Consider the following 72,089-nt stretch of genomic DNA (forward strand, 5'->3'; position numbering starts at 1 on the left):
CCTAGAAAGAAATTAAAAGAAAGAACTTGATGTGAGGGATCTAGCACGTGCTAGTGATGTTGTTACCTAACACTTAGGATGTTATCTAGTTTGGGTAATGAAACATTTGCAAGAAAACAACCAAGCTCAGAGAGCACCAAGGATCTCTCGTTTTAACCCTGAGCTATTCTCCTTTATTAGAACTTGATGTTGGCCTAAATTTGGATTTTTTCCCCCTTCCCTATACCAATACTTTGAAGGGTTTTCATTTGCAATTTCACTTAAAGGATAGAGTTGTCTAAAATTGCCCATTAATACCTGACAATGTAGTCATAATGCCATAAAGCTGCAAACATTCAGATGATATGATTTAAATAGCTTTCAAAATTTGGAACCTTAAAAAAAAAGGAAACCTGCTTTTTCTCTAAGTTTGTCAATATCACAGAAAGAGTGGTATGGGAATTTTTTTCCTCTTGCAAATCAATAGTTTGTTTTAATTTTTAACATGACAAATGTAAAAACCATACCTGCTGCGTGATTCTTTCCACTTTGAGACTGATGTGGGTCACAAGTGAATTGTTGTGTTTCCCCGAAAATAAGACCTATCCTAAAAATAAGGCCTAGCATGTTTTTTTGCATGTGCCTGCAATATAAGCCCTACTCCCAAAATAAGCCCTACTTAAGCACTTCTGTGGCACCAGAGCAGGAGACTGTGTGACGCACCAGTGCTGAGGCCACGGGGCGAAGCAGGGAGGTGGAGCTGCCCCACCTCCCTGCACCAGCTTACCTCAGGGCCCACACAGCCAGGCCATTCACACCTCTACAACTGCTTTGCCTCACAGTGGTGGCTCCAACAAACCTGTCCAACCAGACCCCGCATAGCTGCCAGCCCACTTCTTCTACTTGCTCACGGCTCCAACAGAGCAGAAAACCGAGCCACAAGGTGAGGCAGGTGTTGGGGTGTGGCTGGCCTGGCTGCAGGGACTCTGAGGTAAGCTTGTGCAGGGCACATGGGGCAGCTGCACATCCCCGCCTAGCGGTGGCGGCACTAAAAAAAAGACATCCCCCAAAATAAGCCCTAGTGCTTATTTCGGAGCCCAAAAGAAAACTATTTTCGGGGAAACACAGCTTTTAGGTGTTTAATACAGGTAGTCCTTGACTTACAACAGTTCATTTAGTGACCATTCAAAGTTACAACAGCACTGGAAAAAGCAACTTATGACCATTTTTCAGTTACGACCTTTGCAGCATCCCCATAATCATGTGATCAAAATTCAGATGCTTGGCAATTTATGATCGTTGCTGTGTCCCAAGGTTATGTGATCAACTTTTGTAACTTTCGGACAAGCAGTCAATGGGGAAACCAGATTCACTTAACAACCAGGTTACTAAAGTATCAACTGCAGTGATTCACTTAACAACTGTGGCAAGAAAGGTTGTAAAATGGAGCAAAATTCACTGAACAAATGTTTCACTTAACAACAGAAATTTGGGGCTCTGTTGTGGTCGTAAGTCAAGGACTACCTGTATTTGTAAATATTCAGCTGAATTCACAGTTCCGTTAGGCTTGCAAGTAAGTTGGCCGTCTTTGTATTACAATATTTATTATAGATATCATTTGATTTTAGGGATAACAAGAGGCACTGCCTTCTTCCTGGTGTTCAGCATGATGACTAATGCTTTGGCCCCAGTTTTGAGCAGTAGCAGGAACAGTCATAACTAACTTCCCCAAATTTATTCTTCCACATTTGAAGTGACAGAAGGCTGATGTGGCACTTATTCCTTGAGAAAGAAGCTGCTTACTTTTACAGAAGCCATCTTAGGAAAGTCATTTGTTGCAATTCTGTAAACGTCATGGTCTTGTATTTTGGTGCCTACCTTGATGCTACACTGAGAAGCAACTCTGGAATTGGTCACTGCCTCTCTAAGAAGGGCTGGAATAAAGCAGTGATATTTTTGTCTTAGTTGTAGAGAACTTTCCAAAACACCCTTAGCAATTCTTGACTGGAAAAGATGTCGCAATATTCACAACAGGGTGGTAGGATGTATCCATTCCTCTTGCAGTAATGGAGTACACAGCTTTACTTGGATCCTGATAGGTTTTCACACTTACATATTAACAAGCAATGACAGGATTTCTCTGATAGGGTTTAAGCATGTTCTAAGTACGCCTTCAAGTTCTCAAAATATAATATCTTTCATCATTTTTAGGGTAGCGTGGCATTGAGTCAAAAGAATGTTCATTTAATCTTCCAGAGGGACCTGCTATTGACTCAAGAAATCTTGTTTTAATAAAATAGTACACTCTTGTATATAACAAGGTAAAAAAGCGCCACAAATGACTGAAGATTATGTATTAAGAGTTTTTCTATATGAATATATATATATATATATATATATATATATATATATATATATATATATATATATGAATAGATATTGAATTATAAAATTATTCAAAAGCCAAGGCTTGGTCTTTAATGCTGCAGCTCATTTCAAACATTCCTTTTAATGAATTCCACGTACAGCAATTTCCTAGAGGTATGAACACCCCAAATCTCCTCTCTAAATATAGGGAAGTTTGTAACAGGTTCAATTGGAGACATCAAAAACATTTTAAATAGACACCACAAGATGCATGAGTAGTTTAAAGGTCAAATTTATTAGGAGATTAAGAGATGTATTATACATGGACTATAAATACAGCACAGCTGACTTTATTCACAGTCAGATGCAGAGACAACCAATGCCAACCTATTTTGTGGACACCCTTGTTCTTTTGTTCCAAGAAAAGTTTGCGCCATAAGACTTGGATTTAGGTTTTGGAATCCTCTGCTCTTGAACATCATAGCTCCAGCCTAGGAAAAAACATGTTGAGAATTCTAAACAACACACGCTGAGCAAGTGCAACACAAACAAAAGCAAGTTCAAGCTTTTAAGAGCTAACAGAAAAGAAATACCAACATATTTGATATACAATATGCAATTACTAGTTTATTCTTTTGCAAAAGGCAGGGAACAATAATCCTTTAAGACAGATATGCCTTAAATGTGACCTACACCTGTTCCCAGGTTTGTCAGATCTCAGGCACTGTGTGTTCCAACTTTCACCGCTCCTGCTGATGGACCAGGACCGACAGTTGACACATGAAGGCCTGTAATCTTATGCATTCACACCTCTCTATCAGATGTCAAGCCAAGTTTTGGAAATATGCCTGGTAGCAGAGTACCCCAATGCCACAAGGAAGCAAGAAGGACAAAGAGGTGAGCTTTGGAGAATTTAGAATGTGATCCTGAATTCAGAATCAGCTGCTTCACATAACAGGAATCTTGCTAATTTTTCCATAGCTTCATATTTAAAACTAACGGAATTGCCTGATATTAGTCTTTTAAAGAGTCGTTTTCCAGCTGTAAACCTTATTCTGATTACGTTCCTCTGTCACATTCAGAAAATGGGTTTGCATGATGATAACCATACAGAGGCAGAAAGGAATGGGCAGTCTGAGACAGAGACATGGGATCAAAGAAGGATAAATGTGATTAATAGACTAATCACATCCCAGTAAAAATGCAATAATGATACTCTACACTTGCTTCTGAGAAGGCCATCTAGGAATGGGAGTGGGAATGGGAATGGGAGAGGATACGGAATGAATCTTTTTTATTTTACTCTCTTTTATATGTAAAATGTAATCTAGAAAAAATTCACAGTTCCAGACCTATATTTTTGAGGAACAGCTAACTCCCTTCTATGATAAACAAAAACAGTCTTTGAGTCAGAAGGAAGTATTTCAGAATATATCAACATGGCAACTGTTTAATATGATTATTAATTTTATTCTTAAAATATTTCCTATTAATATAGTAATTAATTACTATGCATTACATCTATCATCTATCTATCTATCTATCTATCTATCTATCTATCTATCTATCATCTATCTATCTATCTATCTATCTATCTATCTATCTATCTATCTATCTATCTACACATACACACACACACAAACACACACACACACACACACACACACACACACACACACACACACGATTAACCAACTTAGATCTCTCTAAATCTTTTGGCCTATATTACTGTCAACATTATGCGTTATTAGGGACAATTTAAAAAGAATTTATTCTGAAGTAAATATATATTAAACAAGAAGGCAAACCTGGGTTAGGCTCCTAGGGATAATTTCAACTTTTGACTCTAGTTCAGGAATGAAACTGAATTTAATAACTGCATGTTTGCAGAGTGTTAGAAACAAGCACATAAAGAATCATAGGGTTTGGCATCATTTGATCTGCCTGAGAATCTCTGCACTCATGGGGCCTAATCATGGAATAAGTGAGACTTGTAAACCTAGATAAAGATGCCCTGGCACAGGCAGATGGTAAAATATCTCTCACTCGCATTCACTGGAATTAGGCCAATGTTCTTAGTTCTCACTTTAGCAAACTGATTTTCTTGTCAAATATTTGTAGGAAATGAGATAAAGTAAAATGTAGAGATTTAGTTTAACACCAACATTTATGGGATATGAATGCTTATAAGAACTACTCCCTAAAAATTCTCAGTCTATTTAAGATGTCAGGCGTAACATATTCAATATGTTTTAGTTAAAAAAATTGCTAAATCAACATTTTTGGTCCTGCAAAATGGAGGCAGATGACCCCTAGTTTAGATTTTGATCCAATAGCTGATCTTATCACTAAAAGCAACAATATTAATTACAAATACTTGTAATTTGATATTTAGATCAAATTACTTATTAGGAATCTGTTTCTTGGTGCTGGTTTTAATTTCTAAAGCCAAAAATGGCTATCTGCAGGACCATTTAGTACAGATGGATCCAACCACCACCAGCTTCCCTTCCCTCCCCCCCACATGACCATGTCCTCATTAGAGATGCTAAAGATCCTCCCTCCAAAGACATTTTGGATTGTAAGAAATGTGTTTCTCAATATTAGCACTATGACACATCCATCTTGTCTATCTTGGTAAAATTGTGTCATAATGTGGGTAAGACAATTTTGGGTACAAAATCCCCATGAAACACACCACCGGAGCTTGGTATCAATAAAAGTAAATATTTCCCTTTTCCAGTTGTGTCTGACTCTGGAGGGCGGTGCTCATCTCCATTTCTTAGTGTTGTCCAAAGACATTTCCATTGTCCTGTGGACAGCATGACTATACACCAAGGGGGCACAGAACACTGTTGCCTCCCATTGAAATGGTACTGGGAGCTCACCCCGTCACATGGCACTCAAGTTCGAACCCGGTCTGTCAGCTTTCCAGCTGACAAGATCAGCATCTTTAACCGCTGAACCACCCTTTTGATATCAATATTCCAGGGTAAATTATACACAAATGAAAAATCTGCCTGGGGTATTTGCAAAGTAAGACACCAATCACTCTATGCCAACCAGAGTGAGAATGGCTGAGAAAATGAGAGTTACAAGAGTCTAGGAAGGGATAACTGAATAATTTTTACTATTGACGAGGTTCAATATTTTTTATTATTAACGATATTGAGTGTTAATCCAAACTTCAATTTCAAGCAATATAAGATATTACTATTTGAATGTTCTATAGCAGTTCCTGTTGTAAATCACTATTTACACTAGTACTACTACCCACTCAACAGAACACATCTGCCAAGATGAAATTTCAGTCCCATGCCACTGTCATTTCTTTCTGCTACTAGCTCAAACTCCCTCTCTCATTCAATAAGCACGCACTCATCAATTGCACTGTTTGCTGCTATACATACCATTTTTTTCAGCAAATGCAATAGCATCTTCTTTTGTAGAAAACGTTAGTTGGATATTGGACAGAGGATCCGCTCTGTAAATAATAAAACATTATGGACACCAATCTAAAAGTTGCATTATGACTTCAGAAAAACTATTAAGATCTATCTGTTTTTTTTTCTAGTGCCAAAATGGCACAATGATTGGGCTCTGGTCTAAAGGAAATCCTCTTCCTATAGGTTATCTTTGTATTGCTGAGAGAAAAGACACACAAAGTTTCAACAGAGTCTTCAAAAGACAACTGGACTAAAGGTTCAAGATCTGAAGAAGCTTCTTGGATGAGAAATGAAATGTTTTCAAGGAAAAAACTCCAAGAAAGTTCAGTTGACTTTTGAAAAAGCACTTTTGGGGCAACCATGATCTGGATCATTGAAAATCTCCATGGACAGTTTCAATAGAGATTCTTAATGGACAGATACAATAGTTAAGAAGCCACGTAGGGCTTTAATGAGCACTCTGAACGGAGTTGGGAAATCAAAGGGCAAACCCTTTGCTTCTGAAACTGAGTGATAAAATTCACCAGTAAAATTCTAACAACCATATTCTGTACTCTTTGAAGCTTCACAATATATTGCAGTAATGCTGATTGGTAGTTCTTTAACATCACAGGATCTAGACCATTAAGAGATAACAAAACTGGGCAAAAAGTATTTGAGTCTATAATAACAGTACTAATGATGCCTTACTTGGACCTTGAGGACAATCCTGTCCAGAACAGAAGGATTTTCAACTCCACAAATACAACGACCGTTAGCTCACAGCACTTTCATCTTGTTAGAGTTCAGCTTCTGTTTATTTGCTACCACCTAGCCCATTGTCAAAACCAGACACTGGTTAAGCAGCTCCATGGCCTCACCTGACTCATAAGGCAAGGGAAAAGTGTCATCGTATGCTGATCACATTTAACTCCAAATCCCTAGATGATCACACCTAGTAGTTTCAGAGTTGCTAAAGAAAAACAACAGATGGTATAGAATAGAATGGAAGCTTGTGGATATAATACAAGTGTGCCTCAGGCCTGGCTGGAAATCCCACAGATTTTTAAAAAACAGATCTGGCTAGAACAACCACACAACCTTGCATGCATTCTTTTATCTATTTAAATTTAAATCATATTCTCTATCCAAGAATTGAGACAAATTGCTAGCTGCCTGCTTCTAATTCTGAAGTTTCACAACATTTGATGGTGGGTTAGAAATGTAATTTATTACACCAGAAAAAACAAAACAAAAATAAACTAGTTTTTCTGTGTGCATTCTGATTTTTGATTTCTAAGAAGGAGGCTGAACCACAAAAGGGGCAAGAATTCTTAGCCTTCCATTTTCTGAGTAAGCCAAACATCCAAACCCACAGTCCGGCCTGAAATGTTAAACATGTGCTTACTTAATTTTTCAGAATATCTCTTTCATGAATAACACTACCACAATCACTAAAATAGAACTTCTAGTACTACCAAGGGAAGTATGATGAATTCTCAGAATGTATGAGAATAAATCTGTTACAACAACTTTGAAATTATGTAAAATGTGTCTCAAGGTCATTAAAGGCTGTGTGCAATTGCTTGGTTGCAAAAAGTCCTTTTGATCTGCAACTAAATCTTCATAAAATCTGCAGTACTTCCTTCAGAGATGGAGAACTAACTTTCTGACTTTAGAAAGCAAGGAGGTAGGTGACAGACAAAGACAGATTGTAAACCGAATGGCTTCTTTCACTGAGCCTTTTTATATAAAATTTAACGAATTATTAAAGCACTATGGAGATACTATCGCATGGTATTATACAACAAAAATGCATCCACTCTCACACTGAAGTCAGTGAGTTTTGAGCTAAGAATCTGGGCAGTTATAATACAAGTGGGAAACTCTTATTTTTTTTTACTGAAGTCCAAAATCCCATGCTGCTGCACTAAGAGAAATCAAGATTGATATTTTTTTCTTAAGGAAGACACAAACCTATTTAATACAGTAAAATAAGGTAAACCAAGAACGTTTCCAAAGAATTGCTTCAGCCAGTATCTAAAGTGGCGTAGTCCCCAAAGAAGAGGCATATTAATTCTAAAAATAAGAGAGTTAAGGAACCCGGGCAATTACTTTAAGAACCTAGATCAAGTATTACCTAAACTGGAAGCATCCCTACAGATACTTATCGGCTTGTCACGTCTGTTTGCAACTTTTAGCAATGCTTTCACTGGAATGCATTCTCTATCTGACTGAATTGATAAGATGAGGGGGTTTATCATGTTTATTCAATCTACAGATAAACCAAAAATTTGTTGGGATATAGTGATTATTTCACAGACATTGCTTAGTCACATGCAAAGGGAACAAATCAGATCCTGCAAATTACCACATAATCAGTGTTTTATCTGTAATTAGTAAATTATACCTTTTATTGTAATCTATTTAATTGTTGTGAATTGCCCAGATCCTGGGCTAAGATCCATTAGGCTACAGTACATAAAAACAACTCTCTGCTTTGGCCTCAGAAAAAAAATTATCCTAGCTTTTCCCCCCCTTTCTGAAACATTTTCTCATAGGTGCAGGGTCTGCTTTTTTTAAATCAACTGAGTATTGATCAATTGATTGGACAGAAATTGACCCACCAGGTTGTGGCTTGAACCTGATGTCATGGGCTGAGACAGAGTGACTAGCCCAAAGTTACCCAGCTGGCTTTCATGCCTGAAGCAGGACTAGAACTTACAGTCTCCTGGCTTCTAACTGGATGCCTTCATCACTGGACAAAACTGATTCTTATGTAATTGAGCCAATAACAACAATTTGATCTTGTCTGACTCTTGGAATTTTCATGGTCTACTTAATGCAACTCCACATGGTCATTTGTACATTCGACCACCAGATGACTCCCTTTCTAGAGTGTGAGAATAGCTCCGATTTCACACTTAGAAGTTAATAAAAAATTCCCAAATAAAAAATAACATCCCTGGCAAAAATAATAATTTTATTAGCACTTTTAAAATCTAACCGTGCTTAATAAATGTCTGTATTAGTTGATGAAAGAATGAAAATGCTAACTATTTTATACTTACGAAGATGCCCAGCCCATCAGTGGGTTTTCCCAGCGCTCCCTTGTATCAAACTCCATTTTCCATTTTTTCGTATTATTAACACCAGCTTGCATGGCATTACGGGCTGGAACAAAAATATAAGCTTTTCTTGTTTTAATATGCTCCTCTGGAACACCAGTTAGAGGGGTAATGTCCTATGAAAACAAGAAAAAAGAGATAAAACAAGTGCATTTTTTAAAATGCCAATGACCTATACTTTGAGGAAAGTTAATTTTCATTGAGAGGAATGAAACATGGAGTTTCCAAATCTATTCATCACTCATATTCAACGAATATTCAAGAGTCTTTTATGCATCTTACATAATCTTTCTGGAATTACAATTTTTTGCTGAACAGAAGATCATTAACATTTAAACCTCATGGGTGCTGCGGTACCATTGCAATGCATTGATGTAAACATTTCTTCTGTAGTGTTTAGGCTAAAACATGTAGCTCTATGGAGCACCCCAGAAATCTTACTGCAGCTTAACACCATGCATTTATCTCAGTGCCATGACTAAGCAGTTTTGTAATACCATTTCATGTAGTCCTTGTCCAGTGACTACCTTGCTGTGACTGTTCAGTTACAATTGTGATGACTCCAAATTCTATATTTCGCCTCCAAGTTCTACACCATACTTGACTTATGTTTTGAATCTACAGCTTTTGGTACTACCCAGATGAATGAAGAATTCTGGAAAGCAAAAAAAGCTTTCACATTTTTGTGCAATTTTGCTGATCGGATTACAAGTATCGACTAACGTTTGGAAGTTAGTTTTAGTTCTTATAGGCCAACACAACTATTTCTGGTTTTAGCCAGTAATATACCGCATTAATGGAATTGGAGTGATATGATTAAAGCTCAATAAGCCAGATATTTTTGCATAGTTTCGAAGCCAGCCCTTGGTGATACAAAAGGTATTCTCTATAATTTGAATCCTAATCTTCTAACATCTGTTGACAAAAGCTCAGATTATCCAATGCTTCCTCCCAAAACGACCACATTAACCTAGCAGGGTAATTCAAAACTACCACCTACTTTAGATTTTTGCCTGCGCAATGCCAATGGGAATGGCTTGGACCTCTTTCTTCTGCCTGTCTCCAAAACAAAGGCTGATCTGATGCAAGTCCAACTCTTGGCAGACAGAGGTAATCCAAACCAGTGATGACATGACTTAAATTTAAGGAGGCAAACAAATTTAAATAGCACACTGGGATTTTAAAAAATAAGCCTCCAGCTACCAACCTCAGTGTATCTGCTGTCAAAGACTTTAAAAGCTGCTCTCAGCAGATCATTCCTGGAAAAGGGGAAGCATGTCTTCCACTCCCTCCTCCCCTTTTTGTTTCACTTTATAAAATCAACTCAGAGAGATCAGCCACAACTGCCAAGTGTGAAATGTTTGTCTTGCATTTAGAACTAAAGGGGGAAAAAACCCACAGGAAATTACAACAACGCATAAAAGCTGAGCTCAGACTACCTAAAGCAAACTGTCAAAATATTTTAACAATTTAATCAGAAATGTTTTCTTTGAGTCCAAATAGTGTTTATATTAAATTCCAGACTAGTCAAAATATGAAGACACACCAATTATTTAGTCAAAAAGTTGCAACATACAAAACTACACTCTCTTCCGACAGACAGGCATTTATTTGATTGCTTTAAAAAAAAGTATTGCAAAGGTTATTTGATTGGGCAATCAATTGTACTACTTCACACAATTTGTTTCACCTATGGTAAAAATAAGGCGAGATTTAATTGTTGCAGCTTGTCTGTTTATAAAAACTAACTGGCAATTTATTCACATTCACACAGATAAATTCTTAAAGTTAGGATTTGTGTGCCCCTGCATAAATATGTAACTGACAAAAAAGTAGTTTTTACTGATTCTAAAAGGGATGCCACAAAACATGCAGACATATACATTAAGGAAAAATGACAAAAATTAACAAAAATAGAAGTATCTAACCTTCATACTATTTACTTTTGGAATAAACTATGTTATGCAAAGTGTAGAAAAGTATTAAGAAATTGTAAAGAAAAAAAAACCCCTAAACATGAGAGGAGAAAAAGAAAATTAGCTAAATTTAGTTTACACCAACACCATTCATGTATTTCCCTACATTTTTTTTCATTGTTCCAGAATGCCATCGTACCGCTCCATACGCTGCTTTTTAAACTTCTCATGCCCTTTTTTTGAAGGACCTCATCAACTCCATCCAATCACCACTTTCAACTGGGAAGTGATTAAAGCATGAGTGACAATGACCATGTCCATATATCACTTCAGACGTTGCTTTTTGCTCTTTTAAATTTACCACTTTTTTTGTAAGATTCATCAGTTCCATCCAACTATAATTTTCTTGATTCTTTCCATTCTCTTGACTTGTTCACTCTGCTTCCAGGTATTTGTTTTATGATTCAGTCCTCATATGTTCTGTCTATATGACCAAACCACAACAATTTATGTCTTTGAATTCTTTTGCATTCAGCCTTCCTTCCTTCCTTCCTTCCTTCCTTCCTTCCTTCCTTCCTTCCTTCCTTCCTTCCTTCCTTTCCTTCCTACCTACCTACCTACCTACCTACCTACCTACCTACCTACCTACCTACCATCAGTTTCAGCATATTTTGGCCACAAGCAATGCTACAGTCAAAGCCCAGTTTTAATGCACGTAATACCCTGCCATTCTATACAAACTAGAATCTTTAGAAACTACTTTGCAAACCATAAGATACATAAAATATGCTTTGAATGCAATAGCCATAAAGGTGTTCTTGGAAATAATGTGTGGCTACAGCCCAGTGCATTTTTTAGCTGCCATGTGCATCTTAAAACAACGAAAAGAAGAAAAAGGAAGTTGGGTGGAGAAGGCAGCTGCAAGATGGGGCTAGGAGCAGCTTCTCCCATTTGCCATCTGGTTAATGAGATTTTTGTGAATGGCCACACTGACAATGATTTTGCACATGTATAAGCCTCCTCGCGGCAGTTTGTTAAGAGTTCCCATGGTATGATTCCAGATCCCAAATGTGTTTACCAGTCTTCAAAAGCTACTCCTGCAAAATTTCCAGATCTTTATTGACCCCAGAGATATATTTGGATAAGCGTGCATCTGAAATTAAGCCATCAAGGAGAAAATATTGCAACTTCATTTTACATCTTTCTGAATTTTCTTCCTGAACCAGAAAGAGAATATTTGATAAGTAATCATATCTCATGTCGGATGCATGAAAAGTATAATTCAATGAGAATATCCCATTAAAGGAAATTAGATCCCTACTTGAAATAAACAAGGAATGTATTAGGCTGTTTATCCATGTGGTACTTGGGTAAGAATGGGTTCAATCCACAATTTCCCTGAGTTTGTCTCCGATGGATGCTATGAGAAATTAAGACCATTTTGACTAAAAGTAGACACAATAAGGGAAGGCAATCATTCCCTATATTCATTTTTTTTAAAATGAAACCTTTTCTGGTTTTCTCAGATATCACCAGGACACATTTTCCACAGGGCTTCACCCAGGACACTTACAAAGAAAACACTGGATACAGAAGTATAGCAAGATACATGCCTTATAAAAATTGCTAGCATTTGCAAATTATTTTTCAATCTCAGTTTTCACTCCACTAAATCAACTTGCACAATAGGTGCACGTTTAAATACAGTGGATCACAATGTTAAGATACTTAGGCCTATAGGTTGTGCTAGAAGCTGCAATTTAATAGAAAAAAAAAACAAATGTGAGCCACCATTTCTTCCATGGGAAAAAAAGAACATAAAGACCTGTTTTGCAAGGCTGGAGGGACTAATCTGCTTAACTACCGTAATGTGTGTCACTCAGGAACATTTCACGACCAAAAGCCAGACATCTGAACACTAGCCTGCTGGAATAAATTTCATCATTTAACATAATAAATAAACTTAACTTTTAAATAAATACCAATCATGCTCTTGTATTTTCTTTTTTGACAAATCACTAATAATCATCTTTTCTTCCATTAGAAAGTTCTATTGATCTTGAATACCGAGAAGCATGTTGCATGGACCAAAAAAAAAAAAAAATTGTAGGAGCCATGACTCATACTAGAAACTTACATTTTGAACATAAACCTCTTTTGATTTAAGGAAGAATAGATCTGACTAAAAAATAAAATATTCACTTAGTTCATTCTTAAATCCTAGGAATAACATCTTCCTACTCCAAGTTGCATTTGGAAAATGTATAACAATCTAGTATAGTTATTTCATCCACACAACTTTTAGCTGCTGACCAAAGAAATGGTCTTTGTAGTTACATTTAAAGGGGTTAAATCTCCTGCTTCTAGATGCCATTTAAAATATTTTAGATGTTGGGAGGAAAACAAATTAAATTCAATTCTCCACTGTGTCACCAAGTACTTTGTTCCAAATTCAAGACCTTAGTGAAAGTACCAGTGAACCAAATGGCTGCAACACTATTGTTGGGAGAAGTTGTTTAAAAATTTCCTTAGCTTCATGATTTCAAGTTCACTCTCCTTTAATTATTGGCAACACAGAATGTGTGGGAGTTCTTTGATACACATTTGATGTATATGTATATTTCAAGATGTTTAATGAAGAAATGGGAAAAGATCAACTGGAAAACTATATATAAAATGAATTAGTATGGCCCATAATTCTTTCTATTTTGAAGCTTATTCTCAGATGTAGTGATCTAAAGGAGAAATATTAAATATTCCTATTTGTTTTCGTTTTTAAAGAATTAAATATCCTGTAATAGAACTCTTGGTGATTTAAGAAATTAGTATATAGAGTTCAAATCTTTATACCATGTACTTCCCCAAAGGAAGGGGGAACCAATGGAATTACTGACTCAAAAAAACAACAACAGTGGAATAATGTCCATTACTATGATCTTGCTTTAGTTCTCGAATCACTTTGGCCAACTTATTATGGTACACAAGTTCACAAGGTGAAGTGTTAAGTAACACGGTAGAAGTAAAGAATAAGTCAGAATAAAATCTTGATTCTGCCCCAAGTTATTTATGGATATTTAAGTGTCAGCAGTTTTGGTTTCAAGAGACAGAAATACATTCAAAATTTCCATCTGCACAATCCCAAAGAGACTGTATAGCATCCATGTGAGCAAGTAGCTGTTTAACATTTTCCTCCTCTCTAAATAAAGGAAGCTGGGAACAAGCGACGGGAAGTTGATGTCAAAATGCAGAAAACCTCCCAGCAAGCTCCCAGCAGCCACCCAAGATTCTGAAACTTGCTAGCTGCCCTCTTTTCAATGCCAGAATTTCACACATTTCAATGACCATTATGACTTCAAAGAATCAAATTTTCATCATTGTCCATCATCTGCCAGTTGATTTGTATAAAGAAGTTCTGCATGCACTCAAGACAAAAGGCTCCTTCCTTCCATGGCTATGTATCAAGTTTAAAAGTACTGTTTGTGACAGTTGTGTCTGTGGTAAATTGGGATAACACTGAAGAAGTGCAGCTGCTCTGCAGGAGCCTCCTTTTTGGCTGCATTTCAGTTAAATAAAAACTGAATAATTAGTCTCTGCTTTTATTAAACTGAAAAAATGCCAGTGGCCTTCATAATTACTTCCGGTTCCCTAGCCTACTTCAACTCCATAATAGATCCTTGGATTAAAAAGAAGAGGGATTAAAGACCAACAACCTCCCATATTTTTTAGACAAAAGGTAGCCCAAAGATGCAAATATAAAACTGAGACCACAAAGGGGATGCAAGTTCGCTTTGCTAAGAAAATGGGCACCTGAACAAAGTGAACATTAAACAAAGTCGTATAACAAATTTTATCTGTTGACCTTCAAAAATACTAATGTGAAAAATCGGGTGGCATTCGTTTAGTTGCTTTTCCCATTACATTGCAGCCTTCTCCTACCTTTGATAGATCTCCATCATTTCCAGCTAGGATGGTCCTGTTGCATTTAAATATAACTATAGACCTGCTGGCTAAAAGCAGAGGAAACTGCAGGCCCTCAAGACTGAACTATGTAGTCAGGCTTGGAGCTCCCAGCAAGCAGACTTGCTCAGATGGCTCCATTGTTCAGGCGCCCATTTTTATCCTCCCTCTCCTAGGGTTTGGATTTTGTTTTTATATTTATATTTATGAACATGGATTTTTATTTTGTTGTTTTTATTTGTTGTTTTTTGCATCACACAGAGTCACTTTCGGTGAGATTGATGGCTGTATAAATTTAATAAATAAATCTGAAAAGATATTGAATTCAGGCAGACATGCAATTTCTCCTACAAAAAGAAGTGAAGAAAAGTTATAAAAACAGGCCTTCTGTGAGGAGAAGTGACCGAAGTATGTTCCTTCCAATACAACACTGTTCAGTTGTGAGTTAATTCACATAAACAAAACAGGTGCAAACAGATGCTTTAGCATCTCTGCCCGGTACTCTTCCCTCCACTGGCATTATAACTAAACTATAAAAACACTCTTAGAACATGTATCCTCTGAAGCATTTGGATATAAACTAATTCCTTCTTCACATTAATTCACTCTTTGTGCATTTATCCACAAGCGCAATAAATTCCACTAATAAATTTCATAGAATCTTAGGGATGGAAGAGACTTTGGAGGTCTTCTAATCCAATACCCTGCTCAGGGCAGGAGTCTTATACCATCCCAGTCAAATAGTTGTCCAGTCTATTTTTGAAAATCTGCAGTGATGGCAAGCTATTCCATTGATTAATTGCTCTTACTGTTAAAGGTGAAATTTTTCCTTACTTCTACCTTGTGTCTCTCTATTACAAGCTTCTGCCCATTACTTCTTGGCTTGCCCTCTGGTGTCCTAGAGCAGGGGTCTCCAACCTTGGCAGCTTTAAGACTTGTGGACTTCAACTCCCAGAATTCTGCTTCCAGAACTTCCAGCTTTGCTGACTGAGGAACTCTGGGAGTTGAAGTCCACAAGTCTTAAAGCTGCCAAGGTTGGAGACCCCTGCCCTAGAGAATAAATAAATCCTTTCTTCTTTGTGGCCTCCTCTCAAGTACTGAAAGACAGTTATGTACCCCCTGATTCTTCTCTTTGATAGACATATCTAGATCTCTCAATCGTTCGTCATCCAGACTTTTTATCATCTTTGTTGCTCTTCTCTGTGTACTTTCCAGGGTCTCAACATCCTTTTTGTATGGTGGTGACCACAACTGGATGCAGTATTCCAAGTGTGGTCTCACCCATGCAGTGTAAAGAAATACTTTCATTTCTTGGTGTCTTGACACTAAAGCTTTGTTGATACAGCCTAGGACTGCATTGGCTTTTTTTTTTGGCAGCTGTAGTTGCTAGCTAAGAGTCAACAATAACTTGATGGTACATCATCAAAATAATAATTATTGCTATGCCTGGCAATTTTGTAGACCGACTACACTGGACAGTAGTCAATACAAAGAAAAAACTGTGAAAAACTAGATTATACAATTATGATAAATGCCATATTTTCTAACATAAATTTTTAGCTATAAAGGATTATGTACTATTGCCACCAGTCTGGATCACAATTAGTATTATTTGCTACATTAAATGCTGTTAAAAGTTAAAAGGAAATGATTGCTATTGCTTTAAGATGTTCCCATCAGGTATTCTTCGAACATTCAATTTTGAATATGTGCTCTAATAATGAATGCAGATCTCTGCACTGCACAAAATTTTGTCCTTTGAATCTATTATTGGTGCTGTGCAGGTCTAATCTTTCTTAAATCTAGAATTGTCATATAGCTTCTTGTAGGAGGTTGCAAGCAATTAAATGGGAGACGGCATATTTTTAAAACAAACAAGCAAACAAACAAACCCACTTTTCAGGCTTATGCAAGCAATGTGAAAACTCATGCAGGGGTTTCCTCTTCATTTTGCTTTTGTAAGCTGATAGTCGGCAGTTGCTTTACCACAAAGTGGTAAATCACACATTTAAGTATAATCACACATGTGATTATACTTAAAATATTGAAAGTGATACATTTATTTCTTGTCTATTCTAATATAACTTAAACCATTAATTTTATTAATGGGCAGTATCCTACAAATTTAGCAATTTTGGAATGCAACAAAGCTTGACCACTGATATCTCAAAAAATATTTAAATGATCTAATAAAAAAAAAAGCTAGTTGCAATTATTATCTAGGCACAAAAGACAACATATATCCACATGGTGAAACAAGTTCTCAGAGAGTTCAAGAAAATTAAGAACACCTAAACAAGAACAGTATAATACAGTTCAATGATGCACCAATAATTACACAACATGGAAGGATCAGAAAATCTGAAATATCAAGATTGAGTTCTTTGGATGTTCTTTTAAAAGTCTGCAAATGTTGATGTTTTAGTTTTAGGTATTATTGCAGGACATATATGTTTTTGAAGCCTCATCTGTTAAGACATTCTCTTTTTCTATAGACTCCCATACTATAATACAAACTGTTGTGGACAGACACAATAACAAGCCCCAAATAATATGATTTCCATACCCAGCAGGTAGTCAGGACAGAAAAGAATTAACACAATTATTCTGTTAAGAGAGGACACAATGGTGTATAGTTATATAATATTAGCATTTCACACAGCTTTGCTTTAGCAATGATATGGCTACTAGCTCTTTAAAATTTCACTCTATTTTGTCATCTAATACCTAGTATTTTGAGAATTCCATTAAAAATAGTGTGGTTTTTCTTGTTAACGTGACATTTAATCTGGTCTTGTTTCTTAGAGTAAACCTCAAATTTTCACTTAAAAACTTGGATCAAATTGATTGAGAATTTACAAGGGTAAGAAAGGTTAAAAAAAAAAAACTTTTCAAGGATTTGCAGTGTTCCAACATCTCTTTCATATTGGTTTTACACCAGCCAGAAACTCCTGGGTGAGGATATGATGAGATTTGGACTGAAGTGTCATCAATAGCTGATTATACCCAAGTATCTCTCATTAAATCCAGATGATCTCAATTAAAGCTTGAAGAAACGCTAATAAACTAAAATCCAATATAGACAACATGAAAGAACTGTTGTATCCAACTATCCAATTATACTGTACTCAACCTAGTTACACTCTTAAATTACAAGCATCTGTGAACCAAAAGTACATTTGCATTTTCCCTTTAGGTGATGTCAGAATAAAAAAAATCCCCTCCCAAACCTAATTTTCTTTGGAACTCTTATAAAATTTATAAGATGTTAATTTGCTGCATAATTTTGTTGGCAAATCATGCTACTAGTATTTGACAGCAAGATGGCAGAGAGCTCTGGATACTGCAAATAGGCCTTAACACAACAGTATATTACACCAATATTTGAGCCGAAATGAGTTTATTTATTAAACATATATACATAGTTACTGGGTAGAGTACACATAGTGTATACAGTACACACAATCATTCATGCCTTTGTGACCTCTGCTCTGGATTACTGCAACACATTCTACATGGGTCTGCCCTTGAAGGTATCTGCTGGGGCAGAATGTAGCTGCACAAGTAGTAAAATGGGGTCAGATATTCGACACATCTAACACCACTGCCACATGAACTGCACTGACTGCCAGTGTGCATCCAGATGCAATTCAAGGTGCTGGTTATCACATTTAAATCTTTTCATGGCTTGAAACTGGGTTACTTAAGGAACCATCTTCTCCCAGTCATTTCTATCCATCCAATTTGGTTTGGCAGGTTGGGCATGTTTCAGGTCCCATCAGCCAATGAATGTTGGACATTGCAGATCAGGAGATATGCCTTCTTTGCCATAGACCCTACGCTCTGGAATATTCTCCTCTCAGAAACTAGTATGACCTAAACCCATTGGCCTTTTGGAAGGCTGTGAAGACCTGATTACGTATCTGACTGACTGGGGAATTCTGGGAGTTGAAACTGACACATTTTAAAATCGCCAGTTTTGTTAAAGCATGCAATTTGTTACAGATTTGAATATTAATTCATTTCTATAATTATAACAAGTAGGTTCAAGACCCTGATTGGATAGTCTTCATATAAATAGGGGCACAAAAAAAGACTGTCTATTGTTACCCAGTTTATTTAAGCTTCTATACATATACTAGCTCAGGAAAAACAGGAAAAAAGTCTGTGACAGAGAAGGCACATCTCCTGATCTGCAATGTATAAAAAATGCCTATTTATTTATTTGCAGATACATGCTTATAAATGTAAAAAAATGTGCAAGCTGCCAAATATGTCATTTGTTCAATAAAATAATGACAGACAGCCTTCTGTTCTATTAATACTGGAAAATTGTAAGAATAACTTCAAGAAATTACTTGCAATATGTTATATCAGAGCTTAAGTTTTTTTTTTACTTGTAATGTTAGGGAATGTTGTATTTAGTCCTGAACCAATCATGATCCACTCATTCTGTTAGCCATGTTAGTCATGATCCAATCATTCTCTGTTAGCCTTACAGTTCTCTGTAGCTGCTTTTCACCACAGGAAGTTGGGGACCATTAAATTGCTTCACCCTGGGAGCCGAGAGATCCTGTTGGTTTCTGAGGGAATTTAGGGTTATTCCTGAGGTTCTGATATGCTGGTTGTCTGAGGCCTCAGATATGAGGACTCCTTCTACATGTAGAACCCAAAGAGCCCTTTGGTTTTCTAAGGATTTCCAGGAGATAAAATGGCATCAGATATGCCTACAACATTACTGGAGGAAGATGAATATCAAATCTGATGAACAAAAGCAAAATTTTCTATTAAGGTTTCCTTCATCGCAATAAGGACAGTGAAACTTATTTTTCCACTCACACTACAGATAGCCAACCAGCAGCCTTGTTAAGGGTACTGTAGATCACATATTTCCTGAGGAGAAAGTAGGAAAAAAATCTACAAGATTGATGTAAAGAATCTTTTTAAAAAGCATTTATACAGCCACCAATCTTATAACCAACTCTGGACTGCTCTCAATCAATATTCCCAGCACCTGTAAAAAAAAATCACTCAGATCTGTTTGGTTGGTTATCTTTTGGGTTTCATTCTTTTGCAATTGCTTGATTATTGCCTTTAAAAGTTCCAAGTAATCAGTTCAATACAAGTAGACATTACGAGCATAATCGAGCCCAAAATTTCTGTTGCTAAGTGAGACATTTGTTAAATGAATTTTGTCCCATTTTACGACTTTTCTTGCTACAGTTAAGTGAATAACTGCAGTTGTAAAGTTAGTAATATGATTGTTAAATGAATTTGGCTTCCTCACTTTGCTTGTCAGAAGATTGCAAAAGGGGATTACATGACCCCAGGACAGTGCAACAATCATAAATATGAATTAATTGCCAAGCATCTCAATTTTGATCACATGACCTTTGAAATACTGCAACAGATGTGTGAAAAATAGTCATGTCACTTTTTTCAGTATCATTGTAACTTTGGTCACTAAATGAACTATTGTAAGTCTAGGACTACCTGTATCAGAGCGCAGATATGAGGATTTCACAGAACCAGTAACTATAAAAGGAAGTTGAATTGAGTATGTTTAGTAAAACAAACTGTCATAAATACAAATTTAGTTTCAAATGAATCAAGTCCAATTATTCCTTCATAATATCTAGGTCTCAATAATTATCATAATTAAAACATCTGAATAACATTATATCTTTATTTCTATTTAATAGAGAGAGAATCTCAATAATATAAAAAAGCTTTATACTGCAGTAAACATGACAGATTCTGTTGAAATACTTTTAATTTTTTTTGTCTAGCATAGAATTTTTTTTAAAAAAATTATCTTTAAAACCTAATCAAAGCAAATAACCAGAAATTGATTCTGAAAATAACTCACAAAATTTCACAATCTTTTGTGATTGTGTTGATAGGCCTGCAAAGAAATTAATAGATATTTACAGATTCAACAGTAAGATAGTTTACTTGGTTTAGAGTTTTTCTGAAATTGTAATATATTTTATGATTCTTGCTTTTGGTTAAATAGGAACTTTTTCTTTGCATATACATCAATGCAATATAAGAATCTGATAATTATTGTTAGTTACTCATTTGTTACAATACCAAAATTTAAAATAAACATATTGTAGTTCAATTAATGAGTAATATTTAAGTGGGAGAAATGATTCCAGATAAAAAGTGACACAAAGAACATTGAAAACTCACTATAAAGGGGGGACATATATATCTATATCCTAATTTATTCATTATTTATCTGCTAGATTAACATTATCCTTAACTGATCTGTAAATCTCATGCTACACAAAATTGCACGGTTTAAATATTTAGAAATCACATTTGTGTTCGTACAGTGTATAAACACACACGTTTGTACATTCTCAATTTTTATTTGTTCTTCCCACCTTGGTTACTCATATATATGTATGTTTATTTTTCCTTTTAGTTTTGTATTTTTTTAAAAAGATACTTTGTGTTTTTCTTTAACAAAAATTATCAGAATTCCCTCTCCCTATAACTCATAAATAGACCATGTGTCATTATCAGGCATTGTTCTTCAAATGTAACCCTACTGTGAGAGTCTGCAGATTGTAGATAACAGAAAGAGGCCCCTTTTTGGGGATAGTGGTCTTGTGGGGGGAATGCCCTTCCTAGATAGGATCTGTCTGAATTTTCTTTAGTACTTTAGTACTTTTTCTTTTTACCTTTAGTTTAGGTAAAAACTACTGCTCTTTAGTATGGTTTTTGAAGTCATGGCTTCTTAAAATGTTAGACTTAGTTGTGTTTAATTTTACTGCTTAAACACCTTTACTGATACTGTGTTTTATATTGTAATAGAATCTTTATTGCTAACTTTTAATTTTATTAATATTTAATTTGTCCAAAGTTGTGGAGTATCGCAGAAATATTATTAATATAAATAGCAAAGTCAAACACAAAAAATAAAATAGATGTCTTGCAGAATACATGCTTCAAATGGAACAATATTAAGAACTAAACATATGTATTCAACATTAAACATTTAAAAGACTGCTCCAAACTGCCATCACACTACCGTCTGAGTTATTCTTTGATGTAAAGCAAAGAAACTCATGAATTAAAAAAGACTCCTGTCTGCCCTTCAAAGAGAAATATCCTTTGACCCAGTGCTCCAGACTAAAGCCTTGAAATATCAGCACAAGAACCTTCTATGAGAAAAATCCAGACAAAACAGACACTTGATTTTTTTTTTAAAAAAAGCTCAAACTAATTTGTTCCTATGCCCCAAAAGAGATAACAGTACCAATGTGAAATTGAACAGGCAAAATAAAACTTCTGTTCACTTTGCAAACCAAATGCAAATATAGTATGCACAAAAAAACGTCAGGTTAGAAATTCAAAATAATAGCCTTATCCTCTGAAAAATCTGTCAGATTAGTTTTTGCAATGGAGAAGAATATGTGCATTTCTTTTATCACCTTTTCAATTAAAATACATTCCTTTTAAACAATAAAACTCTCTCTATATATATTAATTTTGTTATTTGAACTGCGACAGTTACAGATATAGACTGTCGTCTAGCAGAATCCTCACTGCCTGCAGTCATTTTACAGAAAGCTCTGTATCACTAGCCAGTTAGCTGAGCTAGCTAACACTGCCACATGTTTAATCACAGTAATTACTTACAAAAGCAAGTGGCAGCAAGCACCGGAGGCTGAATTGAGATATGTTATTCTAATTAAAGAGGGAATTAATTGACAAGTAATGAATTGTAATGAATTAGCTATCTTTTTTTTTTTTTTAAAAAAAACCCCGAATATATTTATCTAAATATAAATATGCATGCATTGGCTTAGAGGATGGCTTTAATACCTGCATAATTATCATGTTTGTTTTTCTTTTCTTAATGTTACTTTGCGGTGTTTTCTGCAGTAGACAAATATTTGCAAGTTACAATCAAGCTGTACTTACTATAAAAGATGTGTACATCAGTGGTGGGTTGCCCCCGGTTCGGACTGGTTCTATAGAACCGGTAGTAAAACTGGAGGGAGGCTCCGCCCACCCATCCCGATGTCATCAAAACGCTTCTGTGCATGCGCAGAAGTGTGTGGCCCCGATCCAAACCGGTAGTAAAGGTATACTCACCCCTGGTATACATTATATCAAAAGGTAGTATTCTGATAATTATAATAGTTTTAATATCTATTTTAAGAACACTTTTGAAAATTTGTGGCAGACAAAAAAACATGTGAAATATTGTACTGTTTCTACTAAGAAAATGTTTGGTAAACATATCTAAATAACCATGTCCCTAAATGATAGGCGATATAATAGAAAAGAAATACAGCTATAACTAGTCCTTGCTTACTGATCATTAGTTCAGAAACTGTCTGAAGCTGTGACAGCCCTGAACAGGTATACTTACAACTGGTCCTCAAAGTTCCAGCTGTTGCACATGATTGCAATTTGGGTGCTTGGCAATAGACTTGCACGTATGATACCCTGTTTCCCTGAAAATAAGACCTCCCCGGATAATAAGCCCAATCGGGCTTTTGAGTGCATGCGCTAAAATGAGCCCACCCTGAAAATAAGTCCTCCCTGAAAATAAACCCTCCCCGAAAATATTTAAATGCATATGCAGCCGGTTCCTGCCATTTCCTCTGGTTAGGGTTAGGGAGACAGAGCTGGAAATCAGATAAGAGGGCAAGAGAAGCCTCGTCTTCCTCCATGCACCCCAAAATAATAAGACCTCCCTGAAAATAAGGTCAAGCACTTATTTCAGGGTTCAAAAAAATATAAGATAGGGTCTTATTTTCAGGGAAACATGGTAGTTGCAGCATCCCACTGTCGTGTGATTGCCATTTGTGATCTCTCCTCCTGGCTTCCCACAACCAAAGTCAGTCAGTCAATCAATCAATCAATCAATCAATCAATCAATCAATCAATCAAAAAGAATAGAGCTGAAATTGACCTTGGAGGTCTTCTAGTCCAGCCCCTGCTCAAGCAGGAAATCTGATACCATTTCAGACAAGTGACTGTCTAGTCTCTTCTTAAAAACCTCTAGTGATAAAGCACCCACAACTTCTGAAGGAAAGCTGTTCCACTGGTTAATTGTTCTCACTGTTAGGAAGTTTCTTCTTAATTCCAGGTTGCTTCTTTCCTTGATTAGTTTCCATCCATTGTTTCTTGTCCTGCCCTCATTGGGGAAGCCAACAGGGAAGGTTGCAAGTTGCTTGGGTAAAACTTCCCCACATGGCAGCAGCCACCGCTGGGATTGAAAACACTTAACCATGCCATTACAGCTACATGGCAGCAGCCAACCTACCTGACTGCCAATCTGACTGCAAGCCACTGGGACTTACAACTTCTCACCAGCTTCCACACTAACATTATTTGTTGGCATTATTTGTTGGAAGCTGTAGGAAATTGTGAGGAGGTCCTTGCTTAGTGACCCGCAATGCTCACTTAACAATGGCAACCAAGACTTTTGGACTGTTGTTGCTAAATGATTTCACCTGTCATTGTGCTTTGCCATTGCTTAGTAATGAAAATTCCAGATGCAATTATTGTTATTAACTGAGGATTACCTGCATTAACAGAGCCTTATTTGTAAATGAATTTTGCTTCCACCTTTCTGTCTTTGTTTTCTTTCTGCAATTACTGTTAGAGCAGAGACAAAGCCAGTTTCTGGTCACACAATGATTCAGTCTTGATGGGATTCAACTTCTGTTTTGTTTTGTTTTTTCTATCCCAAGCCTTAAAGCCTCCAGGCATCAGATCTTTTATTGCACCTATGCCTCAAGTAAGTATATTGAGAGATCATGAGATGATATCTAACTATAAACTGAAAGATGGCTTAGGTTTTAGTTATGGACTGTTGGGTCATTAAAAGATTGGAATAGATGAGATCTATATTCAAAGCCTGAATTTTGTCCCATTATTATCAAGGAATTATTCTTAGCATATAAAGTCTTCTATCCAAACTGACTAAACATTTTGTAACTACTTTTGACCTAATTTGTTTCTTTTCTTTTTTTCAAGGATTCTTTTTTTAAACAAACACAACTAATGAGGACCCGGATTGTGGGGGCAATAAGATGACTTTATATAAAAAAGAACACCGCTTGGGGGGCCCCCGAAAGCCCTACTAAGCAGGTATGTATAAAAGTATGAAGGCTATTGCTTAACGCATTGTAAGCCGCCCTGAATCTCTGGAGAAGGGCGGCATGTAAATCGAACCAATAAATAAATAAATAATCAGTGCCTTAGGACAGACACCCACACAATTCATTACACAGATTTGTTCTAAAACACTGACTAGGATTAAGCAAGAATAGCAATATTCTTATAAAGCACCAAAATGCTGTCAAATAAACCAATATGTCTATGGAGATTCTTAGTCATCCAGGTTATGGTTGTCCTTCAAAAGGTAACTGGATTTTGTTTTTCCTTGAAGATGTTTCACTTCTCATCCAAGAAGCTTCTTTAGTTCTGAAGAAGCTTCTTGGATGAGAAGCAAAATGTCTTCAAGGAAAAACAAAGTCCAGTTGCCTTTTGAAAAAGCATCTTTGGGACAAATAAACCAGTAATTTTAAGAATCTTGCAAAAGAATGATTGTTGCTGGAGGAAACTTGAAATCAAGTAGCAGGAAACAAAGGTAGTCAATATTTATTGAAGATTAAAAGGTAGGCAATCACACAAAGATAACAAACATTTACAAATATTCCAAGAATTGAGATAGAGAAATAGTCAGGAGTAAGGATTTATGATTGTTAATTCCAGCTATTTGACTACATATTTGAAATTTAATGCTTCTCAAACCACTTCCATTCCAGATTGTTCTACTTCAAATAATTTAACACTAATATTTCTTTGTTTTGTAACCAGATTTACAGATACTGTTTCTGGCTGTCAATACTGTCATGACACTTAACTGTCACAAGACTGGGGGTGGTGGTGGGTAATAATTCTGGATTATTCAAGATTAAATTAGACCCAGAGAAACGCAAAACATTATGTAAATACATAAGAATCCAGGAACTTCTGATGCTGATTTTGTTGATACAAAAAAGCTAAGAAACTGTTACAAAAGAATTCTAGCAACTGTTCATTATCAAGTTCTATTTCTAATAATTAATTGGGGGGGGTTGCATCTTTTTCTTGTCTTTTTGCAATATTTTCTTTTAGATAGGAATTCAGTTTCTATCCCACATCTCCCCCCCCTTTTTTTTTTGTAAAAGACAGATCTAGTATCAGGTTTATTGTTGAGAACTAACTTTCATTGGAAGGCAATCTCAATTCTTAATTATACTCTTCAGATTCAACCCATTCAGAAGACAGAAGACATTCAGAAATTTTCCATTTTGTGTGTGCGCACACTGAGCTTGTTGATCAAAGATCGGCTGTTTGAATCCCTCGTATAGGTCTCCTGTGTGAACAGGGGGGTTGGACTAGATGACCTCCAAGGTCCCTTCCAACTCTGTTACTGTTACATTTATACACTGTATTTTATATTGGACTGAAATATATTAGAAAAATGGAAAGAAGAGAAAGAAAGAAAGAAAGAAAGAGAAAGAATCACACAGACATTCTGTAAAACTGGCCAGAATAGAAAAATATTGTTAATAAATGTGGCAAAAATGCAAAACTTGATTGAATTCTTTCTTAGGTAAATATAAGAATTATGTTGAAATAAAACAATAGAAATAAAAATAATTTAAAAGTTATTTGAAAATACAGAGTACATATAACCAAAGTTGCACTCTCATTTCAGAAAGACTACATTTTTCTTCTACATTTTATTTCAGTAAATCTTTGTCAGAGACAAAGAAGAAAAGACTCTTTTGTCAATGACACAACCTTCAATTTAAATACAAAGCTTTGGTCATAAGGTTATTATAATCCTTCCACTGCCTGTGTCCAAGGTACAGCTGTCCACAACTATGCTTTGAACTGGTACTAGCTACAAAAATATATTTGGATAGACACAGAACAGTAAAGCAAATCTTCAGTAGCTAAAAAGGGAAAACAAACAGAACTCTTTATAACACGAATAAGCAATATTGTTCTTGGCTACACAAGGTACTCTTGAGGAGTGTTATTCAATATAGGGATGAGTAGCAAGCAACCGATTAGCCCAACTAAACAGCATTACAACATATGTAGTTGGACTGAACTGGAGAGTCCATCTGAGATAAATCTTCAGTAAGTAATATGAGTGGCTTGGCTTGCACCACTGGAAGTAGAGTCGTAGTACAAAAGTCTGGGGCCTGTTCCATATTTAGATTGTTAGGTATCAACAAATGCAATCTATTTGTTTCCTATCCATGTGTCTACATTTCTGTAATTCTGCTACTTCACATCACATATCTGATGGCACAGCGTAAGTTAATTTGTATACCATATTGTTTCCAAGGATATTTAAGGAATAACATGACTCCAAGAATTTCATTGACATATTTGTTTTGTCACACACTGAGGATGGAGAGGTGGAGCATACATTTGTTTTACAAGATTTCTAAAGTTCTTAAATAAAAGTCATATGCAAAAGCCATAATGTAGAATTCAAGAAGAGAATGTTTCTGAATACTATTTTGAGTCCCAGAAGAAAATAAGACCCCAAATTCTAAATTATAAAAGCCCATTCCAATTTACTTGTCCTTTTCATTTTATAAGCTTAATTTGCAAACTTTGACTATTGGTAGCAAGTAGGTACTTACTCCTTCATTTTCCTAATTTATGCCTTTAACAAGGTTATCAGATTAAAGTTTTCACCAAGAAATCCACAACCATCAAACTTAAAACAATGACATTTTATTACATTATCATATGTCACTAAGCTCCAGAACATTTACTGAAGTCTACAAGAAATTTCCACACAAAGGTCATGATGAACCTTCCTTTTGGGCCTCTAAGCAAAACCAACCCAAGATAAAGACAAATATTTCAACTGGCAGTATTCATTCATCTGCAGGTTGAGGTCAAGCAGATCAAAGAAGCAAACAAGGATCAGAGAAATGCTTTCAGGACCCCCACAGAAAGAGAGACCATGAAAAATAGTCTTGCATTGCTGGTCTCACTATCACTAGTGGATGGACAAGCCATTGATTAGAAGAGAATAAAATCTGCCTTCTCCATTCTATGAATAAAAGATGAACTGAATTTAAAGTCACCCTCTAAGATAACTTGAGCTGAGTTAGTTTAGCAAAGGTGGCCTTGACTTTCTGAGACTGGACTACACAGATGGTATAAAAGTGCCAGTATCAATTATGAAGTATTATAATATCCTTCTTTTTATACATTAGGTCACACATTGCTGTGATTAACTGGTTAAATCTACATCAGAATATTTTCTGACTGAAGTCCCTAATTGTAGAAGATGTTTCCCCTCTTTTTTCCTTATGGAAAAGAGAAACTTCCCTAACTAGTGTTAGGGAAACTAGCATGTTAGGAATTCCACCTTCAATATTATAGGAAGATTTATCTGACACAATAATTTATAATCATATTTATGATGCAAGCTTTTTAGCAATAATTGGACACTAATATTATTAACAATAATCTCATAGTACCTAATACATATATATTATTTTAGCATCAAACTGAATAAAGACAGCTACTTCTATACTGTATGTTTCTGGTTTTAAATGGAAAAATAATGAAATAATACTACCAACAAATTCAAAATCTGAGTTGGATTAAAAGACATACTGACATGGTGACTCAGGCCAAAAGTCTGGAGAAACGGTTGAAGGAAAACCATATGTAACACACAAGGAGAAACATAATTTATACAACAGCATTGGAACTACTTTTGTTTCATATGTGAGGCAGTAAATCATTTTAAGCTTCACTGAGGGAGATCACCACTGAAATCTCACATCACAACAGAGAAACCCTACAGGAGCCACCTGTAACTCTGAAAACAGATAAGATCAAATAGCTTTCAGCTCTTTAGGCCACACCCCAGATCTCTAGAACTCCAATTGATGCTTTAGAGGTAGCTTGCTATTAAGTAGTAGGAAATGAGAATGCTATGTAGGATGGAACTATATTTTAGAACTTTTCCACTTTAGCTTCCTAGACACACACACATAAAGAGTTCATGATTGTCCCAAAGGTGCTTTTACAAAAGGCAAATGGACTTTCTTTCCTCATGAACATGTTTTGCTTCTCATCCAAGAAGCTTTTTCAGTTTCTGGACTTTTGGTCTAAGTTAAAAGATATGCAAAATTTGATAGTGAAATAATTTTCTACTAGATACAGAATTCTATTCATTTAAGTTGAATGAAACCATCCAACAGAAAATATCATTTGTGAAATGGAGTCAGTCCCACATTTTGATTCCTAATCTAACAGTTATTACAAAATGTTGCCTCATTTACTAATTCTAAGAATTATTACTATACAGAAGAAAATAGAAAAATATTAGTTACAGCTAGTAAATAATTCAATTAAAATTATACAATACATTGGCTTCAACTTGAAAAGTTGAGACTGCAACTGCTAAAATATTTGAGAAAAAAAACAAAATGCAACTGAAGTATACTTTATTAAAGAAAAATGTCATGTATTCAATAAAACTGTCACCTCTTTTTTATTTAATGCCCAAAAAATGAACAGTGAAAATTTCTCTACATCAATTATAACAGCGATAAATTCAAACAACGAAACAAACTTCCCTTAATGTTACCTATTTTCCTTACTTTCTTGTATCCCAATCCAGCCATCCTAATGAGATGAAAAAAATAAGAACATTTCCTTCTGCTTTAAACTTGCAATTAATTTAAATTTATGGACTGGCATTTGCAAATCATCACCACCAATAAAAATTAGATACAATACTGAATTTGCATTGTGTCAAAATAGTAGTCTATAGTAACAAAGTTATCCCTGCTCCGTTATTATTGTAAGCTTTTAAAACTCATTTTTTAAAAAAGTGACTTCATACAGATCTATTCTAAGTGTGTTTTGTGTTTGCTTTGATAGAGATTTGTTACTATTTTTCACCTCCAAAAATAAAACACAATAATGTCAATGGAGATTATTATGTAAACCACGATATAACAAGTCCCTTGAACGCTTTACAAAAAAACATCCAATGAATAATATAAGCATAAATATTTCAGCATCACTGTTTTGGTAATAGGCCACACATTGTAATATACTGGAACTTAAAAATTATGAACTGGTAATGATTAGTAAAAGAATGCTATACAGTTGTTTCTAATTGTGATCCTTCATTCACATTTTGGGCAGAATATATGAGCAGATTTTACAATCAATTTATAAGGTGCATTTTTATTACATTTCTTTAAAAATGGTAAATCTAACAATTAATTTTAACAAGTATTATTGAATCATGTATGACTTCATAATTTCATTCAGAAAAGTATTTCAAAATGGCACACTGCATATTAAAGCATTGCTTCCTAAACATAATGCAGGTATAGTGATACGTCAGTACTTGACTGCCTTAAAACTCATCGAATTTGATATTCGACATATTTTGACATGAAAACTTTGCCCCGATACTCATTTGTTTGATACTCAATGAGCAAACTAGAACTTGTCAGTAGCCTCATGACCAATACATTATTCCTTATGGGAAAAATTTGGTACTCGTCTTTTTTGGTACTTGTCGTGCTTCCCGGAACCAATTAATGACAAGTCCCAAGGTACCATTATAGTTATAATACATAATTTCATAATGCATGATTAAATATGCACCCTTATGACCTTTTTTAACTTGAACGCCTTTTGCTAAGTTACCATAGTAAGTATTTTTGTTGAAGAACTTTAATATCTGACAATTGCACTTACACTGATTCTCAACTACAGTATACAATTCGTAGTACCTGATACACAGAAATATCTTCAAGGGAATATATACATCAGAAAAGCCTTACCAATTTTTGATCAACTGTGATAAGTTGTGTATCTTGGGTTTGGTCCTGTGCCAGCTGCCATGTGGAAGTCTTGAAAGGCCTGCAGTGCAAGATTTAAAGTGAAAAATTGATTTGTCCAATGAAAAAAAAAAATAGAGACAAATATAATAATGATTTCTAAAGCAACGGTACATAGTTCAGCTGAAGTCTTAATTGCAGCTTGGAATGAGCAGGACCTATCACTAGATATAGACATAAGATGGTAACTGGTGTGTTTTCTGATGTCTGCAAGACAGCATTTGCAGTATTATATACTTTGTTTGTCTGTGGCACCCTTGATACATGCCATGACCTCCTGTTACATGTTTTTCACCTGTGCGCCCCTTTCAAATGCCCTTAGGCTCCAAGGAGGCCATATGACTCGCAATTTAGAATTGCTGACCTAGAGCAGTACTGAAACAAGATGAAGAACAAATCCTACTGGGCACAAATATATGTCTACATTAGGAATTATTTTTGGTAATAAAAGTAGTGAAATGGGCTTACTTCTCCGTTTTTATGAACCTGAAGGTAGTGGTCTGTAGCCTTATTTCAGATGATCAGATGCCTTTTGGGTACAAAGAAGGCTAGGGAGTCTTACTGGGTCACTGTGTAAACTAATCTGTTAGCTAAAATTACTCAGATTCACTCTGAGTTGAACTCTGGCTGGTTCAGACCTTGGCAGCATGGCAGTATGTTGGATGCTGTTATTTATTTAGAATTGTTGTCAACTGTCTACAGTCACTCACTCATATAAGTCTTTCAAATTAATTAAATAACTAAATAACTAAAATCAGCCTGTAGATTAAACAGCTATAAGATTGTCTCTTTCCACTGCAAATTGCCCAATTGAGAGCAATAAAAAAACCCATAACTTGATCTTATCATCCAGTTGAAATCCAATCAAAGCTAATCCATTGGCGATTAGTTACATTCTGCGAGGCTCTGTGTGGTAACAAAAGTCCCTCATCAAACTGGACTCCTAGTGAGTTACATGGAGAGATCAATGTTGTTTTATTGATAAGGATATGGAAGCAATTTGCCTTTTTATGGGGATTTAAAAAAAAAAACACAATTCCCAGTCTAGCCTACCACCTTTAGGTTACCTGAGGGTATCTCCTCCAAGTAATAATCAGGATTGCCCTACCTAGCTTTCTGTATGTAAAAAGTGAAAGACATTCCTAGGTATTCAATGTACCTTTTCTTTCTGAACTGCTTAAACTTTACTGAACATCCAAGGCTTCACTATTATTCCTGACCAAAACACTATTATTTCATGGTGACATGGAAAAAAAGTTGTCATCTAGTTCTTGATATAGCTAGTTTTAACCATAATTTAGTTTTCCTAACAGTATGTTACAAAATGTGATGCACACTGTCCAGAACCATGATTATGCAAGTTGGATAGTCATATAAAACTTCTAAATAAATAAACACATTTAAAATTGCTTTAATATATCTGAATAATAAGCAGATTATATTTTTCAGTAATTACTGTTTGGAATCTTGCTCACTGGAATTCTGAAAAAATGGTGACAGTTTCAGCTGAAGTTGATGAAAAATTACTAAAATTACTAAGGCAATTGTTTAGTAAAACCTCAAAAATTATTTCAGAGACAACCATAATATGAACCATATAAATGCATTGTATCACAGAACGTGAATCATATTTTCGGATTTCTATTAGCACTGTTGAAGTCGGGTATATGAGAGCTAAAAAGGAGCCATTTTAAATTAGAAGAAAAGAGTTTCTTAGTAATTTTTATTTTAACGGCAAAATGTATTTTCTTTCTCTCCAAAAGTCCTGTCAAACACATAGACATACACCACTAGCACTTAAAATTAACCCTGGTTCAAATCTCAAACAACAGGTTTTCATTGCCAAATTACACTTACTGAAATTACAGAACTGTTTTTAAAAACTATTCCATCTAGAAACAACTGCAATAGTTTAATCTAGAAGTTTCTAAAGCATGAACAATTGACACCAAAATTCTCTTTTCCAGCCATAGCAGATAAAAACAATCACTAATATCACCTACAGAACACTGAAAAGGGCAAAACCCACAAAGATACTGAAGTGGAATGGAAAGCATCTATACCAGAAGTGGTTTTTTTAACTGAATATTTTCCAAGAACATGAATAACTGCTCTGAAAGTCAATTTTTGTTATATCTCTGAGTTCTATTCTATCTCTTCCATTTTTTAATTTCACAGTAAGGCATTATCAACTGCTCTATTTTTCAGCTCAAAAGTGTTTTGTGGTATTAAATATTTAAATTTAGATTTAAATCATTACAAGGAAAACTTAGTTTAATGATTCAAAGAGTCATAATAGCAGATGGTACAGGATAATAAAAACAAGGACAAATAGGCTGAAAAAGTTTCTATCCCAGAGCAGTAACTATATTGAATTCTACAGTATAATGCAATAGTAATGCAAAATTAGGAGTTTTCAATTCAATTGTATAGAATGTGAAGGATGTGTGCTTGTGTTTTATTTTTATAGTTATAATGTACACTGAAGATGGCATTTAATTTCGTTATACGAGGTGCAATGACAATAAACTAATGATCATATTTAGTGACAGTATGTATTTTTTCATTTGATATAACATCAATACATATTATTCAGTATTCTAGAAAGATGTAGACTTTTTAGAGGGCATATATCACATATAGTAATCATTCATAGAATAGTTTCAAATTAATTTTTATCAAAACTTGGAATAATCAAACAAATTCGTAATAGTCAAAAATTAACATATCCCACTTTAAACTTAACCTACCAATATTGCATTTTATAGAAATGATCAGACTCTTCCAACTTCCTTTTTCAAACATGTGCAAGATTAAGAGGAGAATATCTATGTAAATTACTATATGACTGGTATGAACTATTTGGAAGTGAAGAATTCCTCCATTCATTAGCTACACTGATGGCATCTTGTTCATTTCAATGTGCAAAAGGAAAAAGAAAACAAAATATTAATTCAGGCCACCCTCCCTTGACACCTATCACATGATCATACATCTATCTTAATATTTTGGTATACAATTCAATTCCTTGTGATTTCACAGATTTATCCATAAAATTTTGTTATAAGAGTTTCTTTTTCCAGGATATATCTTTTTTATTTCTCAGTCTAGTTTACAACTATAGTATCAGATGGAATCTGCCATCCAAATACCAACCAAATCCAATCTGACAGTTTCCCAACTCAGATAAAGTAATCTACATGTTGCCTCCTGCTGAAAGGTTTTTTTTTTTTTCCTCTCCTAGAGTTAAAAAAAAAGTGAAGTGTTTTGAAGATAAATTGGATTAAAAACATGGACTTGAAAAATAATCATATAATGAACTAGGTAACACCAAGTACTTGACACTCTCTTTTTCGTCCTCTCACACACATATCCCAAACAACATGAACATAAGAATTCTCTACATTTGCCTTTTAAGACAACATTAGCTTGAAAAATATACAGATGCTGCTTTTCCGAGATGTAAATAAATACAATAAAATAAACCTAATTTTAACATTGGCTGTCAAGGTCAAGAACATACATGGTCTCAGATATCAAAGCCAATTTGTATAGAAAGTTCACCTGTCTTTTGTAATTGAACTCATGACTCCTCAAGTACTAAATACATTATTAAGAAAGCACACTATTAAAAGATATTCAACTGGATATTACAAACAACTCCATAAAATTTAAAACTTAAGCCTTTCAATATAATAGATACCATTAAAGAGATTTTTTTTAAATTCTTCCCTGGTATCAGATGTCTAAATAATTCATCATCAGTAGTCTTTATGCATATAGTTACTTATGAAAAGAAACAATAGAGTACTTAAGAAAAAGCTACTTGCTAATATCAGACCAAGAAGCAGCTATCCTAACTGGATTAACAAGCTGTGGCATCAGTTCCAAACTTTCTTTACCTAGAATATGGAAAGAATATTTTCATATGGTAAACAAATTAAAGAGAACAATTATTGTGCTCGTTCAACAATTTCTTAACTACTGACTAGTGCTGGAATTCTGTAATTGTGGGCTGACTGCTGGAAACTATGAGAAGAATGGGGGTGGAAGTATTATTTGCAAAACACCACAGGTGACCCCATGCTTTGCCCTGCATGTTTTCTGAAATGTCAAATGTCTCCCCACAAATATATTCAGATCATACCAAGTGTGCATTAATTATCACAACGTAACTCAAAAGTCAAATTATTTAATTCCAGAAGTGTAAGGAATGAAAAGCTAATGTTCTACAACCCACTTCACATTGGAAAAGGCTATGTCCTTTCACTATTCAGTGCTTTAGAACTGCTACACTTTGTTATTTATGTTAAATAATCCCCAAGTCATGAAAGATATATTCGTCTTTTAACACGTAAATGCTAGATACCAAACTAACCTTTAGCCAGATGTTCCAGTTAGTAATTCCTGATCAATTGTAGGCAATATCAAATATGAATGATTTTCAGGATCTATTTCAATTTGGCTTCAGGCCTGTTTTACAGGATAAACTGTTTTACTTGTCATGTGGGGTAACCTATGCTGGAAGCATGAATGGTTAGACATCTCAGATCAAGTTAAATGGTATTCCACTTATGGGTAGAACTTATACTTCTGAATTATTAATCACTGAAGGCATGAATGAACTGAATAGGTCAAGCTGACCCAGACATAATGTCATAAACAATTCTCAATATTTTAATATTTGTTAATTTATTTCTAAATATAATATATAAGGTTCATTGTAACAGTACCTAGCAAGTATCGGTTGACTTTGATAAAAGATATAAAGTGTCCAGCCTGATTAGTATTTGGATGGAAGACTGCAGGAAAATTGTTAAGACTCAGACTAGATTGGGATATTTAAAAAAAGAATGAAGTGGTGATAAAAAAATATCTGATTTCCATATAATAAAGAAAGCTATTGGGAATATGTTCAGGTAACCACAGACTCCCACCCCCGCCAAGTCTTGTTGTAATGTCTCATCATAATGGTGGTGGTGGTGGTGGCAGTAGATGTTCCTAGGAGGAATGAGCAAAGAATGAAGGGAAAGTTTGCCAAGAGAATATATTCCCAGCAAGATCATCCAAGGTTTGAAGATCATTCTGGCTGCCCAGCTAAAGCAAGCAAACAGCAGCAGCAATGTAAGAAGATGCTGAAGCAGATTACTGCTTTACTAACAAAAGCATTCATTCATACTGTGCGGAAAAAAGCAATGGTAAACCTCTCTTGTATTTTTATTAAAAAAACCACATAGATAGAAAATATACAATAACTGACAATATAGGGCCACATGATAGGCCCTTTCAGGTCTAACATTAGATTAGGAGCTAACCTGTGAAGTCAAATTTGAAAGAATCTCTTTTCCACACTGAAATCAGTTTATAAACTTTAGGGATTAGACCATATTGAATTATACAAATTAAAATTGTGGGATATAAATCAAATAATTAAATATGTAAATTGGGACAGGTAGATTAATAAGTGGAATTATTAAAAATAAATTATGACACTTTTTTTAAAAAAATTACTGGATGTTGAATATTTATGAAGTCAATTCAAAGTGTTAATTACTTGTTTATCAGAAAGAAGGATTCTCCTCCATTAAAATACTCAGAATATATGAATCATTTCTATGAGGGTCCCAAATTAATGACAGGACATGGATATTTTACAAGTGAGAGGGTCTTTTCAATTATAGTCTTCTGTCCCTAGAATTCCTTTTACTAAAAACAACATGAAGCCTATGTTTTGATTTTTCAACATGTATCCTTTTATTGTCATATGCATTTGAAGAATCAATTCTTTGATACAGGTAGTCCTTGATTTACAACAGTTCATTTAGTGACCATTGAAAGTTACAATGTAACTTTCTGAAGTACTGAAAAAGTGACTTATGACTATTTTTCGTGTCCCTGTGATCATGTGATCAAAATTTAGATGCGTGGCAACTGGTTTATATTTATGACCATTGCTAAGTCCCAAGGTCATGTGATGACCTTTTGCAACCATTTAACAAGCAAAGTCAACAGAGAAGTCAGATTCACTTAACAACCAGGTTACTAAATTATCAACTGCAGTGATTTATTTAACAACTGTGGCAAGAAAGGTTGTAAAATGGAGTAAAACTCACTTAATAATTGTCTTGTTTAGGAATGAGAATTTTGGGCTCAATTGTGATAGTAAGTTGAGGACTACCTGTACTGTGATTTTGCATTTTAAGTTTTTAATCTGTATACTTCACTTTTTGAGTGGTTTAAAAGTATAAATAAGTATTCTACTACAAAACCCACAGGAATTAATGACAAACTACTACCAAGATCGGAGAGCAACCGGATACATTCCTAATCAATATACTGTAGCTGCTTATGAAAAATATTCTTGGTACTACTTTTTATATTTTAAAATGAAATCCATTTTACTTTTGTCCTAGCAAGTTACAATAGATGACTGACTGATCCTAAAAAAAAAAAGAATTCCACAATATTTACTAGATTCTTAATAATTATCTTCATGTACTTTTATTAGCTGTGTAATGAATTTGTCATGGCTGGTAAGATAAATGGGGAAAGGTGAGGTTAGGGTGGGGGACCCAGGGCTGGGGATTGGGATGTTAGGAGGAAAAAACAAAAAGAAAACCATCAAACCACTTCAAAAAATGTCATGGGTATGTCCATAAATCAGCAGGAATTGAGCTTAACTTGAAGACTTTAGATTTAATCTGGATTTACTCATTAGTTTACAACAGGTGTGTCAAACTCAGATCAGGCCCATGGGGTGCTTAGATATGGCCCGTGTAGCTGCCCTGGAGACAGCAAAGGACCAGCCCACGGTTCCTCTGCCAGCAAAAATGGAGCTCCATTTTCATTGGCAGAGAGTTGCAGGAGGCCGTCACAGCCAAAAATGGAGCTTATGAGGGCTGTGGGTGGCCCTGCTGAGCTCATTTTTTGCTGGCAGAGAGTTGCAGGATGCCATTGCAGCTGAAAACAAAGTGGGAGGCCCTCCTGAGCTCTGTTTTCGCTGACAGAGCACTCCAGCTGCCACAGGTGCCCCAACACAAGTGATGTCGAGCTGGCCACGCCCACTCTGGCCCCCGAAGTCAAACACAACCCTGAAAAAATCAATGAAATTGAGTTTGACAGCCCTGGTTTACAACAATTGCATAGGAAATATATAATAAGTAAAGCTAAGTATCATTAGAGTATTGTTTTGTTACAGTTTGTGTAAATTATTCCTAATATTGTTAACTTATAACCCATATGCCTAATATTTCAATGCTTAAGAACAGGAGTGGGCAACTGTGGCCCTTTTACAACCTGTGGACTTCAACTCCCAGAATTCCTGAGCCAGTTTGGCTGTCTCACGAATTCTGGGAGTTGAAGTCCACAGGTTGTAAAAGGGCCACAGTTGCCCACCCTGCTTTAGAAAGCCATTAAATGAAACACACTTGATCTATTTTCAATGCTACATTGAAAGACATTATTACTCTGAACAAGAGAATGGTGAGAACAGTTCTTGGATCAAGTGCATTTTATACAATATAAACTGCACTTAGGAATAGCTGGCTGAGCATTTGTAGCTTGATCTAAAATAATTACATTTGAATGTAAAAGTTCAATAACTATGTTAATATAATTAAGTTTATTTTCTACTTTACTTAATACATTATTCTTTTCTTTTTGGAAAAAATAATAGCTGTGAAAAACTGTGTTATCATCAAGATTGAAAAACTAATTTCAAATACTGCTTGAAAATTCCAGTTCTTTTTGGATACAAAGACCTTAGAGATGGGGTTTCTCATACCAACAATCAAATATGTGTTTTGTAATGAATAATATTCTTGGAATGTTAATGACTGGTTGAGATATAATGGCTGGTTTAAAAAACCAGATTGGTCAAAAGAGGACTGTTTGCCGCAGAACAATATTGTCAGAAGTAAAAAATAAATAAATAAAGAAATACGACTTTGTAGAATTTGGGTTACAAATTAATTATATTCATGATATATTATTTGTAATATGTTCTTCTGCATTTTGATTTAATGGATACTTGGTAGCAATTAGGGGTATACTACCATCTTAGCTTTGGAAATGAGCATTCTGTCTTACAAAATGATGAACTAGCTTTTAATTAAGAGTAGCCTAAAGTATGGTTTTAATGTCTGATTTTATACTACTTAAGAGATGTTAAAGGTGTTACACAAACAACCACACCAATTGCTTCGCTTGCAAGGAATTGCTTAGCTTTTTAGGAATAGAATGAAGCATAATGTGCAATTTGCATTATGAAAGACATCCCTTTCATTATTGTAAAGCAGGGATGTGAAACTCGCGTCGTCACGGCGTCATTATGTGATGTATTGTGACTTTTTCCCCCCTTTATTAAACTGTGTGTTGAGCGTGGCCAGTTTATGAAGCATTTGGCCAGCGGGCTACCAGTTTGACAGCCCTGTTGTAAAGTATCATATTGTTTTCAGGCATATACAATTCAGTGGTGGGTTTCAAATTTTTTTACTACCGGTTCTGTGGGTGTGGCTTGGTGGCTGTGGCATGGCTTGGTGGGCATGACAGGGGAAGGATACTGCAAAATCTCCATTCCAACCCCAATCCTGGTGGCTCAGCAGACTAATAGCATTTGTGATTAACACCAGCTGTCTGCAATTACTGTAAGTTCGAATCTCACCAGGCTCAAGGTTGACTCAGCCTTCCATCCTTTCTAAGGTAGGTAAACTGAGGACCCAGTTTGTGGGGGCAATAAGCTGACTTTGTATAAATATACAAAAGTATGAAGGCTATTGTTTAATGCATTGTAAGCCGCCCTGAGTCTCCGGAGAAGGGCGGCATATAAATCAAATTAAAAAAAAAAAATATCCAGGGGAAGGTTACTGCAAAATCCCCATTTCTTCCCGATCAGCTGGGACTTGGGAGGCAGAGAATAGATGGAGGCGGGGCCAGTCAGAATTTTTACTACCAGTTCTCCGAAGTACTCAAAATTTCTGCTACCAATTCTCCAGAACTGGTCAGAACCTGCTGATACCCACCTCTGATATAATTAGGTTGTTTTTACAACATTCCAAATAACACTGATACGTCAGGTTATGCACTAATTTTCAGTAATAAAATACTTGGAGCTAATTCGATTTTGGCTATAAACTGACATAAATTCTTCAACATTGTTTTCAATGGTTTTGCATTTCTGAAAACTTTCACTTGGAAAAGTTAAGAAAAATAGTTTTACACTCTGGGTGGAGGGAATTTTATTGCTAATTGTACCTATTTTTTATATTGAAATAAAAAGATCATGAGAGTCAGTTTGATGTAATGGTAAAGCATTGGACTAGAAACTGGGAAATTCTAGTCCTACTTTAAGCACAAAGCCAGATGGGTAACCTTGGGCCAATCAATTTCTTTCAGCCCTAGGAAGGAGTCAAAGAACCACTTCTGAAAAGCATTGCCAGGGAAAATGCAGAAACGTGTCCAGAAATCTTGGAGAGAATTGGAAATGATGGAATGGAAGAAAAAAATCACAAACAATATTGTTCTAGAGAAGTAAAACAATGGTCTATCATAGCATTGGAAGCATAAAACTTCCGTCTACTCAAAAACTCATTTCTAAATAACCAAACTTTTGCACTACACTGGCCATAAATAATAGACCAGCTATTTATGTGGAATAATTATTTTTGCTTTCTAGCAAAAATATACAATTTTACATTGAGAAGCAAATCTATACTTTCTGACCAAAAATCTAAATCTATCTAAAGAGAGGCCTGATTCCTTAGAAACTTAACCATGATAAAAATTCTTAATAATCCATGCTTTGAAATTTTAAGAGTATCATTTCTGTAGATGAAACTTGATTCAATTGGCTATTTACTAGAAAAAGTAACATTTTATTAAATTGTTATGACACCCATCTCCCCTATAAGGTGACTCTGAGTGGATAGTTATTACCTAATGGCTCAGTGGCTAAGACATTGAGCTTGTCGATCAGAAAGGTTGGCAGTTAGGCAGTTCGAATCCCTAGTACAGGTCTCCTGCGTGAGCAGGGGGTTGGATTAGATGACGTCCAAGGTCCCTTCCAACTCTTGTTATTGTTACTACTAGGTAATTGTCACTTTTTCATAGACCCTGGAATCTAAAAAAAAGAAAGGGACCTGCAAATTTCTGTAGATAAAATTTGATTGTTTGTTGTTTGTTGTTTGTTTGTTATTATTTATTTATTTATTTATTTATTTATTTATTTATTTATTTATTTATTATTTATTTATTTATTTTTTATTATTTATTTATTTATTTTTTATTTATTTATTTATTTATTATTATTTATTTATTTATTGGTTTGATTTATATGCCGCCCTTCTCTGGAGACTCAGGGCACCTTACAATGCATTAAGCAATAGCCTTCATACTTTTGTATATACCTGCTTAGTAGGGCTTTTGGCCCCCCCTAAGCAGTGTTCTTTTTTATACAAAGTCAGCTTATTGCCCCACAATCCGGGTCCTCATTTTACCTACCTCGGAAGGATGGAAGGCTGAGTCAACGTTGAGCCTGGTGAGATTTGAACTCGCAGTAATTGCAGGCAGCTGGCAGCTAAGTTCTACTTAACAGCACTTTAGTCCGCTGCACCACCAAGGCTCCTTGCACCACCAAGGCTCCTATTTACTAGCAAGAATAGCATTTTATTAATTTTTTATGCCACCCATCTCCCCTACAAGGTGACTCTGAATGGATAGTTATTACTTCCAGATAGTGGTCGTTTTTTTTCACAAACCCTGGAAGCTAAAAAAAAGGAAGGGAACTGCAAATATGGGAAGCTTGGAAAGGCTTACATATCAATAAACCGAACCATGTTCTAGAAACATAACTTTCATCGTAGACACAAAAAGTACGATGTCCATTCTTTTCTCCTTATACAGAGAATCAGGAAAGGTAGCATTTGTCAGAATGACTGCTGTGACCATCCTATCTGGACGGATACACGACACAGCCCTATAGCTTCCATTGCTTGGAATATCAAGCTTCCCTGTTTCAGCCTGTTTCAACCACGTGTAGGAGGAATCCCATCAACACGCAAAATGTTTCACCGCACGTTTGAGAAATTCTGCTATTTCGGAGCATTCCCGCCTGGTTTCTTCTCAGATGCCGCAGCCTCCGCTTTTGTTTTGACAGCCTGCCTTCCGCTACTTCTCCCTCCAACCTCAAGAGATGGCAGAGGCGGGATAAAGTCCGCTTCGCCGGGGGCTCCTGAAGGGGATTCCAAATGGGGAGCGCAGCTTTTACAGCCGAAGAGGAGAAGCATCCGTTGCCTGGGCGGCTAAACGCCTTCACCTTTCCCACTTTCGCAGGACAGAGGACGGTGGGCAGGGAAAGATGCAATGATTGGGGGGGGGGGGTCCATCTAAGCCAAGGAGCCACCCGCCCCTTCTATAGATACCTGGCCCCAATGGCGAGGACAGCTTCGCTCCTTCTTCCTCCTCCTCCTCCCCCGCGCAGTAGGTGTCTCGCCGCAGCCGTTGTCATTGAGATCTCCCGCAGCAGCAGCACCGTCGCCGCCATGATGGTGCGATCAGCTGTTTCCGGGAAGGGGTGCCGCTAGGGACAAACTACCTCCGTCTTCGTCAGGAACGCGAAGCGAAGCCACTGAAATCGCCGACGCTGGTCTACCGGACGGGGAAAGCGGGCTTGGAGGGTGGTTACTGCCAATGCAAAATAAAGAGCGGGATGGTAGCGGGCAGGGCGATGTGAGAAGACGATACTTTAGTCCCTTCTGAGCGTTGGATGGTGGAAGGCGAAACTTTGTGAAGTCGAGTCCACCGTTGAGTTGACTCTTGCAGCCCCCTGAAAAGAAGCAAGTTTGTTTTAGGCGTTTTGTCTTTTGGTGCAGGAAAAATCTTCCGGTCTCATGTCGGTTTACGGAGGAATAAACGTTTGCATTTGATGGGACCTATGGAAGGCGCGTATAGAATTGCAGCTAGGAGGGCTAGATAGTACAATAATAATAATAATAATAATAATAATAATAATAATAATAATAATAATAATAATAATAATAATAATAATAATAATAATAATAATAATGACTTTAGGATTCAGACTGACAGGCACTTGCTCCACAACACACCTGACATAACAATAGTTGAAAAGAAAAAAGTATGGTTCATTGACATTGCAATACCTGGTGATGCACGGATTGAAGATAAACATCACAAAGTACCAGGACTTGCAAATTGAAGTTGAGCGACTGTGGAAAAAGAAATCGTGTATTGTCCCGATTGTAATTGGAGCCCTTGGAGCAATACCCAAAGGGCTACCCCGCTATTTAGAAATTCTAAATTTGCCAGACTTTAACATTTTGACTCTACAAAAAACCACCTTACTCGGAACAGCTTACATCCTCCGAGGATACCTTAACAGTTCCTAGGTCCTTGGGTTAGGACTCGAGCTGCTGAGCAATTAACTGGCCTCAAAGGCTGTGAATCTCACTAAAGATTAAATAATAATAATAATAATAATAATAATAATAATAATAATAATAATAATAATAATAATAATAATAAAAAAAACAAACAGTGATGCCCATTGTCATCTGGGCACTTGGTACCATGTCCAAGAATTTTATAACATACATCAGCAAATTGCAGTTTCCTGCAATAACACCAGCGGAACTGCAAAAAACAGTGCTACTTGGAACATCATACATCTTAAGAAGGTACTTGGTTGATACCTAGGACACTGGCAGTAATCCATATCAACCATTAGCACCAGTCAATGGTATTTGTGATGCATTTTTGAATGTTCAGTTGACTGAGTTTCATATTTAATGAATAAAGATAATCATCATAATAATAACAACAACTTTATTGTCGTTGTACATGTATACACACTATACCCATACAACGAAATTCACTTAACACCCAAAGACCAGGTTTTTCTGAAGGAAATGCCATCAGGAAAATACCATTTGGCGTAAAATGTGCATACTGTCTATCACGAAATGGTGATGCATATTACTAGGAAGAGTAATATTTTGTTACTGAGAAAAAGTGTAGGGGGGAAAACTTGACTTTCTTGCGCCTGATCCATTTCCTGCCTAGGAGGAATGCTTCCTTATATTTGGATTTGATTGCACTGCACTTCCGCATGTATTTATTTTAACTGCTACTGCATCCATATTTTATTAAATAATTCTGCAGCTCCTGGGTGGTGTCTGAATGGTGGGGCCAGAAAAAGAGAAGATAAAGTAGAAAGTCAGCACCCACCCTCCTAGAAGGATGAAATATTTTGAGGAATATTTAAAAAGGCAGATTATTATATTTCCCAGAGGGAGAAATGGAGAAGCGTGTTTTTTAGAGGCAGTAAGGAACCCCCACCTTTTCTTAATAATCCTAGTAGATATTTGGTGCCCATTAAGAAAGACTGGGCCAGCCTATCTACAAAACAGACCTTCAGCTCCAGGATGATGGGATTATCCTTCAGGACATAATAGTATTAAGCCACTACCATTTAGCAGAAGACACAGAGCTCACTACATTGCACAATCTCCTAAGGGTATTTCAGAACACAAGCCTTCATTGCATCATCTCAGACCAGTCCAAACTTCAACCAAACTTAGCTCAGACAAACACCTAGGATTTGTACTTTGCCTATAGCCCTGATGGCGAACCTATGGCATGCGTGCCAGAGGTGGCACGCAGCGTCCTCTCTGATGGCACGTGCGCCGTTGCCCCAGTTCAGTTCCGCTGCGCATGCACACGCACCTCCTGATGGCCAGCTGGTCTTAGGGTCTCTGCCATGCATGAATAGCGGGGGGTGCGGGAGGGGGAGAAGGTATTAAACCCCAACCCTTCCTCAACTCCAAGTGGTCAGCTGCACCAGAACATATGTGCTTGGTGGTTCTGCTTCACCATTAAACCCTCTTTCCAATCAGCCTCCAGCCTCCATTTTGTCTCCAGTGCCTTTCTCCCGGCTTGGAACTGAGCCAGATGGATATTTCTTCCCACAATAGATTTGAGGCTAGTCCGTTTAACTACTTGAGCACAACTACATGATTTTAAACCTGGATCTTGAGGAAATTGAGATGCAATGTAATCCTTCAATTGAGGAGCACTTAAGGTTTCTGCCCTCTAAATATCATTATAGCTGCTTCCTGATTCAGCAAATAAAGCTTTTTGTCATGAGTGATAATATAGATCAGACATGGACATTTATGCCACTACCGCCCTGCCACCTCTGCCCCTTTAGCTTTCTCTAACTGGCACACAAAGTCAATGTCGACTGGCGGCCCCCAGGGGGAGACCCTTCTCTGTGGGGGCACCTACCATCTGGAACGAGCTTCCCCCAGAGATACGTATCTGCGCGCGTTTCGTCGTGCTCTCAAAACTTTTTTATTTCGGCAGGCTGGCCTGGCCTAACTCTCCTCTTTTAAATTTTTAATTCGTTTGATTTTATAAATTGGGTGTTTTAATCTGTGTTTCGGCCAAAATATTTAATAATTTTAAGGGACTTTTAATATTTGTACTATCTGTATTTTATCTTGGCTGTTCACCGCCCTGAGTCCTCCGGGAGTAGGGCGGTATAGAAATTTGATTAATAAATAAATAAATAAATAAATAAAAATTGAAAATGAGAAATCAAATGTAAATAACTATGGCATGTGCGTATCCCTATTGGTTCAGCCCTCTATATCATGTGGTCCTCTGGAAATTGCCCACCCCTGATATAGATTAATACTCACAATATTGCAATTTAACATTTTACATTCACTTAATTCATAAAATTGAGCCATGAGTGTGTGTGTGTGTGTGTGTGTGTGTGTGTGTATTGTAAATACACACATAGACGGAGATGTACATATCATTTATATGCCTACTTAAGGCTATGAACCACTTCACCCTTTCCAGAAAAGGATATAATATTTTAAACCTAAAATAATGGAGCATCTGTAACCACACACTCTGCATCCCTACTCAGCTACCCCCTTTGTTAGTAAAAGTATAAGAAAGGTTGTGTGGCAATCACTGAACACTGATCTGCTTGTTGGTTCTGATGCATGAACACAACCACTATAGCTATTTAGTAAACCATAGCTTTGGTTGAAAGTTTAAATTAGCAAATCATTCACTTTGTTTCCCTGCCTCTCGACAGCATACAATGCTATTTTTCTTACTTTTAGATTGGATTACACACCATACCACATGTGAATGTAGCCATTTTGGTTTGTAACACATATTCCAGTAGCATATGCAGATGTGGTTTGACTATTGTCCAGGACTACACTCCAAAAAGAGGAGTAAAGCAAAGATAGAATCTAAAATGTGTTTGTTTAGAGTTGATTTAAACTACATCTGTTAGGCCTGTATAATTATTTTCCAAACATTTATTTAATAATTTCCCCATCATATTGCATTTTTAAATTCATATTTTGGACGCTGCCTCCCAGTTATTACAGGCCTTCAGACTGGGAACTTCTGGTTTACTGTGTTATATGAATACAGACCTGTTTTCTGCACGTACTGGCAGAATAGGGCTGCCAATCCTTCCTATATGCCTTTGCATTACAACACATGCTTTATCAAGAGAAGTGAATATTTGTGCTGAAGATATTACCAAGTTGGGTAATGAAATGTCTGCAAGAAAACAACCAAGCTCAAGGAGCACCAAAGATTCCATATATTAGTATATCATTTGTCCCTTTTGCTTTCCAGATGCCCATGCTACATGCTGCCAGAAGAGGCAATGCAAGTAATAAATGGAATACATCTAATACTACACTTAGGACCACTTCTGCACTCCCAGTTCATAATATTTCTAGCAGTCCCATAATTCATAGATATATAGAAAAGTCCACTTAATCCCTAAATTAAGCCAGCAGGATAAGACATCTTTCCAGTTTGTGAGTAGCCCAGAGACCTGTGGTTTAAACATTCTGACAAACAAACTATTGAATTAAGATGACTCCTGGGCTGATTCAGCAGGGTTATTTGTATGTTCTTAGCCAGCGAAAGGGAGTTCACCACTGAATACATCCAGTGAAGGGGCCCCAACTACCTCTCTGGATAATTGGTTCCGCTGTTAAACTCTTAGGAAGCTTTTTGGAGTATAAATTACTACAGATCAAACTGTTGCACAAGATTTGAGAGAAAAAAGTTGGCCACTCTCCCTGGCATGTTGAGAGTAATTCACTATGATATTTCATGAACTGATTGATGAAAGTTATGCAATAATGAAATGTTTAGTCTTGAAAGACTTGGTGTGAACTTTATTTAAATAGCACTGGACTAGTTTGCTACATGTTTAATGGAAGTTCAACTGAATTATGTAAATATTTTTCCCGGTATTTTCTATACAGTATGATTACTATTGTGCATATGTACCTGCTGCATTTATTTTTTAGAATAAACCTCATATGATTAACTGGAGCTGTTTCCCACTAAACAGCTTTAGGAAGGATGGATAGATGGAAGGTAGGTGATAGATTAGATAGATGGATGGATGGATGGATGGATGGATGGATGGATGGATGGATAGATGGATAGATAGATAGATAGATAGATAGATAGATAGATAGATAGATAAAGATACACATACATGTATAGACACAGACACAGATATAAATAGGTAGATAAACACTTGCAGTATATATACACATACACACAAAGAAAGCAAGAGCTAGAAACCAGGAACCTGTGACTTCTGTGTATATATATTCTGTTTTTACACACACACACACACACACACACACACACACACACACACACAGAGAGAGAGAGAGAGAGAAGGAGGGGGAGAGAGAGAGTTTTACCACTTACCTCCACATGCAAAGCTATTTTTCCTGACTAATGATTTCTATAAAAGAAAATAATAACTCTTTCCCTTGCTCTTTTGCATCTTTTAAAGCCCAACTGAACTTACTTTGCAATTCTGTTAGATAACAACAGATCTTATTTTTACACTCATACAATTTTCATAGTTCAAGATAAATGAAGTAGGCATCTAACATTTTACTTATAATTTTATGCACTCCCCAATAGTCAAAAGAGTGGATGGGAATGGGAGAGAGTGGGAGATTTGTTAAGCTTGCTGGACTGCACATGAAATTTACCATGAAGTCAGAACTATCTGGTTCTAATTTCAACAACACACACACGCACACACACACGCACGCACGCACACACACACACACACACACACACACACACACACACAGAGTCCCTTTTGTATGAGTCTTCCATAAAATATCACAGTCCAAGGAGGAAAGGAAAAATTAAAAACAGGCAACTTTTGCTACATTGTCCATTTCATATGCAACCAAGCATATGGCATAGTCCTATGAGAAAATTCCTCCTTTCCCATGAGTCTGCCAAATAAATTAAAGTAAAATATAAAATACAATTCATTTTAATGTGCATCATTTTGAAGCCATATACATATAATCATTTCAATCATACCCTTTCTTCCCAAATAAGTCAGAGAAGATTGCTTTGAATAGCAGCCTATTTCCAATGTTTTGTAAAAGTCCACCTTAACAGGCAGTAATCTGGAAAAGGGCATAAATGAAATGAGGGAATGGAGATTATTCTGAATATAACAACCCTGCAACTAACAATATGAATTTCCTCATGTGAAGTCAGAAATATCTGGAACATCTTCAATGAATCATAGTAACTATTACAATTGTTCACAGCTCCAACAATATTAAATCATGAGTATTGTTGACAAAAACCCCCCAAATAACTGTGATTTGTATATCAGTGATAAAGCCACCATGTTTTATTAAGCAATAGTGGAATAGCATTTAGCAGATATATTTTGCACTCTTTCAGGAAACTGTTTTCTGTTTTCTGTTTTCTGGTGATAGAGGCCCTTCTAACCCAGCTTCTTTTACTCTGACCAAGAATAGTTCTCCTAGATTTAATATAGAAATTCCTGAAGGTTCTGAAGACTGAGAACGTTTGCATCAAAAACATGGACTTTTTTCATTCAGTCATGATCTCAATACTATCATGGAGCTACGTGATTGACTGTTATTCCAAAATGCCCTACCACTGTGTACTTTTATAACAATATATATATTCAAATAATGTTAGGCCCTTTTTTTTGATGGGGCCAATACTGTGGTCTTAACAACCACAGCTGATACCAGAATTTTCATTTCTAAGCCAGGCAGTCTAAATTTTTTTGCCACCGTTGTTGAGGAAATCATTATAGTTGTTCGTGATCATTAAATCTTTGTTGCAAAGCAGCTGGGAAAAATTGCAAATGGTGTTCACATGACCTGGGACACTACAACCATTATAAATGCATACCGGTTGCAAAGCATCCAAATTTTGATCACGTGATATAACTTTGAATGGTCACTAAATGAATGGTTGTAAGTTGAGGACTACGTGTATCGGATCAATTGATAATCACAAATGCCAGTTCTAAGTTCTTACCTTTCCTTCTCCACAATAAATAAACAATATTGCACATGACCTGAAATGTTCAGAGTGTTTCCATATATTTTTCAGCAGCAGTCAGTAATATGCAATGTTGAACATCAGAAAACAAAATTATGACACATTATCAGTGGTGGGTTGCCCCCGGTTCGGACCGGATCACAAGAACCGGTAGTAAAACTGGCGGGAAGCCCCGCCACCACCCCAGATGTCATCATCGGCGATCTGCACATGCGTAGAAACTTCTGCGCATGCGCGCACAAAGCAAAGACATGCGCAATCGCATTGCAAACCAATAGTAAAGGTAAGTAGAACCCACCCCTGCACATTATGGATTGGAGCAGCTGTTGTTACGGCATGAATGCTTTTAGCAGTAACTACCTGTATTTGGTTCTGTTTATAATGCCAATCATTTAGGTGAAGTTTTTTGATATAAGCAATTGGGAAATGCAAAGGACAGGCTGTTCACTATTTTTCTTCTTGGTACAACATTTATATGCTGCACTTTATCGCTTAGAAACAAAAAGTGAAAGAAAAAAGAATTTTTGGTGTTTAAAGACATTCTAAAATTGCATTTCTTTGTTCCTTATGTACTGTTAAAAAAATAAATTTGTTGACATCTACTATTTTATAAAACAATTCTAAAGATTCCCCCCAATGATGTTTCTATGTTTATGTCTGTCACTTTTTATAAAGTTTAGGAAGAAAGCTAAAATTCTTTTATAAACTAATATTGCTGACCTAGCAGGCAGAAAGAGACTTTTTTTTCCGACTTCAAACCAGCAGGATGAGTGAATGGTAGGCCACTAGAGTTTCCAAAGTTAAATTTGTTTCAGGCTTGTTTAGTGGTTGACAGTATTTAGAGACTGTTCTCATTGTTTGACGTAAGGCAGGGATTTATTCTTTTCTTTTCTTTTCTCTTTTCTTTTTTTCTTTTCTCTTTTCTTTTCTCTTTTCTTTTCTCTTTCATTCACTACACAAACAAGCCCCCTCTTTCTTACAGCTTCTTCCATGGGGGTATATTTGGTTATGTTTTCCCTGAGGAAAATGAGGTAGAACAGATTTTTGTCTTTGAATGTTTAGAACCATATGCTCTAAGTTCTTTTTTTTTTTTTCAGATCTTGTTTTTTTAATATCTTGGGCGTGCCTAAGTCAGACTTGAGCCCTGTGAACAATAAAAGAGAAGCTACTCATAATGGCTCTTGTGCCTCAAGCAGCGTAAATCAGACACAACTTGGTAGATAATAATGTTAAATGCTAATCGTTCTTTGCTGAGAAGAAAATCTCTCTTTGTTGTTTCTTTTTGAAGCCTGGTGGTAGGAAGAAACAGAGACTTTTGAAACTGTTTTAGCAAAGCCCCAACATATTGTACATTTGACGGATGCCTTGTCTACTAGAGCTCCGAGCTCAATGCTAAATAGACTCTCTTTTCGCTGATCCATCTTTAGAATGCCTGATATTTTCAACAGTCTGTTCCTTCCCCCTCCCCTTCCCTCAAGGGCTGTCAACAGGCCATCAGCACAGCTGTTGAGCCAAAGATATTTCTTTGCTGTGTTACCTGAGATGCCCATGTTTGAATGTGGTGTCTCTAAGTTTGGCACTATTTCCTATTCTCACTAAAGGTGAAGGCTTATGTAAACATTTTCAGAGCACTAGGCTTGAGCTGGAAACTTGCATTACCTTTCACTTCCTGGCTTGAGCTCTGAAAAGAAGCCTTAACAAATTTGCAATAAAAGCCAGCTGTGGATAGCACTGATTGGCTAGTACTTGTGATGTCCCTAAATCCCCTTCTAATCCTTGTTTTTCAAAACAATCCAGCTTTAAAAAAAATGGACAAGGACATAGACAAGTAGACAGAGCAGTTAAATGTTTGTTGCTATTTAATAGTCTATTGTGAGCCATTTATAAATTGTTTTTATTGAAAAAATTCTCTAGAAAAGTTTCAAAGGAATGCAGTATTTTAAAAAAGACATTTAAAAACAAACAGGTTGTGAGAAAAAGCAGTTACCCGCTGAACTAGTATTAATTTGATATTATACGAAGTCTAAATACCTTGAGAGTTTTGAAAAATACACCAAGAGAGGTTATTTTTAATTGTAAGTAAATCTTCAGCTGGGTTAGGATATACTTTAATAAATGAGTGGAAAAATCCAGTTCCTAGCCTTTGGTTTAAGATTAAGTCACATAGCATAAAACATCCTAAAATTCTAAAATCATCAGTCTTATTTCTAAATTATATAAAATTGTTTCTTACTTACATGAGTTAACTCGTCACCATTAGTGATCTTCCCACGCAATCCATCACTCAAGGCCCAGTAGACCTTAACAGCAATCTGCGTAATCTGGCTCACACTGGATTCTTCGGTGAACTTTGACGATAATTAATTAATGCAATGTTTTATTTTTGGAAACTCAAGGTAATGTACATATTACCTTCACTACAGCCCTGTTTTATAGATTGGATTGGGAGATAGTGACTTGTCATAAATTGTCCAATGAATTTGATGGTCAACTAGACTGTGTTCAGAGAACATGCCACACTGGATTGGTTGTTAATTATGTTAAAAGTTTTGTCGCTTTACCCAGAAAATAATTGTCTATTATGCAAACCTGGAAAACAACTGCATTTTGTAACTAGGTGACATGAATTATGGAAAAATAGTCTGTATTGCTGTGATGTTTTCATGAATTCAGTTTCTTTTATTGTTTCTTTAATCTGTTTTGCATATTAATAAACCTCAAAAAATCCTGATAAACCTTGAGAGAAGATTCATTATTGCTAATATTTTTCTTACATATTTCTTTCCCTTCTGCTCTTCCCCCCCTCTGGTTAAGGGACAGTTCCACTTATTCTTGTATCATCATCATCATCATCATCATCAACAACAACAACAACAACAACTTCATTATCATTATCATCATCATCATCATCATCATCATCATCATCATCATCATCGCAAAACAATCATAAAAACTTGAACATGTAAACTGGCATGAGAAGAAATTGATTCTTTCAATTTTACTTCTGTAACTGCTTTTCTCCCTGCAAAATGAAATCTATACCTGTCAGGTGTTGCCAGCAGTACAGCGTTGCTATGCTATACATTTTCCTGCCAGATGGAATAACCACTTTGAGCAGGTTTTCACAACTATGTGTACCACCCTTAGGGAGGTGCAGATGCCATACAGGGGAGATGTGAAGAACCTTTCAGTTACATTGTTATAATAAATCCATCTTTCTTGAAATTTCATTGCATTGTTTTCATTGTTCATTTCAGTGGTGGGTTGCCCCCAGTTCGCAACCCACTGGCAGGAGGCTCCGCCCACTGACCCCACCCACTGATGTCATCAAAACGCTTTGCGCATGTACAGAAGAGCGTGCACGTGGCCCCGCTGTGAACCGGTAGTAAAGGTAAGTAGAACCCACCCCTGGTTCATTTGTGTTCATTTTATATATAATACATAAATATATACCTGCAGCAGTGGTGGGATTCAGCCAGTTCGCACCACTTCGGGAGAACCGGTTGTTAACTTTCTCAGCAGTTTGGTGAACTGGTTTTTGGAAGAAATCATTAGGGCAGAGAACCAGTTGTTAAATTATTTGAATTCTGTCACTGACCTGCACCATACATACATATATATACGCACACATATATATGTATTAATCACTGTCCATTTTAAATATGTAGCGGAAAGAGGAAAGTTGAGAGTCCACAAGGTTGGTGCTATATGGAACAAAACTGACAGTTGCAGTATCCCAGGCTCATGCGATCACCATTTATAACCTTCCAACAAGCAAAGTCAAGGGGGGAAAGCCAGATTCATTTAACAACCAGATGGTTCCCTTAACAACTGCTGTGATTCACTTAATTGTGGCCAAAAGATTGTAGAATGGGGATGCAATTCACTTAACGCTGTCTTGTTTAGCAATGGAAATTTTGGTCGTAATTTCCAAAACTACAAGGATGACCAGAACCTTTGAAAATATGATTGTTCTTAATGTTTCAGTAGCAGTTTCAATCTGTTGCTGTTTCAGTACATTGCATTTCTTTATATGCCTTACTGTAGTTACCTAAAATGAAGACATTTATTTTCCAATGATTTATTTATTTTTTTAAAAGTGAGTATATTTCGTAAATTTCTTGAGAATATTGTATTGGTAATTTTTTCTTTCTATCTATTTTTGAATAAATATGGTGTTCTCCATTTTTATATTTCTTTCTTCTTATCAGGCAATTAGGTAACATATGTTAATCGTGAAAGTGCAGGATATAAATTAAAATGGAAAATGTGTCATATCTCACATTCCAGCCGTTAACACCCCTGACAATGTATACCTTCTATTGAAAAGTGAGACATATTGAATTCATTGAAGCTTATTCGCCAATGGAGCTATCTTTTCTTGTGATCTCCTAAACTTGAAACAAGGTGGGTGGGCGGGCAGTCATTTTTGCTGGCCATAACTGAATAGCAGGTTCTTGGATAATGTTCAGTTTCCTGAGAGGCCAATTTAGGAGGATTGACTTTTGGACACAAGTATATGATTGCACCTCTTTGCTGTTGTCCTGTCCTACACAATAAACCCCAGCAAATCCATTGGATTTTCTGTTTTGGCATTGTCTAGCGAAATACATTGTTGGCTTACAACCCTAGAAATTAATTAGACCAACCTGTGTTCTTCTTAATTAATTAGGAATTCCAATTATCCAAACTTGCATTATCATTCAGACCATGCAATAAAATGAAATGTGGGGTAGTATAATAAATATTATACTACTATACTGAAATACTATAAATAAATTACCAAAATAACAATATATAAATGAGATTTTTTATTTTATTTTACAGTACCGAGGGAGAGATCCAAACTTAAAGAGTAATTAATAATAATGTGTGTCTTCTTTTTTTCCACAGTGAAGTGAAATGTATACTTCACCACAGAAAAGTAATCTGATAAACTTATCAAAAGGTGACTCCATTTTTATTCATATATATCAGGTTTTAAATTATATCATCTTAAATTGTACAAGCTTAGATTTCTTTAAGTCAAATGATAAATCAGGGAGCTATACTATAAAATTGGAGAGAACAGGATGGTGGTATCCCATGCTATTAAAAGGCTTAGCATATTAATAGCCCTTCGTCATTATCAAGCATTCAGCTGCAGGATTCTGTCATAGAGAAGAAAAGGCTTCTTAACCCAACAGGAAGCATTGGCAAAGCAAAAGTGACATTAATTCTCTATCCCATGCAACCAAATTCTTGTTTTTGAGAGGCACCTCAAAACATCTTCTGCAAAGTATGTTTTGCAAAATCTACGATTCCTAGACAGTATTTCTTTACCTTATTTTATGTTTACCTTATTTATTTCTGTCATTTTAATTTGCAATGTGAGAATTCCTATTACAATACAGTCCACATCACAGTATGTCACCTTTGAAAAAATTACAAATGCACATTTTTCATTACCCATTTATCAAGGTTTCCTTTGACTGCTCATCAATAATTCGCCTAAACTGATCCTTTCCAGTCAAAATTTTATTTATTTATTTATTTTGTCAAGCATGTATTTCATGACAGATACAAGTGTAAACATAATTATAAATACATGAAAAGAATACAAATAAAAGAAAACATTAGCACAGGGATGGTAAGCACACTGGTGCGCTTATGCTTATAAAATTAAAATAAATTTTAATCTATGCATTCTTGTTAAAAGAGTGTTAATTGCATACGGCAATGTTATTTTTTAGTACTACTATTCCAAATTTTATCAATGGAACTTTGGGGAATTTATGAAGTATCAATTTTATTTAAAAGTGTCTTTCATGTATGCATTATTGTTACAGACCTGTTCCTATCATAGTTGTCCTATATTATTTATATTGCAAATTATTTTTTTCCTTTCCATTAATATTTCAAAAGAAGTCAAATAAACATTTAATACCGATCACCACTTCTGTAACAAATCAGAAAATCAGACTTAAATAAGACAGAGTGCATCAAAGATTATTGTAATCCTCCCATCAATTCCCATTAGTTTATGAAATTTATTAAAAAATCCTTAAAACAAAATAATTATGTTGCTCTTTTTATTGAATTTATAATGTTAGTTTTGCATAAATGCCACTTAGTTAATACAGGAGTTTAAATTACCCATGAAGTTACATTCATTAATATGCAGCTGAATTAAATTTTACTGTCCTTTATATTTTCAACTTTAATGAAATTAGAATTTCTTCATTAATCTAGATGAAAATACATCCAAATATCTGAGTGACAATCAGCCATTTTCCCCTGCATAATTGAAAACGCTAGTTATAATTTCTAATGCCAGATACCACTTTGGATCATGGAGTCTGGAAATCTGCATGTTCTAACACCATTTTTTCCTGACTTTTCAGATATGTGTAAGATGCTTTGCTCTGCTGTCAAATGTTCATTGTGTGAGAACATGGGGGTCTCCTTAGATACGATATTCAGCCTGGAGAAGTCCCTAACAAAGGAGACCAAACTAGTTCCTAACATGATATGCTTCCATTTTACATGCAAAACAATTTTTTACTTAGGTAGATCTTGATGTATAATCTGTTATTCATGGATTTGTAGAGTGAAACTCTAAATTCCAAGAGCTACCTATGTAACAGAAGTTAATTTATTAAAGAAGATAGTCTCTTAAGAACAAATGTTAAATGTACTTATATAAAAAAATGACTATGTTACATGAAAATGCTCATCTTCACTTTGCCATAATGAATGTAGTTAATGTTTCTGTCAGATATATTGTTTTTACTTGCAGCTCTTATGTACCTTGGTCTGAGTTGGTTTAGTTTAGGATAGGGGTGGGCAATTGTGGCTCTTTTACAACCTGTGGACTTCAACTCCCAGAATTCCTGAGACAGTCAAGCTGTTGAAGTCCACAGGTTGTAAAAGAGCCACAATTGCCCACCCCTGGTTTAGGAGATTCTGTGGGGGATTCCCTTATATATGTGCTGGAATGGAAGTGTTAGGCAGTGGTTCCAATCATCCTTTCAATTTTTCCTAGTAGTGAAGATCAACATTTGATTGGTGGCACTATGTGAAATTTTAAAAATGGGTACATTTATGTGTCTAGCATTGCTGAGAATAATGTGGGGGGTAAAATGGGACCACTTTAACAATGAAGTTTGTTAGAAGTCTTGAGTTTAATTCTTTTCTTTTGAAGAGTAATGAATTTAGGCAGCAGTGACGCATTAGCCTGTTTTTCTGATCTGGAGAATAACAGAGGCTAAAACTACAATTAAGATTAATAGTAAAGGCAGAAATAAAGAATAATTATGGATATCAGCCATAAATTCTGCATTTCTGATTAAACATGCATAGATTTGACTTATTCAGCAGGTTGATTATTCAAAATGAATGCACGAAAGCTTTTGGATTTACAAGATAGCAAAACAATATTGTATAGAAAAACAAAACAAAACAAACTTTCTAATGCGTAAAGACAAATCTTGTCAGATTTGCTTTTAATTCATTACACACAGGGTTCAGTTTAAAATAGGACATGGGCTGGATTTGTTTTCCAGATTAAGAGTAGATTTCTTTAAAGCATATGCTGTATATTGCTAAAGTTTAATTAACATTAACTCCAGTTTTCATATTTTCCCTGACTTATGGAGAAAGTCCGTTATAGCTGACCAACAAGACCAAGAAAAATGGGGGAATTTAGGGGAGAAAGTGATATTCTAAGTGCAATAGAAAATGAGTTACTGACTTTCTTGGAAGGTTTGCCCTTGTACAAACAAGGTTCCTTTTTTGCAGATTAATAGGGCTAGATTTAGACCGGCATCTGACTCCAATGTAGCTTTGCCAGGCTGAGAGGGCACTGCAGTTGGAAAACACCTGTTGTGGGATGTGCATGCAACCATGTACAAGGGCAAACCTTCCAAGAAAGTCAGTAATTCATTTTCTATTGCACTTAGAACAGCTGAAACAAATGGTACATGCAGTTTATCTTTATTTGCAAATCTGACAGCACCTGTCTGACTGGATAATAGTGCTTTCAATGTCTTTTTCTTTCGTTTTTGAAAAATATGATTTGTGGGGAAATGTACAGGATTGGTGACCATGCAAAAATCCTATGAGGGTGAATCAGATTCTGGCAAACTATTTATTGTCCATATTTAGTAGGCCAATTGTTGATCAGAGTATTAAAAGACCACAAAAATAATAACAATAAGTAAAATATAATAAATATTGAAGAAACCAAAGATGCTTTCCTGGAACATTATATGCATTTTTTTCAACTGTTGTTCTCCAAATAAGTCAGGTCTGGAAAATCAAAAAATCCCAGATATCGTGGCCTATTGTGAGGTGACTATTATAAGGACATTATTTATGGTTCTGTTTTTAAGTAAATGTTGACTGCTGGCAATGGCCTGGATAAGAGAATTTTCAGAAGTGGTTTACCATTGCCTTCTTCCTGAGACTGAGAGGGTGTGACTGGCTCAAGGTCACCCAGTTGGATTTGTGCCTAAAGAAAGACTAGAACTCATGGCCTCCCAGTTTTTAACCTGATGCCTTAACCACTACACCAAATTAGTTCTCTTCTCAATGATACTTATTGTTAAACACACCATACATTCAGATATGTAAACTCCATCAGTGTAAATCTGCCATTAATATTTTGGCTAATCTAGACTAGCATTACTTTTCATTCATGTCTGATTCTCAGAGATTGCCTGGACAAGTCCCTGCAGGTTTTTTTGGCAAGGTTTTTCAGAAGTGGTTCACCATTGTCTCCTTCCTAGGGCTGAGAAGTCATCCAGCTGGCTTTGTGCCTAAGGCAGGACTAACTCTCTTTCTAAGGGCCTGCAACCCCATTATTATTTTCTTACTATATTAGTAACTCTGATCTTCATTATTATCAACTTATTGACGCCTTGCTAAAAACTTGACTTTACTGGGCCTTAGATATGTTTTTAACAAAGATCATTTAATGGGAAATGATGTTCTCAGTAAAACAGAAGTTCCATGTGTATATATAGAATATTGTTGTTGTTTTTTAAAAAAAGAACAATTTCCCAACCTCAAGTGCAATATAAAACACAGGAGGAATTGCATGAAAATCTTCCTTTAGCATCTAAAATCTTCCTTTATTTATTCTATTTATGTATTCATAGTTATAAAATATTTATAATAGTTATTTGCTGCCCATCTTACAAGGTAACTCTGGGTGGAGTTTGATTCTAAATTGGATTTCCTACTACTAAAAATATGGCACATAAAACAGACAAGGTTAATTAACTTCAAAATTTCATCAACAAAAGCTATGCTGTTTACTAATAATTAATGGCATATTATATTTAACATCAAAAGGAAGCAATGCAGGAATGTATTGCTCCTAAATTAAATATTCATCTTTCCTAGTCTGTTAAATGATTTGTTGCTATACATTTAGAAATACTAGCATTAAAATTGGCAGCTTTTATTTTCTCTTTCTAGTATCCTTTGGCTTGGACATAATCTCTTCTTGTTAAAGTTTCTAAAAAGAGGCAGGAGAGAATAAACTCCCTGATTTGGATCCTAACTTCATTGTGATCATTGTGTCACTTCACTGGATTCAAAATCTTCCATCACAATTAGCACCAGATTTCCTTCTCCTTCAATGCCCACAAGTTCTCCAGTCATGGCTTTTCAGTGTGAAGACCTGGAACAAGAGGATGAATTCAATAGCAACCCAAATTGGTGAATGAAGACTATTCTCAGGCTATTGTGCTAGTTAGTAGCATGTGGGGAGGTAATAACAGGGTATTATAATCTTCCTTAATGTCTCATCTACATATCAGTCTCTTGGGAGCTGAAACCTTTTCAGGCAGAGATTTCCAAAATAAGAGGTATAGATTTCCCAGGACTGCCAGTGTGAACATTAGTCATATAAAATAAGTAAAAACAACACTTAAACAACACTTGCCTTTTTTACTTCTTGTCCCCTGATCTCAAAATACTTGGCATATCTATAGCATCAAGGATCAAGCAGAAGTAATGATAAAAAAAATAGGACCACAAAACCTACTTTTAAATCTAAACAATTCTTTTTAAGGCTAGGTTTTGTATCCAACTTGTTTCAGTTTGTTTCAGAGATGAGTAAGCAATCTCAAACTCACTTCACTCAATTCAGGACTTTCAGGGTGGTGCAATATCAGAACATGGGTAATTTTTCTGATAATTTAAGCAAAGCAAAACAAAACTACCCAAATCCTCTCAGTTATAAATCTGGTTCAGACAAGAAAGGCCCAGCTTACATTGGACCAAATGTTGCCCATAGTATTCCATTTAGCTACATTACAGCTAATTAAAAAAAAAGTACTGCTAATGCTTAAGGTAGATATTTTTATTATAATGACAAAATCTTGACAGTCATTTAAACAATCCTTTTAAAGTAGGGGACCCCAAACTCTTCAGCTCATTGACCACGTTGGTGAAGTTTCAATGTTTATCTACCCCAAACATTTATTATGTACAACTATTTTAATAAATACTCTTTTAATTAATTGTATTACTGCTAATAACAGTAAGGGATAGTCCAATGACCGTTTGCAATTGATATTGAGCATTGTGAAGGATCTTGCACCAAAATCTGCTTTTTTGATATATAACTATATGGACAATGTTGTACATAATATGCAATATTGACTTGGTCATTTCAAAGCAAAATATTTCTCCATTTTCCATTTCTTCTATATAAATTGTGTAGATCAACCTGGGGCCTTCCAGGTGCATCCTTATAATAGTTCGGAGTTATATTGCAAAATATCTCAAGGCCACCAAACTGGAGAAGAAAAGTTTTTGCTAGTTTATGGCATCATGAGTTGTGTAGAGGCAATGTTGCTTTGTAACAGGGATTTTAAAGCTAGAAATTCTACAGTGAAGAACAAAACAGTGACTTCTGCATTAAAGGCTAATTCATGGTTTTATATATATATGTATATATCTACATCCAAGGGAATAGATTCTATTTACTTTGAACTATACATGAACACAATACTCAAAGCTATGACAAAAATTCTGTACCAATAAAGGAGAATATTTGGGTTGAATATTTGGGCTCAGGGTTGAAATGAGGGGTCCTTGATGCTCTCTGAGCTTGTTTGTTTTCTTGCAGACATTTCATTATCCAAAGTAGGTAACATCAGTGCTAGTAGGGAGTGCTGTTTGCTGTCAGTTTATATTCTGATGTCTTTCTTTCTGTGTGGGTGGGGGTAGTCTTAGAGATTCTTTGGTTGGGCTGTTTATTGATGGCTCTTTGGCAGTTTCTTAATTGGGGTATTTCTTACTTAATTGTTGGTCTGAAGTTAACCTTGGAGTTAATCTATGCTGATCTGAGTGCTGATTACTGGTGGAGAGGTGCTGGAGTCTTTTTCTCTTTGGGGCTGGTTGATTATCTCTTTTGCATAGTATAAATGTTGTTAATGTCTATATGTCTATTGATGGCTGATTTGTCAGAATGCCAGGCTCTAGAAATTCCCTTGCATTTTTGGATTTTGGTCTGATTTAGGATTGTCACATTTTCCCATATGAAACTCTGGTTAAATCTGTCTATATGTTGTGGAATTAAAGAATGTTCGCCATGTCTTCCGATGGCCAGTTGGTGTTCATGGATGCATTTTGCCAGTCTTCTGTTTGTTTGTCCTACATAGTGGTTGTTGCAGTTCTTACATTGTATGTTGTAGATGTTTTTTTCTTCTTATAAAAATACTGTGCAAAAATGTATTAAAATAATATATAATTTGTAATATGAAATATGAAATAAAATAGGTTTCTTTAAAAATCATTATGCACATCCCTCTAAATGAAATATTATAAAACATGTTATCTACAAAACATTGAATAAAAATGATAGATACTGGTATAAAATGTAGGAGTTTATGATATTAGACTAGGACTAGAGAGAAGAAAATTTTATACAGGTTTAGGCATGAAAGTTGATCGGGTGACTTTGGCCAGGCACTCTTTCTCTCCACCAGCCTCCAGTTAGTGTAACTGATTGATGAGGACTCAATAACACAAACCATCAGGGGTGGGTTCTACTTATCTTTACTACCGGTTCACAGCAGGGCTGCGCGCTCTTCTGCACTAGTGTCATTTTGATGATGTCGGGGTCAGAGGGCGGAGCCTCCCGCCGGTTTTACTACCGGTTCTATAGAACTGGTGCAAACCGGGGGCAACCCACCACTGTAAACCACCTTGAAGAGAATTGTATTTTCTGTTAACCTCAGCAAACATTAATACATGATGCAAAAGGTATCATTTGGATAAAACTCAGTCAGTCTTCACAGACCCATATAGTAAAGTTTCATATATATATATATATATATATATATATATATATATATATATATATATATATATATATATATATGTAGGTCTTTGGTTATTCGGGTTTTCTCCTGCGTAAAATTAGAGGTGTCTTGGCAACATTTCGACGAAGTCTCATTCGTCATCTTCAGGCTGGTGTTCTCGGCTTCGTGCTTCTAGGAGCAATGTGTGTGATCGCAGCTGTTTCTTCCTTTTAACTGCCAGTGGGGGTGTGAATTGATTGGGTGGGAGCGTGGCTGTGTTCTGATTGGGTGGAGGTGTGTTCTGATTGGTTGGGGGTTTGGCTGTGCTCTGATTGGATGGGGGGTTGGCTGTGCCCTGAAGATGACGAATGAGACTTCGTCGAAACGTTGCCAAGACACCTCCAATTTTACACGGGAGAAAACCCGAATAACCAAAGACCTACATACAAACACCTGCGAAAACCTCAGAAAACATATATATGTATGTATGTATGTATGTATGTATGTATGTATATATATATATATATATATATATATATATATATATATATATATATATATATGTATATATATGCAAGTTTTGGTGTATTCGGGTCTTTTCCCGTGTAAGATTGAGAGTATCTTGGCGACGTTTCAATGAGGTCCCACTCGTCATCTTCAGGCTGGTGTCTTCGGCTTCGTGCTACTGCGAGGAAAGCGTGATCGGAGCTGCCGTCTCTCTATAAATACTGATGGGGAGGTGTGCTGGCTTTGTTGCTGTGAGCGGGTTGGTAACAAAGCCAGCACCCCACACCTCCCCATCAGTGTTTATAGAGAGACAGCAGCTCCGATCATGCTTTCCTCGTACTAGCATGAAGCCGAAAACACCAGCCTGAAGATGACAAGTGGGACCTCGTTGAAACGTCGCCAAGATACTCTCAATCTTACACGGGAAAAGACCCGAATACACCAAAACTTGCATACCTCTACCCGTGAAAATCTACGAATATATTTTCTGGCTACAGAAGGATTTTTTTCTGGCTATTTTAGGATTTTGTCATCAAGGAATTTCTTTTTCATTTTTTAATTCCCCTATTTTTAAAACACTACTTCCTCTGTCTTTGTTGTTATTACCAGAAAAAAGTCCAGATGAAACTGCACAATATTATTTTGGAATGTAGGAGCTTTCATGTTGGTGTATTTCATGCTACCTATTTCAATATTCATATAAGTATCTTTAAATACATGCTGTGATTTTTAAAGTTACAGACAATTGTATAACAACATATTAAAAATACATCTCAAAGCATAATACTCTCTTTAGTTTTTCCCAGCCAAATTCATGCAATTACTGTATGAATATGGATACAATATGGAACAGTTGGCAGGTTAACACGTTTATACATTTAGCATGGACACCTCATATTAAATTCATCTGCAGCTTTGTTACTTCCTTTAATCTGCCTTGTTTATGCATTCAGCTAGTCTCCCATAGGAATAAGTGTCTCACACATTCCTTGCATTTCTGAAACAGAGTGGTATCTCTTTAAACATGTGGCAGACTTGATCTCATAATGGGGCTCAACCATTCCAAACTCCACAGCTTCACCTACCAATTGCTATATAATTTAGCTGCTACAATGATTATGGAATGCTTTGTTTTTGGTTGTAGTTCTATGAAATATAATTACATGCCATTGTGGAGGAAGTGATAACTAATGGATCCTGTTTCGCTTTCTCATTTCCCAGAAAAAGTCTATTCCAATTGAAGTTTCATTAATCAGAAAGTTAATTGTTAATCAGATTTTCAAGGTTCCTCAATTTCACTAGTCAACCCATTGGATTTGAAGGAATGAATCTGTTAACTGTGAATTCAAATTGTAATTTATCATCCTGAATTAGATAGCTGCCTTCAAATATTACTTATTTGGGACATAAGTAATATTTTCTTCTCCCCAGATCCTGTCTGATCATACTCTTGAATTTCAGTGTCAAGATTGCTGCAAATAAGTAGCATCATTCCCACTATATTAAGACAAAAAATGTGAAATTGGGTAAAATACGAACTCCAAATCTTGACAGACATTAAAGAACCATGGTCCCATTTGTGCAATGAAATGACTACTCACTTTGCATCTGTATTCAATCTTTTTTCAAAGAAATGTGAGACACACCACATGAAAAACTGTGTCATAAACTTACAGTATGTCACAGAAGTTGAGTACACCCTCTCACATTTTGTAAATATTTAAGTATATCTTTTCATGTGACAACATTGAAGAAATGACACTTGGCTACAATGTAAAGTAGTGAGTATACAGCTTGTATAACGGAGGTGCGCAAGGTCTCTAGCATCCACCAGCTCCATGACGTTGTCATGGAGGAGTGAAAGAGGATTCCAGTGGCAACCTGTGAAGCTCTGGTGAACTCTATGCCCAAGATGGTTAAGGCAGTGCTGGAAAATAATGGTGGCCACACAAAATATTGACACTTTGGGCCCCATTTGGACATTATCACTTAGAGGTGTACTCACTTTTGTTGCCAGCAGTTTAGATATTAATGGCTGTGTGTTGCGTTATTTTGAAAGGACAGCACATTTACACTGTTATACAAGCTGTATACTCAGTACTTTACATTGTAGCCAAGTGTCATTTCTTCAGTGTTGTCACATGAAAAGATATACTTAAATATTTACAAAATGTGAGGGGGTGTACTCATTTCTGTGACTACTGTAATCCATATTAGTGATAAAGAGCCCTCTTCCTCAACTTCGCACCCTATTGATTAAATGAGAGGTACAGCATATACTATTCAGTCCCCGTTATTCAACCTCAACAACTTTTTCTACAGTCAGATACTTTGGGGCTGAATGAAGGTGCAGAAGCATTATTAGATAGTGTTTTATTTAATGTAGGTCCATGCAGGTGGGACCAAAATCAGCAAGCTGGCAGATGCACGTCATGATGCAGCCCAACTTCTGACATTCATATGACAACATTGCTTGCACATTGAAAAGGGCAGAGCTTGAATCTAGAGCTTGTATCCGTTGTGTTCCATCTGCCAAGCAGCAGAAGCTGGGAGGTTCTCCTATTGATGGTAGATTATTATACATTAATTGCTGTTAATGTTAAGTATTAGGTTTTTCTACTCTACAGAACTTTGGAATATAAACACACCTGTGTGTGAATGTGACTGCATGTGTATGAAATTTACTATGTATGCTTGCCAGTGGTGAAATCCAAATTTTTTTACTACTGGTTCTGTGGGCGTGGCTTGGTGGGCAAAGCAGGGGAAGGATACTGCAAAATCTCCATTCCCACCCCACTCTGGGGCCAGCCAGAGGTGGTATTTGCTGGTTCTCTGAATTACTCAAAATTTCCGCTACCGGTTTTCCGAACTGCTCAAAATTTCCGCTACCAGTTCTCCAGAACTTGTAAGAACCTGTTGGATTTCATCCCTGATGCTTGCATATTGCTTACTCCATATATTAAAGGCAATTATAAAACAAAATCTAAAATCTATCAAATTTTCAACTTGATATAAAGGCATTTTTAAGGAAGGAAAGAAGGTTTTCAAAACCTTCAAAACATGGCAGATAAGGACTGGATAACACTTTAGCTTTATCTCTTAAGTGAGGCATTAGGCCATTCATTATGGAATCTTGGCGAAATCTGTGGATCTGTGAGTCCAAGAGAACATCCGGTTCAAGAGTTGCTATTTCAGAGGAAGCATAACCCTATCTAGAACCATCATTGGAACCAAACAGGAGTGCTAATGTTTTCATAAGAACAACTTATTTGGGATTTAACCTGTTTCATTTTATTTGGTACAACGTAGCTTGCAGGAAATTATCTCCATTACATCTCAAATTGGTCTTGGAAAGGTGATATAATAGAGGTATATTTGACCTCTCTCAGAAGTATCATGTATATGTTAAATAATATAACCTTATCACAGGATCAACTTCTCTTGTCCCATGACAATGCCTGGAACTGCACAGTCAGGAAGGAGCAGACCCACGGTAAAAAAGTCTTTCATTCCCCAAACCTTACAGGGAGTCCAGAGAGATATTATGGTCAATAGTAATGAACAAGACCAAAAGGGACATAGTCCCTCCTTTTAGGTCTTAACAAAATTAATCCACCAGAACAATCAGTGTAGCTTTGATCCCAGACCTGCATCTTGACTGGAAGAGATCTAGATAATTTACTTCATCTAAGATCCTCTGATATCCTTCAACAGCCTCCAAAATATGTCCCCAGTGTTGAAGGTTGGAGACCAGACAGAAGTTATATAAAGAGTGGACTGAGAGGCTGTGCCCTTGTGGTAGTGGCAGGAGAGGACATAACTTTGTCTACTTTAAGGCAATTGGCATTTCTTTTTCTCAAAGAAGCATTGATCATCTCCTGAAACCAACCACATATATGCTTGTTGTCTAAAGGACCCAAATAGGGGATAAGTGACTGAGCTGATATTCTGAAGAGAACCCTGCCTATTTCTTCACTTTCCATAAAGTTAAATGAAATCCAGATAGCATTATAAGATAGTGCCCTAATTGGGGGTTAGACTTGATCCCAGTGGCATCTAACTAGAGCAAATACAAATTATTTTGTCTGCAAAGAATCTTACAAATGTTGCAGCCTCATCTTTTCCTCACATCCTTTCTGGGAAAAGAATCAGTTTTCTCTACTTGATACTCTCCAGATGTGTTGGATTACAACTCCCCAAATGGCCACTCGACATGGTCATATGTAGTCAAATACATTTGGGATTCGGGGAATTGTAATTTATCACATTAATGGGCATAAGCTTGGAGAAGCCTGCAACAGAGCATCTCTTGGTAAGGGAAAAGACCTTTGGAGCCAAAGGCTTAATTCTTTTAATAGTTTAAATCCTTGTTCATGTTTTTATTTTTTCTTCTTTCACCTTAAACAAGTCAGAGCACCATGCAGAATGGATTCTTTCCCTTTTAACAGCACCACAATCCAGTGATCTAGGCAAGGCTGAGAGAATGACCGAGTGAATAAGAGGGAGAGGTCATTCAGTGAGGGGACGCTTTAATGATCCATAGCTTATAGAATCAACACAAGCATTCATTCAACTTAGATCATTATCCTGCATTTTTTCTACCCACCCTCATGTACTTTGAAAGAGTTTCGTAGAGTGTGAAGGTCTTACATTGTTTTTAGTTATCGGGTGACTAAGAGGTGCATGTGTATAAAGGTGTTGGTTACCACCTTTAAAGCGCTCCATGGCATTGGACCTGGATACCTTCGAGACCGTCTTCTGCCACCAGTAGCCTCCCACCGGCCAGTTCGCTCCCACAGAGAGGGTCTCCTCAGGGTACCATCGGCCAAATTATGTCGGCTGGTGACACCCAGGGGGAGGGCCTTCTCTGTGGGAGCCCCTGCCCCTTTGGAATGAACTGCCCCCAGAAATTCATAAAATCTCTGATCTCCGTGTATTTTGCTGTGCCCTCAAAACCATGTTGTTCTGCCAGGCTGGGCTATCAATGTAAAGATTTTAATTGGTTTTAAATGGGATTTTAAATTTGGGGTTTTATAAATTGGGCCTATTATTTAATAATTTTAATAATTTTAAAATTTTGTCTGTCTTTGTGTTTTTAATTAGGCTGTACACCACCCTGAGTCCTTTGGGAGAAGGGCGTAGAAATAAAGGTATAGAAATAAAATCAACCAATCAATCAATCAATATATATATATTGACTTTCTTTGGACTCATCCTGTCTTCAGGAATACCAGAATAATAAGAGTTGGAAGGAACCTTGAAGGTCTTCTAGTCCAACTCCCTACTCAAGCAGGAAACCCTATACAAGTGATGGTGAACCTTTTCGGCACCGACTGCCGAAAAGGAAGCATGTGCGTGCACGCGCTGCACCAAGTGCCGAAAAGGGAGTACTGCATGCGGACATGCTCGTCAGGGCTGCGACCAGGAAGAGGAGATGCCCAGGGGGCATTTGTGTGCCGGATAAAATACTTCCAGTTTCCGGTGGGCAAATGCGCACCGGCCAGCAAGTGTTTCGGTTATGGCTGTGCATGAGCATGCACTGATCGGCTGGCCAGTGCGCATGCTCATGCCGAAAAATGGAAGAGCAGCTCTTCTGGTTTCCAGCACTGCTGCACGCACAAAGGCCAGCTGATCATCACGTGTGCATGCGTACCAGAAACCCGGAAGAGGAACAGGTGACGTCACGCATGTCAGGCGACATGGCTCTGTGTGCCACTTCGGGCACGCATGCTATAGATTCACCATCACGGCCCTATACCTTTTCAGACAAATGGTTGTCCAATCTCTTCTTAAAAATGTCCAGTTTTAAAATCCTCCCAGGAGGTCATCATAAGGGAATTCTTCCTGTGAGGCTATTTTCAGAAGTGTGAGTAGCCAGTGATGGGTGCATACTGATTTGCAAAGAAATACCACCAATAGCACCCTTCACTATTTCTAAAAAAGAGAATGCACTCAAAAATATCTTCAGCTTTCAAGCTCCCTGATAGTAAAGGAGAAGTGGCAGAATGGTAATCCAATAAAAATGGTATCAGAAAGTTCTTGAAGAACACTTGGAACTGCAAAATGATAGGCAAACCATGAGTAACCCATCTCTGAATTAATCCAGTAGAAAGAAAGAACCTGAAAAATTTGTATCATATCACACATGAGGAATTCTGTTAATGGATATAATGATTCTCATAAGCTTAATTGCTTTGAAAAAGCCAAATGGAACTGACTACAGTTAAGACTTGTGGACTTCAATTCCAAGAATTCCTCAGCCAGCTTTGCTTTGCTGGCTGAGGAATTCTGGGAATTGAAGTCTGCAAGTCTTAAAGTTGCCAAGTTTGGAGACCCCTGGACTACAGTATAGGCAGACTTCAGATTTCAAAGACCATTTGCCTATGAATATCAATTCCTGGAAAACAGTAGTGGAAAAAAATTAATAACTTTTATTTTTCTTTATGGGCTTCCTAGAGATATTCAGTTGGTTGTAGCTGGGAGATATAATGCTGGATTACATGTTACTACGATTCAGCAGGATGTTTCCTATGTTTCTTATTCATGACCACAGTATGTTTTTTTTAATAGAAATCTATTTACAATTATTTGTAAAACAATTAGTCCACACTAGGACTACACTTGGAAAAAGGAGGTGAAAATTGAATGGATTAATTTATATATTTAGATGTATTTAATTATTGTAAGATGTACTGACATCAGCAAATATTGCGAGCCCAATTGGCAAAAGAAAGTTAAGGACTGTATTGGTTGGAAACATGTCAAAGTGCCTTTATCCTGCAGTAGATAGACAATGGCTAAAATGATGATGATGATATTATGATGATGATGAAGATATACTAATGGCTTATGCATTTGAATGAGCAATCATAAATTAAATATAAGATATAAAAATAATACCATCTCAACCAGATACTTTTCAGTAATAGTAAATACATTCAGCTGTAGGCCATCAAGAACAATTAAATTAAGTTATTATTTTAGGTTTTCATAGAATTGCTATGTGTAAGAAATATACAAGAGCAATTGCTCAATAAAAAGGTTTTCATGTATTATTACAATTTCAAGATTGCAGTATCTGTCACAGAGAAATTTAATTATTATCTTGGTAAAATACCTCACTATAGAATCTCATGATTGTATGAAACAGAGTTTTGTAAGTTCTATGACTTTGAATGAGGTTTAAAATTGCAGTGAAAATTTAAAAGTATAATGAGACACAAATAATGTTGTTTTATTAGATTTATATACAGTATTTTCCTTTCTCTAAGAAACAGGGAAATATACATAATTCTGTCCTCTTTGATTGTATCCTCACAAGATTCCTGTGTAGTTTGGGTTTTGAACCTTGATTTCTCTAGTCCTACGTCAACATCCAACCAGTATAGTATATTCATTCTTATTAGTCTCTATATGAGATAGTGAAAACATAATAAATTGGGCTACAATCCTCTAGACTGTAAAAAATACCTTTACATTAGAATGAAATATTTACAATGCCATGAGGCAGAATTTTCCTCTCATCAAGACCGAATAATGAAGATAGATTAAAAATGATTGAAACTATATTTTTTACCACATTCCCAGACAACTACTAACTACAATCTCAGTTTTTGGCATACAAAATCTTTGTTTCCTTCTTTGTTCTACATAGGTATCTTATAATATTTCTCATTTAGTCACCATAGGTCACCTGGAATGTGAATATTTTTCAATGGAGTCCAAATGAATGCTGCAGGAACCTATTGAGATTCACTTTAGATGTTTTACACCTAAGCAAAAGTTATGTTCAACTTATTAATTTAATTATTACATTTATATTACCCTTTTTCCATAATAGAAGCATGCCAAAAGATATAAATCTGGTGGTTTTCTATTTAGATATTAACTATTTGATAAAGACACATTGCATTATGGAAGTTCAGAATAAAACCTGAAATAACTTTTTGCAGATACTAAATACCCTCTTCATTAATCACCTTCCCCACATTTAAAAACCCATTCTTGTACACCATCTTAACCCAACCAATAACTGAAGTCAATATACACAGGTTTGGGGGAAAGGATATCCATTTTTTATTTTTTTCACTCATAATTATTTACAAATACACATTATAACTTTTATATACATTGCACATTTACATGGTAGAAAAGTACAAAACTATATATTTAAATGAATTTATATTTAACTTGTCATGTTTGAAAATATAAAATTGCCTCAGAAAAAGAAAGTATTATGAAAAACAAGAAACTTGAACTGATAAAGCTTTGATATAATATTCTGTTAACATTTTGAATGTGAAACAAAAAGAATGTCAAAAAAATGGAACGCAGGACCATCTGCGAGGACAGACCTAATAAAACATTGATGTTCATGACAATGTATTTTCATTTTTCTTCTTTTTCTTAAAAAAAGAAAATAATGCTTTCTTTACATTTAGCCACATAGCAACTAAAAAACCCTTCATAATCCGATCTTTGGGTTTGAATTCTCATAGTACAATATAAATGTTCAGGATTTTGAGATCCCATTACTACATGATACAATCAGAGAACATAGCCAGGGAAAGAGGTTTTGTTAAAGCTTTCCCTCTTTCCACCTCAAATATATACTTAACTCAGTTTACAGCGCCTTTTGGTCAGTCAAGATTCCTTGTAAACAAATATCCGAGGGATCATGTATTTATATACAGAATTGGCAAGAAGGAAACACAATAAATAGAAAATGTAACTGAAACTGTCATGCAAAGTTTTGTTAAAATGGAAAAGAGTTAACATTGGCAGAAATAAGGAGCTGAAAATTGTAATTGGGGAGGAGGGTTAGGCTCTAAGGAATGGATTTATAGTTTACAAGAAAAAAAGCTTTACTTTACAAGCAAGAGACCTCACAATAAATAACACAGCTCATCCCATAACGATTACATTTCTTCTTCTTCTTCTTCAAAAAAAAAGGTGTACAGTCAATCAGACTTCTTTAATGTATAAATTATAAAACATGACACAGTATAAATAAATGTCTACAAGATTCAACTATATGTATACTTCTTTCTTCCCCAAATAAATAAGCATACACTTATGTACAGTATGGACATTGCCTTGCCCAATGGCTGTTTCAAAAGTGATGGAAATTTTTACCACTCTAGAATGGAAGATATAGGAAAGCTGTAGTCCTGGTCATCCTCTTCATCCTCTTCCTCAGGCTCTTCATTGATGGCTAGATAGGAGAATACAGGGGAGCTCTTGTTTAAATACGGATGACAAAGCGCAGAAGCTGTCTGTGCATGTTTTCAAAGCCCCCTGCATAGCCAAAATAGGATGTGGCATGTTTTTTAAAGCGTAGATTGCAGTGAGATGCACTTTGGCACCTGTGGTTATACAATAAAGTTGATTGTGGGTTTTGGTTTGTTTGTTTGTCTTTTTGCATGTATGTGTAAAGTGTGTGTTACATAATCTATGAAGTCATAACTGCAGCAAGTTCTGGAGACTCAATGGCTCAGGTTTATTTGGCAGATTCCTGAAATTAGATAAAAAGTGCTCTTGTGTTCTAGGTTTTTAAACTGCTGTTGAGTCCTTCATTCAGAGGCCATCGTGAGCGGACAGCAGCCCACATGGTTAGGGGTTAAGCTAGTTTGGGAAGGGTTGAGGTGAGGGAGCAATTAGGTTATAGCCAAGTGTTAATAAAGCAGGCAGCAAAGCACACTCAAGCAAACAAAATTAACGGAAGGCAAGAAACAGCTAGGAAGATGCATTTAAGGCAACTTTCTGATGTTAGACACTTCCCTAAAAAGAGAAAGGACCCTCAAACATTTGAATTTTCTTCTCATCAAGCGCAAGATTTCTGCATAATACATAAATCTTTCTACACAAGATCTCACTACTGCATAGTTTTCTTTCCTGTTTAATAAAGGTTTCCATCCTCACCTATTCTAAGGATTTTTGTTTGTTTGCCTTCAGAAGATTAAAGTTCCTGCAAGGTTAAAAATCTCACTTACAGTTGCAAGATCCTGGGTGTTTTACTTCCAATAGCACACCCAGGGAACAGGCTGCTTCCTTCATGGCACACTCACTTGGATAAGTGGTGTTATCACTGGCACAGACAGCTTCGTCTGATTTGCTTTCTGGACATAGCTCATCACAA

The 72,089-nt window shown here is 36.0% G+C and overlaps 2 protein-coding genes across 3 annotated transcripts in view; both read right to left on the bottom strand.

Annotated features, from left to right (window-relative positions):
• Positions 1-2,622: 2,622 nt before the first annotated feature.
• NDUFS4 (NADH:ubiquinone oxidoreductase subunit S4) lies at positions 2,623-42,266 on the bottom strand. The gene is made up of 5 exons (XM_070935894.1): positions 42,122-42,266; positions 30,648-30,726; positions 8,843-9,015; positions 5,757-5,830; positions 2,623-2,837 (listed from the first exon to the last, which is right to left on the bottom strand). The coding sequence occupies exons 1-5, from the start codon at positions 42,241-42,243 to the stop codon at positions 2,734-2,736; spliced, it is 552 nt and encodes a 183-aa protein (XP_070791995.1). The 5' UTR covers positions 42,244-42,266; the 3' UTR covers positions 2,623-2,733.
• Positions 42,267-70,025: 27,759 nt separating this feature from the next.
• The window catches only part of FST (follistatin), a 17,912-nt gene continuing 15,848 nt past the window's right edge, over positions 70,026-72,089 (bottom strand). The window contains exons 5-6 of one of the 2 annotated variants that reach the window (XM_070935895.1): positions 71,944-72,089; positions 70,026-71,165 (exon numbers count right to left, since the gene is read on the bottom strand). The exon at positions 71,944-72,089 is cut by the window's right edge and continues 85 nt beyond it. In XM_070935895.1, the coding sequence (XP_070791996.1) occupies positions 71,083-71,165; positions 71,944-72,089 (229 nt within the window). In that variant the 3' untranslated portion in view covers positions 70,026-71,082. Of the gene's footprint in view, positions 71,466-71,943 lie in introns of both variants that reach the window. The other variant, XM_070935896.1, reaches the window with a different exon arrangement.

The sequence above is a fragment of the Pituophis catenifer genome, unplaced genomic scaffold, assembly GCF_029215685.1.
Source record: "Pituophis catenifer annectens isolate HBS135680 unplaced genomic scaffold, rPitCat1.0.hap2 SCAF_2, whole genome shotgun sequence".
Classification (NCBI taxonomy): domain Eukaryota; kingdom Metazoa; phylum Chordata; class Lepidosauria; order Squamata; family Colubridae; genus Pituophis; species Pituophis catenifer.

Bases quoted from the DNA above. Each gene is read 5' to 3' on its own strand.
- NDUFS4 (XM_070935894.1), bottom strand. From the start codon at position 42,243: ATGGCGGCGACGGTGCTGCTGCTGCGGGAGATCTCAATGACAACGGCT. The intron at 30,727-42,121 runs GTATCTATAGAA...CTTGCACTGCAG, and splicing joins GTCCTCGCCATTGGGGCCAG to GCCTTTCAAGACTTCCACAT. The intron at 5,831-8,842 runs GTAAGTATAAAA...TATTATTTACAG, and splicing joins CTGATGGGCTGGGCATCTTC to AGCGGATCCTCTGTCCAATA.